Source organism: Rhea pennata, unplaced genomic scaffold (assembly GCF_028389875.1).
Source record: "Rhea pennata isolate bPtePen1 unplaced genomic scaffold, bPtePen1.pri scaffold_31, whole genome shotgun sequence".
NCBI lineage: Eukaryota > Metazoa > Chordata > Aves > Rheiformes > Rheidae > Rhea > Rhea pennata.
The window spans coordinates 793,446-863,647 of NW_026907678.1; positions in this window are offsets into that span (position 1 = coordinate 793,446).

A 70,202-nucleotide genomic window follows, 5' to 3' on the forward strand; every position below is an offset into this window, starting at 1 on the left:
TTGTAGCAGTGCATCTTACGTGTGAATTTAGTTTGTGTGGAAGGAGACGTCCCTGACTTCTTTGACAGATGACTAGGTACCCGGAAGAGTCATATAAGTAGATAACGTAGATTGCTTTGAAGATCGAATCCTGAGAAGGCCTAAACTTTGGTAACTCAGTAGACTATGTTGAGAAGTCTGTTAAGACAGTGTAAGACTTGGAGGCCAACCTTGAAAGTATGAAGAAGGGCAGATCTTGAGTGCTTCTGGCTTTTTCACAGAGCTCAGGAGATGCTAGCAGGAGCCAACGCTCGATGCCCTGGTGCGCAGCAGAGAAGCAACTCCTTGATGGCAAGGCCAAGGCGATGCCTTCCGGTTGAGAGCCAGAGTGGGAGCTTATCTGGCTCGTGCCAGAAGCCAAGCTGCTCATCCAAGCCACTTGCTAGCTGTCCAAGGCTAGCACGAAGCAAGACAGGTCTGGGGAAGGTCTTGGCAGCAGCTGGAGAGAAGACTCCCCGGCAGCAGCTGGAGAGAAGACTCCCCTCCTGCACCCATCTGCAACACCAGTCCCCCCAGAGAGGCAAAGTCGGAGAAACCTGTGAATAAATGTGTGCTCTGCCAGTGCAGTTGAGCTCAGCTGCCTGTTTGATTCTCCTGGGGGCTGGGTATTGGTGGGATCGCTTGGGGTTGGCACACGGCCCATGTCATGGGCTTTGCAGGGCTGACTTTAAGGATTTTGTGGCTGCTGTAGTAACCCTGAGCAGCCTGGCCTTTGGTCTGGCCTGCTTGACCTGACGGGCTGCTGCTTTCAGTAGCCGGGAGCGGTGGGACAAGACTGATTCAGCCGGGCAGGTGGTGGTGGGTCTGGCCAGCTCCGACTGTGTGCTGGAGGGTGTCAGGGGAGGTGGGAGGAGCAGCAGTACAGCCCTATGGCCCCGGGGCCAGAGTGGCAAGCGTGATGCTCGCAGCCCTCCCAGGGGCAGAGACACTCTGCCAGCCTTGGCATGTTCCCGCAGCCAGGCATGGCCTGGGTGCTGTATGAGCTGCCTGATCCTAGAACAAATCCCTTGGTTTGATAATCTCCTAGCATTAGATGGCAGTAGTGGAACAGTTTTTAGCAAAAGTAACACAGAAAATTTGTGCAACGCTGCAAATAGAACACAAGTTGCACTGTGCCTATCGTGCCATTCCAGTGGGGCTGTAGAAAGGAAAAACTCTGATTTGATCACCAAAATGGCCAGAAGGAGAGGCCTGAACTGGCCGGATGTGTTACCTCTCGTGTAAAAACCTGTAAGAAATCCGATGACCAGGAAATGGGTTGTCACCTCCCAAGACCTAGACAGGCAGCCCCATGCGTCTGCCTTGCCCAATGCCCTTAACTCCCGCGCAGGCAGCCTTGCCGTTGGCAGCTGACACCCTTCTGAATCGGTGTCAGGCATTAATGATCTATGCCAGGTCTTTTCCTCACACAGGGGAGGGAAGGCTCACCTGAGCCCACCTCTGAGGTCTGTCACTGCTTGGAACCAGGAGACTGGGTCTGCATGAAGGGACAGCAGTGAAACACGCACTCCAGCTGTGCTGCAGCTGCAGAGGACCTCATCCCGTGCTGTTGCTTCCCAACACCGTGTTCGAGTGTAAGGGCTGTCCTGCTGGGTCCGCACTTCCCGCTGGAAAAAGATCACAGCACAGGCAGACCAGCACAGACAACTCCTGCTGCCACCGGAGAGCTGCCTGGCCCAGGTGAACTTCCTTCCTCCAAGCGCCAACAGAAGCATCATCTATGGCTCCACAAGGGGCCTTTGCTGACCCAGTTGTTACCACCTGAACTTCCTGCTGCTTTCTTTGTTTCAAAAATGATCACTTTCCTGAGGGGCTCTACACCTAGGTGTGTATTACCAGGCCGGGGCTAACCTGTGAAAGAACTGTTACGTCACCAGAGTGTGAAGGATGAAGACTACTAGTCCATGGCACAAACTGGAAAACTGTTGGTGCTTAGAAATTTTCCAGAGCAGAACCCTTTTTGTAACATTTTGCCCCATGTATATCATAGAACTAATTTGGTGGAAGCCTACATTTTAAGAGTTCTAAATTCTCAGACCCTCTTTGGTAAGTCTCATTCCCATTGTAACTTTGATGCTTGGACTGCAAACCTGTATGGAAATCTTGCCCAAGAAGGAGTTAGTATAACAAATTCCTCATAGCCTTGCTTATACCTTGTTTGGTATCTGTGCTGTAATGGACAGGATGGTTAGGAAATCTGCTTAAAAGGACGTTCAAGGCTGTTTTATTAGGATAATTGATGTGGGAATTGTGTATGCGCTGGTGCAGTCCCCTTATGTTGTGGCAAATTGTTGCGTGAAAGGATGGAACGAGGCATACCGCAAGCAGGGGCCCGAGTAATGACTCTGAATGTATTAAAGGAAAAGGCAGAAGAAAAGGAAGAAGTCCTTGGACGAATGTCTGTAAGTGATGCTGAAGGCCAGAGGCAAGAGCAGGTGAGGGGACAACATGACGAACGCAGGGGTGGCTCTTGGGATCCCAGGGGACGTGAGAAGGGCATCTATGGCCCTTCTGCCATACTCTGGGCCTTAGGGTGATGTGAGACTGAAGGTCTGGAAGAGGGGAGGGTGTCAGTAAAGCAGTTAATGCTTGAGGAAGTCAAAGAATTCACAGCCCCCAGCCCTTTGCAGGCCTATCGACTTTGTGAAACTTATTTATTAGCTGCTGTTTGGGTCAAACACAAGGAAGATTATTTACAGGCTGTGTTTACCCCGTATTACAGTGTGCTGCTTTCACTCTCCCAGGGCTGCAGATTCAGAGCCTGCCTCTTGAAGGTAGAAAGTCAGAAATGGGGATCATCTCTTGCATACCCACGCCCTAGTAGATACTGTCTGCCTTCCACATGCCTCTCTCTGGCGGTCTGAGCAGCAGAAGAGCAGTTCTGGCATACTGGGCTGGCACTTGGGCCGGCTAAACAGTCCAGGTTACCGACCTTTGAGGCTGGGCTTATGCCAGAGTTCGAAACTCTAGAAAGTGAGGGCAAGTTGGCTCGGCTGTGAGGAGCCCTGTTAGTCACGGGAACAGAGGTCAGCTGTTCCATCCCTGGGGAAGGGAAGCTCTCCCGGCGCCCCTGCTCCCGCTGTGTGTGGGGAGGGCAGTTACACACTGGGGGCTGCGTGCCCCCACCTGTGGGGCACTTACACACTGCAGCCCTCCTGCCTCACCCCAATCCCGCAAGATTTTTGGATGCCCCTTTGCCACTGGGTCCCTTTGCGAGCTCCCTTCCCCGCAGTTTTGCAGTAAGCTGCAGGTGACATTTTCCGCAACATCTCCACTCCAAGCAGGGGGAGGTCGTGGCACAGAGTCTTCCTCTGCCTCAGCACACACTCAGAGCATATTTAACACAGAGATTGTCAGCAATCAGCATGTCCATGCTGGGGCCCAGGAGGGTGTTCTGGGACTGGTTCCCATCCTGAGAAGGAATAGACTGCCAAACTGCCCTGTCCCTTCCCATGGCATGGGATCATCCCGGTGTGTTACAAAACTCCCCTCTTCCCAGAGACGGCCTTTTCTGGTTTGGGAGAACTTGGGGTACGACTTCCCACCACTGCTTGGAGGCTTTCCTTGCCCTTCTCCTACCAGCTCGTGTTGAGGAAAGCCGGGCCCTGCCAGGCAGCTCTTCCACCTCTCCAAACAAGCTGTCTTTGCGGTTTCTCTTATCAGCTCCTTCAAGGCAGGCACTGTGCTTTCCCATCCTCCCATCCTCCTGTTGCTGGGAGGACTTCTGGAACGGCTGTTCCTTTGAGCAAACACGATGTCCCACAGGAAGGGTGCCAAGGAGAGCACCCCTGAGCCCTGCAGCTCCCTCCCCATGGATCACCCTCCAGGCGCCAGAATCCCTCCACGGGGCAGAACCAGGCAGGGCCCCTGTTGGGGAGGACCGAGCCAGGCGTGCCATCTCCATGGCCCTCCTGTGTCAGCAGTGACCTCAGCACTGCTGTTCCAGAGCTGTTAATGTGGCCAGCAGTGGGAGAGAGTGTGGGATCAAGCTGCCTGCTCCTGCCCACAACAGGGGCTCCAGCCATGAGCCAGGCAGAGCAGCTGTGGGAGAGGGGGAAGGCAGCACTGTGGACCAAGAAGAAGGTGTGCAGAGCCATCTAGGATGGCTGCATCTGCCCAACAGCCCATGGAGTTAGGCCCCGAAGAGGAGAAAAAGGCCCTGGAGGTGGACACGCTGCAGGAGCAGCCCGCCCCACACTCCACTGTCCCGCCCCAGGGGCCCAAGAGGACAAAGCCTATTCTCAGGGTGCAGGTGGTTATGGTTAGGTAGGTAGGTACCATAACCTTTGGGCAGTTTGAGCATTCATCATTTAGAGTAAGTTATAATATTCTTAAAGGATTCTTAGGGGAGGGAAGTTAATGGGAGAGTGCAGCAGTAGGATAGTTAGCTTAGAGGAGGTTACAGTATTCTGAGTGGGTAGGTAGCTAGGGTGAGTTACAGCAGCTTTAGGGCACGCAGAGCAGGCTTCCTTCAGAGCTTCTTGAGCTATGGATAGTGTCTCTGTATCCATAGTGACAAAGGAACCCAGAAGAATGGAGGGACTAACATGGGCTAGACCTTTATAAAGTCTCTCCTTTCACAAGATCTTTAGCGTGGAAGTGTTAGGGCTTGCAACCGCTCAGCAGAGCCACTGGCAGCATCAGCCCTGGCACAAGGGAGGCCCCAGCCCCAGCCTCAGCAGGGCCACGCCTCTGCCCAACCCTGAGGAGAAGGACAAGGTGTTCTGAAGCCCTGCAGGGACCTTGCATGGCCTGTCCCTCCTGGGGCTGGGGGTGCTGATGGCATCACTGCTGCTCATAACCTCTGGAGTGTGCAGGCAGAGCTGGTTCATGCATCTGGAAGGCTTTGTTTTTACGCCTTCTTAGCACCGGTGAAGTTCTTGCGTGGGCGGCCTTCCCTGGCTTGTAGGCAATGGAGAAGAGATCAGTATTTCCTGCAGCCAGGGGTGGCTTTTAAATGAGTTGGGACTCTCCAACTAAGAGACAGTGGCAGGGGGGCAGGTGGCCCAGCAACACGGAGCAGCAGGAGCCGGCGGAGAAAGCAATTCCCAAGCCGTCCTCAGGCGCCGCAGAGCCGAGCCCAGCACCCGCCCCCCCTGCAGCCTGGGCGGGGGAAGATGGCGGCGAGGCCCCGCCCCCGCCCGGCCCTCCCCGCCCCCAGCCCTTTGTGACGTCCTGAGCGCCGTTGTGGGGCCGGGGGCAGCTGCGTGGTGCGAGCGCGGCCTCTGGCGGCGGCTGGTGCCGGTGCTGGTGGTGCTGCTGGTGCTGCTGGTGCTACTGGTTCTGGTGCTGGTGCTGCTGGTGCTGCTAGTGCTGCTGGTGCTGCTGCTGCTGGTGGTGCTGTTGCTGGTGCTTCTGTTGCTAGTAGTGCTGCTGGCACTGCCGGCACTTTTCCTGCCCGTCCTCAGCTCTCCCCGAGGCGAGGTGGTGCAGTGTCCCGTCCCGCCGCAGGATGGAGAAGATCCGCCAGCTCCTGCGGAGGAGGAAGGAGCCGCCGGCGTCCAGCACCCCCGGGAGCTGTGGCGGCGCCGAGCTGCGGGCGGAGGGCCTGGGCCAGCTGCGCGCTGGCAGAGCAGCTCTCCCGGTGGGGGAACCTGCTCCCGGCAGCGCTGCAGGAGAGTCGGGGCCCGGCGCCCCACAGCGGGCAGGAGCCGCGGGATTTCTGCCGAGGGCGGCTGCTGCGGAGGCAGGAGGTGGGAGCCTCGGCCGCCGGCGGGGCCGGGGGGAAGCGCTGCCGCCTTTGCTGGTGGCGGGGTGTCCTGCTGCAGCTTTGTGGGGTGGCCCTGGGTGACGAGGGCCCTGGGCACGTGTGTGGGGGCCGGGACGTGCATCTGGGGGCTGTGAGGGCCCCCGGGGGGAGCGGGGGGTGACACAGCACTGCGGGGCTGCGGCTGGCTGCGCTCTGCCTCTGCTGGTGCAGACCCGGTCCCCAAGGCCGCAGGTCGGTGTCCGAGCCGCCTTGCTGCAGCGAGGCAGCACCAGGGGAGGCAGCAGCCGGACAGCTGCCTCTGGGATGGCTCTGGAGCGCGGTTGTGCCTTTGCCTGTATTTTCTGGGGTGTGGGGGAGGAAGACTGCTGAACATAGAAGTACAGTCGGTGTCAAATGACTAGAGCAGGCAGTAGGTGGTGTGGGGCAGGGACTTGGGGAAGGTTATGCTGTGTCTTTGGAGTGTCTGTCGGAGGCTTTGCTCTTCCCTCTGGATCCTTTTGTCCCCCGGCACAGACTCTCCTCAGAAATGGCGTGGGTGTGTTGAGAGGGAACTTGATAGCTTCTTGGGAAGCTTCTTGAAGGAAATTCTGTAGTTGCTGGATGGCACGTGCAAAGCATAGCCCCTGCCTCTGGTTCCCTCTGATAGGCAGCAGGAAGAGGCTTTGAAGTCCTTGGGGGAGGAGGAACTTGGAAGAGCTTTGGGGAGACCAGAAAGGAGGCCCGTGTTCTTTTTGTGGTCTCCTCCACTGGCCCCTGCTTCCTTGGCCTTTTTTCTGACTCGCTTGTTAGAAGGTTTCTAAGCGTTTAGAGCAAATGGGCATTTGGAGGAAATTGGATCATGCTTATTTTAGTGTCTGTGGGCTTCTCCGAACATTGCCTTTTTCAGCCAACCAGGCAGGTGTTCTGTAGGCTGTGAGTGCTTGCTGGCTTGCTTGGCACACCTTGCAGTGATTTGCTTGGTACGTGAGTAAGGAATATGCACTAGAGGAAATGGCTAAGGAAGAAAGCAGCTGCATGTTAAATGTGCTTGCTGAGAGGCTCTCTTTCAAATTGGATGAGTTTGGGGGGTGGGTCTATGTTAGCATTCAGATTTTTCTCTTCCGTGCAATGATTCAGGAAGCCCTCTAGGCATCAGGAAATTGTATTAGCTCACACTGCTCACCTCAAGGTGTGGTTTTAATACAAATGGGTACTCCGAGTCAGCCATTCTTCCTAAGTCTTCGTCAAATGGAGAAGAAGCCCTCCAGGACGGCAGGGAAAGCTCTGGGAGGCAGGTATGTAAACCCATCTATTTAAATGGAATTTGGAACTGGTGGCCTGTACCAATATAAAATACCACTGTGCAACTGGTAATGGTGAAAGAGGAGTTGTGCAGGTGAGAAATGTATTCTGATCTGAAGTGCAGCTGGCTACAGTCTTTGTATGGTTCTAGGGAATGCTTGCCATTCTCTCCTGTTTTCCGAGGATTTGCTTAAGTTTGGTCCCATTTCCTTCCTTACGTTTGAACAGACAAGTGAGAGCAAAGAGAGAGTGGAGGCACAGGTGGGCTCCTGCGCTTCGCAGCAGATCTCCGCTCAAGTTGAGGCCCTTGAAAGTCGTCAGACAGCAGAAGATGAGGCTGAGCAGAGAAGCTTGTGAGTGCTGTCCAGGCGGCACTGCATAACACGCTCAGTAAAAGCAGCGAAGAGGCAGAAGAGGAAGTTTACCTGCTGCAGGCCAGAAACAAGGAGTTGAATGCCAAGTGCATTCAGTTGAGAGACCAAGTCTTGATGCACGAGACAGAGAGAGTAGAAAGAGAGGTAAGATGCACACTGGCAAGGAATGCCTTTACAGAGGACAGTTCTGGAAGATATTTTTCCTTTCTGAAATTCACTGGGTATAATTATGTGCATGGGAATACATTCTTCTGGTTTGTCCTGTGTTTTCTGGGATTTTCCTGGGAAGGTTTTGGCAAGCAGGATATCCCTGCTTGGATCTGAGCAGAGAGCAGAAAGCATCATGAGGGTCTCAGCTCTGACCAGGATCCGGTGATTCTTCTGTGCTGGCTTTTTCATCTCTATTACTTAATCCCTGTAGTGCCCTGTAGAGTGGCTTTGTTTTGTCTGTCCATGGCACCGACCCCAGCACAACAAGTGATTTAAAACGAGAACCACCCTGTAGGGAAAAGTTGAGGAATGGAGATGCAGGAAGGAAGTGCAGTGCTGCAAGAAGGAGGCGAGAGAATGTTTCAGAAAATACTGAGGATGGGCAGAGAGAGAGGAGGGGAGGGAGGGGAAGGTGCGTGGAGATGAGTGGGAGAGAAGGAAAGGAGGAGGCCCGAGGAGAGAAGAGTGACCGAGGAGGAGTTGCTGAGTACTGATCAAAGAAAAGAGTAGTTTTCTTTCCTGTTCCTAAAGGAAAGGAATGCCTTCAGCATGAAGTGTTAGTGCAATCGAGAAGTCTGAATGTTGTCCAGGGGCTACTTTATGTATGTATTTCTGGGGGTTCAAGAAGGTCCCCAGCTGTGAGAGACCGTCTTCTGATGGACAAGATTTCAGACCTTTGTAGCTCATTCTGGAAACCCTCCTAAGTACGTGAACCGGTGAATGGAAGTAAAAATGCAGATTTCACATTCTTACCTTTTCCTTTGTGCCTGGGTAACAATCCATTGTTAGAGAACGGTCCGGCAGCTGCATCGAGAACTTAGTGAGGCTCTCATGAAGCAGCGGCTGTCGGAAACTTCCCTGAGAGTTTCTACCGGTGTGTGCATTGACCTGAAGGCAGAAAGAGCGCACTTGCAAGAGGACTTGGGCAGGATGAAAGCCAAGGTATGTCAACTGTGTAAAGCTAGCAATATCACACAAACATCTGGTCTGGGTTGCAGTGAGAGATGATGTCGCAGTTCAGAGACACAGTGTGAGCAAGAGCTCTTGGGTTTAGGCTCTTGGGTGGGACTGCAGTGAGCTGTGGTTTGGTTTGTGAAGACTTGCCGGAGACTTGAGGAAGGATGGGAGCTGAAGCAAGCCTGTCAGATCTCATGGGAAAGATGTACTCTTCAGGGAGCCGCTTTCAGGGCTGAGGAGCCTGACTGAAGAAGAGCCCTTGTGCTTTTCAGCCCAAGCACGTGGCTGAAACACTGCTAGTTTGGAGTCTGTGCCGTTCACATGAGCTGTGGTGTGGTTTGTGAAGTCTTGCCGGAGACCTAAGGAAGGATGGGAGCTGAAGCAAGCCTGTCAGAACTCGTGGGAAAGATGTACTTCCTTTAAGGCAGCAGGCTGGCTTGTGCTTGGTTGAAGTACCAAGTCCATGGGCCTGAGCTATAATCTTGACTGATAGTCTGGTTAGCTGCTTTTTTTTTTTTTTTTTTTTTTTTTTTTTTTCCCCACCGAATGAAGGCTTTCTAGAGCTCTCTGATGAACTGTGCTTGTTTTCCCCCTGTGCACAGGTTGTTGAACTGTCCCAGCAGCTGGCGATGGAATCCACAAAATCTGTGCAGCGAGAAGCTAGAAATTAGGAGCTGCAAGGAGAAGTGGTCTGCCTCCAGCACTGCTTGCAGCGTAATATGGTGGATCACTGCAAAATAGAGCAGTATCAAAGAGAGACTGCAGAAAGAGCCCGACAAGAGTTAAGGCAAAAAGTGGAAGAGCTCAGTCACTTTTTGCAGGTAAACTTCTTCACCATTTGCGCCTGCAGTCCACAGTGCTTTCAATTGTTGTTGTTGTTGTCTTTTAGGTGTCTTGCTGTAGGTGTCTAGTTCTCTTTTGTTGCCTTTTTGTGGGGGGACAGAGGGAGAAGAGGGCTGGGCTGTTGTAGGGCAACTGTAGAGCTGAAACTGGCTGTGTGAAAATGCTTCTGGGAGTGTTATGTGATACGGATGTATGGGAAAAGATGTACTCTTCGATTGCCTTCCAGGAGCACCTGCTGATCCTTCAGTCCTATAAGCCTGCGCTAGGCAGGCTTTGGGTTGTCAGTCTGCAGAGGGAATTGCCATTTTGCCTTTTTGTCCAGAGGATGCATTGTGAGGAGCTGGCATTTGTGGGCATCATGATCACTTTGGCCTCTGTATTGAGTAGCGGGAGAAGTCAAGGGGAAAGGCAAAGCATGGAGAGGGGGACAGACTCTTTATCCCTCCAGGAGGTGGTTGAATCACAAAGGGATGTGTTTGTCCTCTCCTGGCTGTTATTGCTGAGAGTCTGCGGGGCCAGACGCACCAGACGTGCTGTGTCATTCTCCGGACCAGAGTGTTCAGAGAACAACTCACTAAGGTTCCTCCCCTCCTGAGGGAAGGGCAAAACCAAACAAATAGAGAACCAAGTCAAACGCGTTGGGTGGTTTCAGGTTTGTGCCTTGATTGTTGCTGGTCGTGAGGAAGCAGGCAGGATACCCTGGTTGAGTAAGGCTGTTTTTCAAACCGGGGATGTGAAATGGGGTTGTGGGGCAGCATTGTTTCTTCCTTTCTGTTCCTTGAAGTTACGTGTTCTGCTTCAGACACAGGCAGCCACTCAAGGCAGATTAGAGGAAATAAACGCCAATAACACAGCCCTGAGAAACCAGCTGGAGAGGCGAACAGACGACCTCAAATCGGAAGTGGCAAGACTACAAAATGCGCAGCAAGACAGTGCTCTGCAAGTAGCATTTGCTCAGGGAGAAATGAAACGGTATGAAAAACTCTCTTGGGTGAATATGGAAATGAGAAAGTACCTAGCAAAGAAACTGGCAAGGTAAGTTTATTTTTTGTCGAGTTTTGTTTTTAGTGAGTAATGAAGTATTATCTTGTTTTAAGCTCTGATTTTGTGTCCAAAATGCCTGCTTGAGATCTGGTCAGCAGGATGCATGCAAGTATAAGGCAGCATGCTTAAGAGAAGAGTAGAGTGAGATCCTTGCTGTGATGGAGGACTATTTGGAGGACTGTTCTCATTTGTCTTTACTGTCTTGGAAGAAACGACGAGATGCATGCCTCTACAGAGTATTTTTGAAGTTTGTGTTGTTTGAACGACTCTGCTTTTTGTCAGCTCTGTAATCCCCTGCTCTTGCTGTCTGGGTGGTGGAAAAGAGGGCGTTCATTTCTGAAGCTCTTGTGCTCGACCTAGCAACACATAGAAATGCGCTTGAAAAGAGCTAGAGAACAGTCCATGAGACTGTGAGGCAAAAATAGTCCATTTGGCTTTTCATTGTAGCAGTGCATCTTACGTGTGAGTTTAGTTTGTGTGGAAGGAGACGGCCCTGACTTCTTTGACAGATGACTAGGTACCCGGAAGAGTCATATAAGTAGGTAACGTAGATTGCTTTGAAGATCGAATCCTGAGAAGGCCTAAACTTTGGTAACTCAGTAGTCTATGTTGAGAAGTCTGCTAAGACAGTGTAAGACTTGGAGGCTAATCCTGAAAGTATGAAGAAGGGCAGATTTTGAGTGCTTCTGGCTTTTTCACAGAGCTCAGGAGATGCTAGCAGAAGCCAACGCTCGATGCCCTGGTGCGCAGCGGAGACGCAACTCCTTGATGGCAAGACCAAGGCGATGCCTTCCGGTTGAGAGCCAGAGTGGGAGCTTATCTGGCTCATGCCAGAAGCCAAGCTGCTCATCCAAGCCACTCGCCAGCTGTCCAAGGCTAGCATGAAGCAAGACAGGTCTGGGGGAGGTCTTGGCAGCAGCTGGAGAGAAGACTCCCCTCCTGCACCCATCTGCAACACCAGTCCCCCCAGAGAGGCAAAGTCGGAGAAACCCTTGAATAAATGTGTGCTCTGCCAGTGCAGTTGAGCTCAGCTGCCTGTTTGATTCTCCTGGGGGCTGGGTATTGGTGGGATCGCTTGGGGCTGGCACATGGCCCATGCTGTAGGGTGTGCAGGGCCAACTATAAGGATTTTGTGACTGGCGTAGTTACCTTGAGCAGCCTGGCCTTCGGTCTGGCCTGCTTGACCTGACGGGCTGCTGCTTTCAGGAGCCGGGAGCGGTGGGACAAGACTGATTCAGCCGGGCAGGTGGTGGTGGGTCTGGCCAGCTCCGACTGTGTGCTGGAGGGTGTCAGGGGAGGCGGGAGGGGCAGCAGCACAGCCCCATGGCCCCAGGGCCAGGGCGGCCAGAGCGGTGCACCCAGCCCTCCCAGGGGCAGAGACACTCTGCCAGCCTTGACATGAGCTCCTGCTGCCAGGCATGGCCTGGGTGCTGTATGAGCTGCCTGATCCTAGAACAAATCCCTTGGTTTGATAATCTCCTAGAATTAGATGGCAGTAGTGGGACCATTTTTAGCAAAAGTGACACAGAAAATTTGTGCAACGCTGCAAATAGAACACAAGTTGCACTGTGCCTATCGTGCCATTCCAGTGGGGCTGTAGAAAGGAAAACCTCTGATTTGATCACCAAATTGGCCAGAAGGAGAGGCCTGAACTGGCTGGATGTGTTACCTCTCGTGTAAAAACCTCTAAGAAATCTGATGACCAGGAAACATGGGTTGTCACATCCGGAGACCTAGATGGGCAGCCCCATGCATCTGCCTTGCCCAACACCCTTAATTGCCGTGCTGGCAGCCTTTCCGTTGGCAGCTGACACTCTTCTGAATCGGTGTCAGGCATTATTGAGCTATGCCAGGTCTTTTCCTCACACCGGGGAGGGAAGGCTCACCTGAGCCCACCTCTAAGGTCTGTCACTGCTTGGAACCAGGAGACTGGGTCTGCATGAAGGGACAGCAGTGAAACACGCACTCCAGCTGTGCTGGAGAGGACCTCATCCTGTGCTGTTGCTTCCCAACACTGTGGTCGAGTGTAAGGGCTGTCCTGCTGGGTCCGCACTTCCCGCTGGAAAAAGATCACAGCACAGGCATACTAGCGCAGACAACTCCTGCTGCCACCAGAGAGCTGCCTGGCCCAGGTGAACTTCCTTCCTCCAAGCGCCAACAGAAGCATCATCTATGGCTCCACAAGGGGCCTTTGCTGACCCAGTTGTTACCACCTGAACTTCCTGCTGCTTTCTTTGTTTCAAAAATGATCACTTTCCTGAGGGGCTCTACACCTAGGTGTGTATTACCAGGCCGGGGCTAACCTGTGAAAGAACTGTTATGTCACCAGAGCGTGAAGGATGAAGACTACTAGTCCATGGCACAAACTGGAAAACTGTTGGTGCTTAGAAATTTTCCAGAGCAGAACCCTTTTTGTAACGTTTTGCCCCGTGTATATCCTGGAACTCATTTGGTGGAAGCCTACATTTTAAGAGTTCTAAATTCTCAGACCCTCTTTGGTAAGTCTCATTCATGTTGTAACTTTGATGCTTCAGCTGCAAACCTGTATGGAAATCTCACCCAAGAAGGAGTTAGTGTAACAAATTCCTCATAGCCTTGCTTATACCTTGTTTGGTATCTGTGCTGTAATGGACAGGATGGTCAGGAAATCTGCTTAAAGGGACGTTCAAGGCTGTTTTATTAGGATAATTGATGGGGGAATTGTGTATGCGCTAGTGCAGTCCCCTTATGTTGTGGCAAATTGTTGCGTGAAAGGATGGAACGAGGCATACCGCAAGCAGAGGCCCGAGTAATGACTCTGAATGTATTAAAGGAAAAGGCAGAAGAAAAGGAAGAAGTCCTTGGACGAATGGCTGTAAGTGATGCTGAAGGCCAGAGGCAAGAGCAGATGAGGGGACAGCGTGACGAACGCAAGGGTGGCTCCTGGGTTCCCAGGGGACATGAGAAGGGAGTCTATGGCCCTTCTGCCATACTCTGGGCCTTAGGGCAATGTGAGACTGAAGGTCTGCAACAGGGGCAGGTGTCAGTAAAGTGGTTAATGCTTGAGGAAGTCAAAGAATTCACAGCCCCCAGCCCTTTGCAGGCCTATTGACTTTGTCTCTGAAACTTGTTTATTAGCTGCTGTTTGGGTCAATCACAAGGAAGATTATTTACAGGCCGTGTTTACCCTGTATGATAGTGTGCTGCTTTCACTCTCCCAGGGCTGCAGATCCAGAGCCTGCCTCTTGAAGGTAGAAAGTCAGAAATGGGGATCATCTCTTGCATACCCACGCCCTAGTAGATATTGTCAGCCTTCCACATGCCTCTCTCTGGCGGTCTGAGCAGCAGAAGAGCAGTTCTGGCATACTGGGCTGGCACTTGGGCCGGCTAAACAGTCCAGGTTACCGACCTTTGAGGCTGGGCTTATGCCAGAGTTCAAAACTCTGGAAAATGAGAGCAAGTTGGCTTGGCTGTGAGGTCTGCTGTTCTGTCCCTGGGAAAAGGAAGTTCTCCCATCGCCCCTGCTCCCGCTGTGTGTGGGGAGGGCAGTTACACACTGGGGGCTGCGTGCCCCCACCTGTGGGGCACTTACACACTGCAGCCCTCTGGCCTCACCCCAATCCCCCAAGATTTTTGGATGCCCCTTTGCCACTGGGTCCCTTTGCGAGCTCCCTTTCCCGCAGTTTTGCAGTAAGCTGCAGGTGACATTTTCCCCAACATCTCCACTCCAAGCAGGGGGAGGTCGTGGCACACAGTCTCCCTCCTCCTCAGCACACACTCAGAGCATATTTAACACAGAGGTTGTCAGCAGTCAGCAATCAGCATGTCCGTGTTGGGGCCCAGGAAGGTGTTCTGGGACTGGTTCCCATCCTGAGACGGAACAGACTGCCAAACTGCCCTGGCTCTTCCCATGGCATGGGATCATCCCGGTGTACAAAACTCCCCTCTTCCCAGAGACGGCCTTTTCTGGTTTGGGAGAACTTGGGGTACGACTTCCCACCACTGCTTGGAGGCTTTCCTTGCCCTTCTCCTACCAGCTCGTGTTGAGGAAAGCCGGGCCCTGCCAGGCAGCTCTTCCACCTCTCCAAACAAACTGTCTTTGCTGTTTCTCCTACTAACTCCTTCAAGGCAGTCACTCAGCTTTCCCATCCTCCCATTCTCCTGTTACTTCTGGAATGGCTGTTCCCTTGAGCAAGCACGATGTCCCACAGGAAGGGTGCCAAGGAGAGCAGCCCCGAGCCGTGCAGCTCCCTCCCCATTGGTCACCCTCCAGGCGCCAGAATCCCTCCGCAGGGCACAGCCAGGCAGGGCCCCTGTTGGGGAGGACCGAGTCAGGCGTGCCATCTCCATGGCCCTCCCGTGTAGGCAGTGACCTCAGCACTGCTGTTCCAGAGCTGTTAATGTGGCCAGCAGTGGGTGAGAGTGTGGGATCAAGCTGCCTGCTCCTGCCCACAACAGGGGCTCCAGCCATGATCCAGGCAGAGCAGCTGTGGGAGAGGGGGAAGGCAGCACTGTGGACCAAGAGGAAGGTGTGCAGAGCCATCTGGGATGGCTGTATCTGCCGCACAGTCCATGGAGGTAGACTCCGCAGAGGAGAAGGAGGCCCTGGAGGTAGACAAGCTGCAGGAGCAGCCAGCCCTACACTGTAGCACCCAGCCTCAGGGGCCCAAGAGGACGAACTGTCCTCTGGTTGTAGGACTGGGCCCCCCAACTGGTGCACAACTCGTTGTAGGACTGGGCCCCCAAACCGTACTCTTTCCCTCTGCAGAAAAGCAGCAGGACTATGGCATATATTCCTCAGTGACACAGGATTCCTAAGTTTCTCCAAACACATGTCCCTCTTGCTTTTGTCTCCCTAAAGAAATGACACACATGTGATGAAGAAATAGGGCTGCCTCTTTGTGGAAAGCACAGCAAAGAGTGCCTGGGGATTTCAGTAATGGGGCAGGATGTGCCTGTGGAGTGCTGCTGTCCTGTAGGCAGGGGAGATGCCAGGCAGGAGCCAGCGTGCCCCAGTGGGCAGCACAAGGGCATCAGGATCATTGCTGACAGGGTCAGCGCCAGCCAGCTCTTCCCATGGGGAACAGGGAGCAGCTGGGACACATGGATCAGCTGGAGATGGCTGGTCTGGAATGCCCCAAATGCCCCATTGCCTCCCCTCTGCCTCCCCCTGGGGAGACCGAGCTTTCCTGGTTTGTGGCACAAGAGGATTTGGAGCTCTCTGGCCAGGCTCCTTCCTCCTCCCTGCCAGCCCCAGCTGATGCAGCACTGCACATGCTCACCATTCTGCAGCTTCTCCTTCCTCCAGGTCTTCATATGTCTCCTGGCAAGCCCTAAGCACATACCGCTTGTCACCCCTCAGGTGGCCCAGCATACTGCCAGCAGCACACCTCCTGCCTGGCCTTCCTGGCCTGGCCAGGCACCCTCCTGCCACAGGCATGGCCAAGGCCAGCACAGTCCTTGGGCTGCAACAGCCCTGGAGTGCGTGAAGGGCTACTTGAGCCTCCCGTTAGCTTTCCTGCGTGTGCAGGGATGGGGCAGGGAGACAAGGAGCCCCTGGAAGCCCAGGCCCTGCCCAGGGCAGTGGCTGCTTGGGCAGCGGCTGGTCTTGTTCTTGTTGTGGGCGCAGCAGCAAGGGCTGGGATCTGATTGTGCTGGAACTGAGAGGGCCCTTGGGGGGCTGCAGCTCACCAATGAACCTCACGGCTGTCTCTTGCACAGAGGGCTGAGGGTCCTCAAAGTAGGATAGGCTCTGGCACAGGTATTGCTCCACTTGCCTCCTGTCCCACTGCAGCTGGAGAGAGCACAAGGGCCCAGGCTTGGGATGGAGCCTTCCCTTCCCAGTGAGCCGGGCCTTTTCCCCCTCCCAGGGCCGCCCTCCCCTTCCTTCCCATGCCAGGATGCTCTTGACTGCCAGTCAGGAGCAGTAGAGTGCCACATTTTGGAGGGAGCAGAGGGCAGAGCATGGCTGGGGCATGATGAGACCCTCCCGTTCCAAGCTGCTTACGAGGCCCCACTGGGCCAAAAGTCCCTTCCACATGCCAGGGGCAGAAAAGGCAGCGGGGCTGGAGCTGGAGGAGAGCGAGCATGTGTGTGAGCGGCTCCAGGCTTGAGCTTTGGGCTCTGGGCTGCAGCCGCAGGTGAAGGGCAGAGATGCATGCCCTGGGCACAGGGAGAAAGCCTTGTGCAGTTTGGCCCCTGGGGCTTTGCAGGTTCCTTACCAGGCACTCGCCAGTCCTCCACAGCTGCATGGTTGTGGTGAGGTCCCTGAACTGCTCCCAGTGCAGCAGCTGCGCTGCTCCGAGCCGGGATTACCGAGAGGCCTGCAGAGCAGCAGAGACCGGGAGATGTCGCCACAGGCAGGATGACTGTGAGCCACCCTTGCCCTGGTGCTCAGGCCCACCCAACGACTGTCACCATTGCTCTCCACAAACCATTGGTCACATCTGAAATCCACACCTGGGCCACGCTCCGCATCAAGTCACACATGCGGAAGAAGAGCTGGAGCAGGCTCCTCTGCACTCGCTGCTTCATCCACCGGTTGCTCTTCCCTGCCACAATCTCCAAGAGGTCTTTAAAAAAGGAGGACGGAGAGGTCTCGCACACAGCTGGCCTCCTGCAGGAGGAAGGAGGGGAGGGGAGACCTCAGTATTGGCTCCAGGGACAGGGCATGAGCAGGCAGTTTCCACTGCAAGGCCTCATGATCTGCCGGCACCACCACCCCCCATCTTGGTGGGAGAGGTCACTGGAGATGGAGGGCTTTCTGGCATCAGCAGGGCAGGCTTCCTGGGCTCTATCTCCCTCTCCCTCCAGAGGCGACATCTGGATTTCCATGAAGAAGGACAAAGGACACCCGCGCCCATGCACACAGACCCATGGGCACACCGGAAGGGTCCTCGGCCCTCCCTCCCGCCTTATGTCATCAAAATGTGGCAGCAGCTCCTCAGTCATCTGCACAGCCGTGTGCTTGGCCTTCTGCTCATCCATGGAGCACAGGACGTTTCTCAGCACCACCAAAGTTTTCACACTAATGTCCTTGGCAGCATCCTGCAGCCACTGCATGATGTCTGGCAGCAGCCTCTGCATTTTCCCTGCCTGCAAGAAAGACACAACTGCCTTGTGCTCAAGCATACACAAGGCCCCCTGGCAAAAGGCTCTGATGAAATAACAGCCTTCCCATGGCTTCTAACTAGCTGGCCCAATAGTTACTGCAGCCATCTCAGTGGGGAAAGCTCCCAGGGCCACAAGTAACCCCTGCTCAGGCAGGCTCCTTTCCTCTGGGTGGCTCAGGGTGCAGGGCCATGGCTCTGTGGCACCCACGGCTTGCACAAGGCAAAGCTCTCCAAGGCGGCCCTGAGCACGCTGCAGCCCCTTGGTGGCCAAGCATTGCTGCCTTGGCACCCACAAGCACCTGGCAGCACTAGCCTGCACTTGGGATGTGGCTCATCATCCCTCTCGCAGCAGGACCATTCCTCCCTGTGGGCGCAGCGCTCCCACAACGGAGGCTGTTTGGAGCTGACTTGCTAGTGCTGGGCTGGGAGCTCTGCCTGGCAGAGACAGCACTCGCTGGCAGTGGGAACTCTTCCAGGCACACCTAAGCACCCTTCTCCCTGTGCGGCACAGCCAAGAGCCTGGCATGAAGGACTCGGGTCAGAGGAAGGCAGCAGCGGGGGGAGCTGGCAGCAGCTCCCACAGCTCCCACTGGATTCCCCGCATGTCCAAGCCTCCTGCCCAGTTCCAGGCTGCCCACACCACCTTGCCTGCCTGATCCCTGCTCACTGTCTCAGGTCTCTCTGAGAGTGTGAGGAGGCCCCTGAGAACCAGCCTGTGCATCTCCAGGGACTGACTGCTGATGTGTCTTGGCAAGAGCGTCAGGGCACGGTCCTCTGCTCCAATAAGGTCAGGGTGCACCAGGAGCTGAACCGCACCCAGCAGGGAGAGCCCAGCAGAGCCTGCAGGACTCCCTGCACTGTGCAGGGCTGGATCCCTCTGACAGCACAGCGCAAGGGCACCAGGCCCAGGCACAGCCCCGTCAGGAGGCAGCCCTGACTGTGGAGAGACACCGAGCCCTGCTCCCAGGCCTCAGGCCTCTGCCTCACAGCACACTGCACACATTGCTCTCCTGCTCCTCCTGGCCTCTGAACCAGCTGCAAGCTCTGGTTCTCCTCCCGTGTAGGAACAAGCGCATGGCGAGAGCAGGAGAGCTGGCTCAAGACACCACTGGTTGGGACACAAACCCTGGCAGAAATGGGCCAAGGCTACTTAGAGGAGTGCACCCGCTGCCCCAGCAGCCCACCCCACAGCCACAGGCACAAGAGAGAAGAGTGTTTACGGGCATCGTGCAGGGACACTGCTTGCTATCAAGCCCACCTCAGTGAAGAAAGAAAATGCTGGGATCTCCCCAAAACAGCTCCTCCCTGCTGAGCAGCGCCGCAAGCTGGTGGAAGAGCCAGGAATACAGGGGACTCAGGCTCTTCCTCATCTGCCTGGTGCGGGCAAGGAAGCACTGTTGCTTCGCAGCTGAGCACGCAAACCTCTGCTGGCTTTGCACTGCCCAGGCTAGCCATGAGCCAACAGGCCAGGGCAAAGCAGGCCAAGCTAACGCTGGCATGGAGCTCCAGCAGCCAGTGGCGTTTGCTGGTGGAGGGCTGCTCTTTCCCCATCCCACTTCACCAAGAGAAAGACAGCATTATCGGTTGCTTAATTTACTTGGATGACTGCAAAAACACCCTTGTAACCCTGCAGTCAGGACTGTCCACCATTTTCAGTCTTCTGCCCTTTTTGGATGCATCTCCAACTTGCATCCCAAGTTCCTCTGTGCATCTTGTACCTGTCCCGGTGGTCTGCCCTCGGAGGGGCTGCGAGTCGACAGAGCCCCAGGGCTCCCTGGAGGCTCAGTGCAGGTGTGTGGGCTGGCACTCCAGGGCTTTGGGAGGGGACCGTGCCTGTGAATGATGCTCTGCTACACATGGCCACGTGGCTGCTGGGGAGCAGGCATCTCCCAGTGGAGTTTCCTGGTGCAGTGCCCTGTCACAAGTGCTGAGGCTGCAGCCTCTTTCTTGCAGAATGGTGGAACCTCTCTGACCCACCAGGAAGAGCATTGTGTGGGGTGCTCCGTCCCCAGGGAAGAGATGCCGAGCAAAAGCCAGGCAAAGAGCAGTCTCACCTGGCCAGCAACCCCTCTCCCCTGTGGTAAGTCTATGCGCTGAGCAGCAGGTCCCAGATACCCTTTCTCTCAAAACCTAGCACTTGACTCTCACAGCCTGCACAGTGCAGCAGCTCTCACATGGCCTGTGCAGTGGACCTGCATGCAGAGCACAGGTCAGAGCTGCAGCCTGGCCTTGGCTTCAGGTACATGGGAGGACTGGAGGGACTGGCTTGAAGCACCTGACGGGGCTGCTGTGGCTGGACTGATCCTGCCGGCATTCAGTCCAGAAAATACCAATACCCTGGGGCATGAACTCTGCAGCGAAGGCAATCTGGAAGAGCAGCACCAGGAAGAGCTGTGGGAAAAATGCCTTCACCTCTTGCGGGCACGTAGGCTGACAGAGGATCTTGTGCAGGGCCCTGGTTGCTTGCAGAAAACACCCAGAGAGAACTCTCGCTGCCGACACCTGCCTGCCACACTTCCTGAGCTCGCGGGGTGTGTTGGAGTGGTGAGGATTGGGGGCTGTCTTGGCCTTTGGGAGAGGGACAAGGAGCGCCCAGACTGCAAGCCTGGCCACGGCCAAGTCCCACAGCCTCTTTGGGCTCAGCTCCTCTACAGGCACCACAGCCTGCTACAGCCTGCTGAGCGAGGCAGGGAGATGCAGGACCAGGGCAGCATGGGCAGCTGCCTCAGCCATGGATGTGGGCCACCCCGACATGGCGGTCACCACCTGTGAGTGGCCAGGGAGGCGAGAGGCACCTGCAGGGCAGACAGCTGAGGGTGGGCTGCTACCCGACAGCTACCACAGCTCCCGCTGCCCTGAGACCTGCTTCCCTCCTCACGGCTCCCTCCTGGCCTGAAGGGCTGTCGGTGCCCAGGAGCCCAGCACCTCCAGGGAAAAGCCCCTCGGAGGCCTCAAGCTGCAACTGTGCCAGCTGCAGGCTGCTTACGTGCTCTGTCACGAGCACGTCCAGCACACGGACAGCTGCTTCTGGGTCACAGGTGATGGAGATTCTCATGCCCACAATGGCTGTGAGGACAACATATGCTGCTCGCAGGGCTGCAGGTATCTTACAAACATCTACAGGAACAAGAAGAGGAGAGAAGCAGCGCTTGGAGAAGGGCTTGGAGTGGTGCTGTGGAGCCAGGGAGGATGGCTGGGGTCAAGATGGCAGCATTGCAGGGAAACAGAGCTCGCAGGAGGCTGGTCAGGCCAGAGCCACTGTTGTGCCGTGCAGCAAAGCCTTGGCGAGTCCTTGTTCAGTGTTGATGGGAGCCCTCTAACTCATGACCACAGCATCCCTCACCCCACAGGCGGTGGATCCCTTTGTTCACTCATGTCCTTTGCTGGTCCTCCGGAAAACATTACCAGCCAGGGAGGCACTCCTGACCTTGGTGGTCTCTGTGATGCTGCTGCACCACAAGGTGTGCCTCGCTTCCCAGGCCCTCTGGAGCTGCAGACTCTCTGGACTGTCCTTCAACAGCTCCCTGCCTGCACACGAGGGCAACCCCAGAGCAGTTAGCAAGAGCACGAGAGAGCTGGAGTGGGCAGGCAAAGGGCTTTGGGAATAAAACCCTGTGGCTGACAGAGGAAGAGGGCCTGGCAGTCAGCTGTGGGCAGCAGGATTCCCAGGGAGCCTCTGGGCCTTTTCCAAGGGGCAGAAGGGCAAATCACTTGTAGGAATACAGAAAGACAGAGGCCTTTGCTTGGATTTCTGCTCAAAAGCAGACCAGAGCCCTAGCATCGAGCAGAGGCTGCTGAAGCTTTTCCAGGTTCTTCAAGGGGTATTGCTCCCACAGAGCAAAGAGGACAGAAGAGTTGAGGGCAGAGCAAGGAGGCTGCCTGGATGCCTCTGTGTGGAAGGACCCAGCCCCATGCAGGTACTCTTACTCCTTTGCTGCCGCAGGAAGTGGTAGAGGCAACAAAGAGCCTCCACAGTGCCACGGCTGCTGCCTTGGTCCCAGTCAGCACAGCACAGGATGAGCTGCCCCACCAGACAAGCCAGGATTTGCAAAGGTGTCCTTCTACTGTGGGCAGGGCTGGCACTGACTTCTCCAGAAGCGGAACAGACCTGAGGGAGGGAGGCAGTCCCTGGGGTAGCAAGGCAGAGGGCCGCCAGTTGAGGCCAAAGCCCTCAGCTCCACAGTCCTCGCCAGGCTGGATCACAGCAGCGGCAGTGCTCTGCAGGGCCCTGCAGGGCCTGCCTCCCAGAGCACCTGGGCTCCCATCACGATGCCTGGGCAGTGCTGCCAGCAAAGGCCTGGGGGCACAGCTGGCTCCCAAAAGGAAAAGGGCCTGCAGAGGGAAGCCCATGGAAAGAGGGGCAAAGCCCTTGCTGAGCCCCCTCACCGCTGCCCCGCCTTCCTCCCAAGAGAGCCCGGAGCTGCAGGGAGCTCTGGCACATGGGGAAAGGGTCATGGGCTGCCTGGATCTGGAGTGCCCCAGGGGTACCTTACCTCTAGTGACGAGTAGCTACTCAGGAAATCACTGAGCCTTGCAATCCTGCCCACAGCCTGCTTGCACACAGCCCTTCTCTGGGACTCTGTGAAGGCCAGCAGCACCTGGAAGGAAAAAAGCTGCTCCTCTGCCCTGTGCTCTGATGCCTGCTCCAGGAGAGGCAGCTCTGCTAGGGGCCTGGCTGGCTTTGCAGTCCAGCAGAGCTTCCTCGGAGCATGAGCAACGGCTGTGGTGGGCCTCCTGCCCCTAGAGTCCCTCCCAGCCGTGGCCAAAAATGCCCCACACTGACCAGCCGTGTGCAGGCAGGGAGCTGCAGCCCGGCCCCACTGCAGCCTCTGCCCCTCCCTGCACCCATTCCAGAACAGAGCCCGCTGTCCCCCCTGGCTAGGGGACAGGGTTTGGGGCCAGAGCAACAAAGCTGCTGGGCTGGCCTTCCCTTGCAGCTCACCTTGTCCCATGGATTGGGTTGCTTTGCTGCACAGCCAGGAGCAGCCCCCAGGAACCCCACTCTTTGACACTACAAGACCTGCAGGAGGCTCTGCAGCTCCAGGAGCCTGGAGGTGGTAGAAGTGAGCACCAACACCTGCAGCATGTGGTCCATGGCACCCAGGGTCTGCAAGGAGGCAGAGGGTGGCGGTACTCCTTCAGGAGACCCCTCCCTCACAGCAGACTGGATTGAACTGCTGCTGCTGCCGCAGCACACCCACCACCCTGCAGTGCCCTGGCAGAGGCCTCAGGGCAGGAGAGCTGCTTCCTGCACACGGACCAGCCTATGGTGCCTGTGCTGCGCACACCCACCACCCTGCAGTGCCCTGGCAGAGGCCTCAGGGCAGGAGAGCTGCTTCCTGCACACGGACCAGCCTATGGTGCCTGTGCTGCCTGTGGCCCAGCACAGGGGAAAAGGAAGAAGAAAGGAGAAGGGTGGGGAAACACAGCTGAGATCCTGTCCTGCTTGGGCTGTTACAGGCATCTCTCAGCACAGGGTGGCCCAGCAGCAAGCCCACTGGGATGGAGTGCCTCCCTCCCCAGGGCTCCCCCAGCACATACCTCCAAGTAGAGGGATGCATCCAGGCTCTGCATGTGCTCTCGTGAAGGAAGAAGTCACTGCAGAAGCAGGCCTACAGGAGCCTCTGCTTTCCTTCCCCCTCCACAATCAGCTTGGCTCTGGTGAGACCCCTATCTAGCGCTCAGCCCCAAGCACTCCCCACGGACCCCACAGCCCTGTGGCACAGAGGTCTAGGGCCACTAGGGCCTATCCCATCCCTCCTGGCACCCAGCAGCCAAGGGCTCTCCTCAGAACGCTGCCACTGCCTGCCTGGCCCTACCACCTTCCCCAGCCCTGCTGCCTGCCCCTTATCTTGATCTCCTCTGCCAGCTCCCGGGTGCTGCAGAAAAGAGCCAGGGACCGAGGCACAGTCTTGGTGCGCGCAACTCAGCAGAGCATCCAGATGGAAGGCAGAAACCTCAGTTTTTGCACCTCACCCTGCCAGGCAGGGAGGAGAGAGACCAACACGTGAGGACAGGGACGAAGCACAGCCAGCACGACCGAGGCATCATGGGGATGCAGCTGCCTGTGGGGCATGGGCAGGGCGCAGCTCTGCACAGCCAGCAGCCCTCAGAGAGCCCTGCAACCCAGAGCAGACAACGAGAGCCCCAGGCAGGCTGCAACGCCTGCAGTTACCTTTCCTTTGCCTGTGAGAAGGCCTTGGATGCACCTCTGTGCTTCCTTCTCCTCTCCCTGCAGCTCCAGACAGCCGGAGACTGAAGAAACAGGATCCGACCCTGAAAGCAACAAGTGCTGGGGGGCTAGCCGGGCTCCTTGTCCACAGCGGGGCCCAGGGAGCCTGCGCAACAGCGATGTCACCACTGTTGTTGACCTTGTGTTAGTGACAGCGTGGGTTTCGGTGATCTTATGGACAAGGGTGGCGTAACCAGCAACAACGCTTTGACCATGTTACATGCACTGACGTCAGCACCCGTAAAACAGGCAGCAGTCATGTCACGGGTGTAAATAAATGCCACCATGCACAAGAATGTCACTCTAAATGCCAGCACAAACCAGGGCAAAGTCATCACTAGCAATGACACCTTTGCCACTGACAGTGTAATTCCTGCCTCTGTCACCAGTGCTGATGAGGTTATGAGCAGCAGGGATGTCATTAGCATCCCCTGCCCCAGGAGGGACAGGCCATGCAAGGTCCCAGCAGGGCTTCGGAACACCTTGTCCTTCTCCTCAGGGTTGGGCAGAGACGTGGCCCTGCTGAGGCTGTGGTGATGATGCCCTTGTGCCAGAGCTGGGAGTGCCAGTGGCCCTGCTGTGGGGTTGCGAGCACCCAGTCCCTGTTGCCGAGGATGGGGACAGTGATGGCACTGCTGGGGAGGTTAGGGACAGGGCTACCCTGGGGGTTGTGACAGTGATGGATGTGACCCTGCAGGTGGCAACATCCCATTCATGTTCCTGCTCCACTGGTGCAGCCCCAGCAGGGTGTGGGGTTGGGCACATCCCTCTTCCCAGGCTTGGGCACAGGCAGTGGCGCTGCTGGTTGCTGAGACTTGTGTGTGGTGAGTATGGCCCCAAGCTCTTTCTGAAATGTCCTGCCTGGGTCACGACAGGCTCCCCTTTCCCCTCTTGTCCCCAAATGCCCCCCAGATCTCCCCTTTACTCTACCTTCAAGTATTGCTCCTTGGCCCCTGCATCTTTCCTCTCCCCTACTGCCCCTCCCAGCACTGCCCAGATCCTCCTGTCCCCAGCTGTCTCACCAGGTGCTTCCCATCCACAACTGGTCCCTGACCTCTCCTAGATTCCCCCAATCCCAGTGGTCCCCTCTGTCCCCTCACCTATCCTTCTGCTTCATCCTGGCCCCTCAGGATGGACCTGGATTTGGAGGCTCCAGGCAGCCCCAACCTCCCAGGACTGGTGGGTGAGAGTGAGACAACACTGAGGCACTTGGAGGGGGGGGGGCTGAAATGCCTGGGACACCCTGGGGACTCTGAGACCTCTTGAGAGAACCCTTGTGGACACATGGAGCACTAGGGGCGTGGCAACCTTTGGGAACCTGGGACACCCTGGGACTTCTCAGGAACAGTTCCCGGGACCTCTAGGACTCCCATAAATCTGTAGGACATCCCTGGCACCCCCTCAGGACCCTTTCAACACCACCGCACAACCCCTTGGCATGTCCCTGGGATGCCTTGGAGGTCTTCTTCGATGGTCATGCTCCCCCCACCCCCAGCACTTCCCTTGGGTCCCTCTCCTTCACGTTGTACTCCCATTCCCTCCGTCACCCCCAGCATCCCTGTCCCTCCCAGGACACCCTAGGAGCACTGCTGGGTGCCTAAATCCCCTCCCAGGACACCCCCGTATTTCCCAACAGTGACCCCATTCTTGCCCCAGCAGCCCTCTGGGTGTCCATATCCTCCTCATGTCCCATCCCCATAGTGTCCTCGTCATCTTCTCCCAAGGTGTCCCCACAGAGCCCTACTTTCCCTCCACCTAGCGTCCTCGTTGTGTCCCCCAAGGGTATCCTTCCTCTTAGTTTCTCTCTTGGGTCTCCCCAGGGTGTCCCCATCATGTCTCCCAGGCTGTCCCTGTGCCCCAGTGTCCCTGTCATGTCCTCCTTGGGTGTCCCTCTTCCTACAGGGTGCTGGCAGAGGTTCTGCCAGGGCCCCCTGTCCTTGTCCCCCTGGATGCTTATGAGGGGGCTCTGGAGCTGGCCCGAGAGTTGAGTCAAGAGCTGGGCCTCACCTCAGGGCCGCTCTCGGCCTTGCTGTGCGTTGTGCATCACACCATTGCCACACACGCAGGTGAGTGCAGGGCTGGAGAAGGGCAGGAGAAATGCTGGCACAGAGTTGTGCTCACTGTTGGTCCTCCAGGGACCTCAGAGACCCCTCTGCCTGACCAGGATGAGTGCTACAGCTGCTTCAGTCAGCTGCTGCTGTGCCACACCGTGCATGTGAGTCCTTGCATGCCTGTTGGAGGTTTACTGTCACCTACATGGTCCTCCCATGCTCCCTGCACACTTAGAGGGGCCCATGTGCTCTTTGCACGCTGCCCACACGCTTAGTGCCTCAACAATCCCTGCACCATTTATCGCTGCCTACATGGTCCTGGGACTATCCCCATGCAGCTGTATGCTCCCACACACTCCCTGCCTGCCTGCGACAGACTTACCAGAACCCAAACACTGCCCACACGCTCCTTGGACTCTTTCCTCCACGCTACCGGCATGCTGCTCTCCTTCTGCCCTATGCCCGCAGGCTCCTTGTATGCTCCCCTCCCCTTGCACTCTGCCTGCTGCCTGCCCAGCCCCCACCCATCCTTCGCTTTCCCCTGCCTCTGATGCCACCCCTGCAGTGCCCCCCAGCCAGTGTGGACATGTTTGGGCCAAGGCAGGCGGCCCCTCTGCCAGCCTACATCCTCAACATGGTCCTTCAACATGCAAAGCTCTATGTGTACGTCCTCACACCCCAGGTGACCTTGGCACTGTCAGAGGTAGGTGTGCGGTGAGATGTGTGATGCGAATTTTAGCATGCCCCTGTCCCATTGGCTTATGTCCTTGTCAGCAAGTCTGCCTTGACCTGACCCTGGTCTACCTGGGAGGCCCTGAGCCTGCCTTCACCCAGGAGGAAGGAGGGGAAAACCCCTGGGAAGCCCAACACAGGTGGACTCTCCCTGGCTCAGGGTCATGGGGGATGGCCTGGTACCTCAGGGGGCTAGAGGGAACATGGAGTCAATGGGGGCCTATGGGGTCCTTGGGGCATCCTGGGATCTTGGAGGGCTGGAGGGTGATGGGGAGGCTGATGGGAGGCATCCAGGTTTCATTTGGGCACACAGGGGTCTAATGCTGTCCAAGGGGCACCTTGGCATTGTGGGGAGGGTCATAAGGAATGCTTTGTGGTCTGGTGGGATCAAAGGGGGCCCTTGGTATCATGAGATGTTGCAAGGGCTCTGGAGGGCAGCCTCGCATCCTAGAGCAGGGCTGCGGTGAACCTCGGATCAGGGGGCTGGGACCATGGGTGGCCCTGGAAATCCCCAGGCTCCACTGTGTCCCTTGCGCCAGGCCCTGACCCCTCCCTTTGTGTACTGTGTCCCTCCTGTCCCCTGTGCCAGGCCTCTGCTCTACCTCTCGCATCTCCCTGTGTACCCATATCTCCCCAGCCCTGAAGACAAGCCCGAACCCCTGACTTCTGTTGCCCTGTATCCCCTGTATGTCTCCAGCTCCAGGCCCTGAGCTCTGTTCCCTCATATGCCTCCTTATGGCCCCTGTCTCCCTGGTGCCAGGCCCTGAACCTTGTTTCCCCCTTTCCCTTGTCCCTCTCCTCCCTGCTCTCATGGTGTACCCTGTGTCCCCTTGTCCCCAGGCTCCCCACTGCAGGAGGCAGCGGTGGCTGAGTTGGCCCAGGTGGTTCAGGGGCTGTGCCAGGAGATGCATAGAGGCATTCAGCATGGTCAAGACTGGCTTGAGGCTTCCCTGGGCTCCCTGGAGAGGCCACAGGGCTGAGGATCCCACCTGGGACACCCCAGGCCTCCTTCTGGGCAGGGAAAGCCTTGAGTGCCCCTACAGCCATGGCAATAAAGGCCTTGGACGCTGCCGTCCTCTCCGGGACCCACTCCCATGTGCTCTGGGACAGCCCTGGGACTCCCACAATATTCTCTGGGGCACCTCTGCTGCCCACATGTCCCCTGCACCCCCTTACAGCCCTTAGCACACTCTCCAGGTCCTCGAATTCCCTGTCACCAACTTGGAACCCTCATGCCTCCATAATCCTCCCTAATCCTCATGTCTCCTCCTCCCACTCCCGCAACCCCTCCCCCGCATCTCTTGGAACACCTCTGATCCCTGTCCCCAGACCTGGGACTCCCTCACAGGAGTCCTCTGGGACTCCCTGTGTCTCTCAGGGCACCGCGGGAAACTCCTACACCTCCCTTCTCTCCCATCTCCTACAGGACACCATGGGAACCTTATATCCCCCCCGGGACACCTCTGGGAGCCCCATGTCCCCTGGGGTCCCTCTCCTGCCATGTCTTCTGGGACACCCTGGGACAGCACCAAATGCCCAGGGATCCCTAAAGTCTTCTGCACCCTCCCTCCCCTCCCTGGGAACACCCGACTATATGCCAAAGCACATCGACTCCTTTGTCACACAGGATATGTATTTACTACTACAGCCCCAGAGGGTTTTGTCCCCAGCTCCCTTTGGCTCCAGGGGCCTTGGGCTCCCAGTGGCCTGGGGCTCTGCCCTGTCACAGCCCCACTGGCCTTAGCCCAAGTCCCAAATGCAGTTCATTTTCAGAACTAGAGCCTCCTGTAACGCTTGGAAGCAACAGGAGCTACTTAGACCTTCCGTAGCTGCACGCTACTTGAAGGAAAACACTTCCTTCCCACTTGCTCACAGTTCACTGCAGCCCACAACTTGCTCTGGAAGTTTGGACTGCCCTACACAGCGCAAAGGTTTGTTTGCTTTCAGGTGGCTGCAAAGCAGCTGTCATTTCACACCACATACCCATGAGCAAAACAAAACCTTGTTCCTGTCTGCTTGTTAGAGAAATACTGTGAGAAAAAATCTTGCAAAGAGTTAACAAGACTCAAGGAGAAGCGGGAGAGAAAAACAGTTCTGCAAAGGATAACCAGCTCCGGCTAAATAACCTTGATGAAACCACAGCGCTTTGAAGATTGCGACGGGTAGGTAAGACAAAAACAGCAGAATAACCCAGAAGTGACCTTAGGTTCCTTAAGGCTTATTAACATATTGAACTTCACACCCCTAAATGAATAATGAGATGGAAATGACATGATAATGATGTTACTGCCTCTTCTTTGCTTCCTATGCTAATTAACAAGAATGTAAAAGCGCAAGCGCAGAGCAATTACCTGATGTAATGAAACTATAACCAATAGAGAGATTTGTATAAAATACTCCCTGAAAAGTGTGTATAAATCAAGAATGAGAGGGGGAGAAGGTATGCTAGCTTTGTGGATTTACCACCTAGCACTCATCTCTGCACAGAAATGAAATAAATAAATATCTCGACCCTGTGTGTCTATTGGTTGCTTGCACACCGGGTAACAGAACCCAGATTTTGGACAACACGCTGAGCTAGGGGACCCTTTTTCCTGGTGCCACCGTTGGTGGGGGTGAATCACTGCAGGCTGCTCTCTTTAGGTCACCCACTATCTCATGAGCAAACGCAGTCCTAGAGCCTTCTCTGACGTGTTAAACATCTCTGGAAGTCCATATTTGCTTGCTCTTTCCAAAACAGCAGGCTGCAGCTGCCGAAGAGGTGCAAGCTGTGTGTTTCTTCACTTGTGAGGGCTGTTGGGGCTGTGCGGTGGGTGTCACTTACAAAACAGCCATGGCATGAGAGCTGTAGGCTTTGTGTGTCCTGTGGTGGATCGTGGAGCAGGGCTCTACCCAGCCCCAGCTTGCACAGGGACAGGCGCCCGCAAGCTCTAACAGTCTGGGGGCTCCATCCATGCCTCTGGCTGTGTGCTGCAAGTCATGCCCAGGGCAATGTCACAGCAGGAAATACCAGCACCCCAGGGTGCAGCAGGGTCCCCAAGACCAGGGCAGGTCCAGTGTAGATGGGACTCTGTGCAACCCCCAAGGTACCTTTGGCCTAGGGGCCGGGCCATGCCATGGGGCTGCCGCTGCCCAACCTGGCCCAGCTGCTGGCAGCAGCCCAGCCCCGCTCTGGCCCTGCGGCTCACCAGAGAGGAAATGCCACTCAAATTTGGAGACCTCTACCAGAGCAAAGGCTCTGGCCCATTCTCCACTCTCCATTGGCCTCCAACCTCCTCCATTCTGCCAGGCAGGCTTCAGATGCCTCCAGCCTTTGCAGATGCCAGCTAACTCATCTTGGCAGGATGCTGCAATGCAAAGGACAGATTCCCTCTCGCACGCTGGCTGCGTCCCTTCCTGTCCCTGCCTGCCCCCAGACCCTGCACAGATGCTGCCACTGCAGATCTCCACCCCCTCCAATGCAGCACCAGCATCAGGCACTCCCTCGGGCTGCCCGGAGACACAGGGCATTGGGGGCTGACCCAGGGCACCCCCAAAACAGGGGAAAGCAGTGGCTGCTGCATCCACCCCAGGGCTCAGAATCCGTGACCCTGCAGCACAGTGCTCCATGCTTCTACACTCCCCTGGCCCTTGGCAGGAGATGGCATAAACTTAACTCTTGTTGTGGCATCTCCAGTCCCTGGGACACTTTCTTCTGCTTCTCTGCTCGGGGCAGGGAGAGGAAGCTGTAGTTTTTGCCGACAGCTCTTGCATCTTTCTTCTCTTTGTTTTGAGCTTCTCTGGGCAGAAGCCACCATTTTTTTCTGATGCTCTTCTGCCTCAAGGAGCAACCATGCTGCAAGGCAAACAGGGAGGAAGCATTTCAGATGGACCGGAGATCAGAGGAAACACCGCTCAGCAGACCAGGAGGCATCACCTGATTGGACGGTCAATTGCACAACATTCAACTCCAAGGCCTGCTTTTTCCAAACAAGTCCACATCAATGGGTCCATGCCTCTGCCAATGGAGCCAAGAGACTTCTTCCTTTCTTCATTTTTTACACTAGTGTGCTTGGGAGTCAATCCTAATCCTTCAGATTAAAGCCTAGACTAACAAAACCATGCTCAATGCAAATACATCGCTCACGGAGCTTGTCCAACCCTCCCCTTCTCCCACACCACCTTCCTCCCGTGGCACTTCTTGTCATACTTTCTCCCTACTTCAAAAGTCTCAAAGGCAGAGTCACCTTATACATCCTCTCTTACATCCCTCAGCCCCTCAGACCTGCCTTCTCCCTTCTTTTGCTGTGCAAGCTCTTCTGATTTGGGGACAACCTCCTTTTTCGGCTTTGCCCAGGTCTTGCTCATTTAAAAGCCTGGCAACCAGAAGGAGACGTCAGGTGGCACACTCACCACAAGCTGCTACACACTTCCCACCGAGTCAGAAGACTTATGCCCAGGGGGCACATGAGCATAATCTCTCAGGAAGCTCTTCACAATTGCCTCCCGAGGATGGATCCCTCAGGAAGGACACGCAACTCTGCCAAAGGAAATGGCTGCCTCACAATCATCCTGGAGCACACAGTTACCCAAAGCCAGTTCTCCAGGAGTCTCCCTTCATTCCAGGCTCTCCAGCCTGGGCCTTTCTCCTCTCCTCTCCCATCAACTCCATCTCACGGATCAGCTTTGCCTGAACACGTCCTCGGGAAAGGAGGCGCTTGCCAGCAACACCCTCTGGAAGTACAAAACACGGAAGCTATGCACACCTGCATCGCTGGGACGGTTGCCACAAGAAGCACGTACTGGTCTGCTCACGCATTGGCTACTGCAGACTGAGCACAGACTCCTCCAACCTTGGAGTCCCCTTTTCCGTCTGCTCTTTGGCCCTCGCACAGTCCTCACTGTGTCCAGCACTCTGCCTTCTTCTCCCTTCTTTCTCTGCGTCAGCTCTACCGATTTGGCAGCTCATTGTGCCTCAGCCTTGCCCACGCACTGCTCATCTGCGATCCTGAAAACCAAGACACAGAAATGAAACCTCCCACAGGAGTCTCTCCAAAAACTGACACATGCTGCCAATCCAGCCAGGAGACCTTGAGTCCTTGGCCACCTGATCACAACCTCTCAGCACTACTACAGGCAACAGGGCAAAAGGAAACAGCTCCCTCACACACATGCAAGAACACAGGGTGCACCCAAAGCCACTTCCCAAGAGTCTCATCTCACTCCATACACTCCAGCACACACCTTCGCTCTCTTCTCTCCTGTTACCTCCCTCTCATTTGTTTGGAGTGGACAAGAGAGCCTCAGCAGAGGACCCACTCACCAGCAAGACCTTCTGGAAGTACAGGACAAGGAAGGTCTTCTCAACCGCCTCTCTGGGATGGATCCCACAGGAAGGACAGGCAACCCTGTCCATTCCTGGGTGACTGTAACCTGAGCGCACACTTCCAAGGAGGCCCTTGGACCTTTCCGATTCCCCATTTTGCTCCCCACTCCCTATCCCTTTCCTAAATGGACACATTGCACAGGGGGATTGCCTTATCCCACTGCTTTCCCAGGGCCACATTCTCAAAAGCATGACAGCTGTTACCTTACCACTTCGGCCCCTCTGCTCCCCAGAGCTGCCTTCTCTTGCCTTCTCTTTCTGGGCGGGCTCAACGGATTGGCTGGCAGCCTCTTGCTTGGCTTTGTTCAGGCACTGCTCATATGCAAACCTGCAAATCAGAAGGACACACACATGAAGCCTCATGGGAGAGTCTTATGAAAAACTGCTGCACACTTCCCTGCACACCAAAGACAACTCACATCCTTGGAGCATGTGCTCATAACCTCCCAGCATTGATACAGACAACATCACCAGCGAAAGGGCTGCCTCGCACATGCCCAGGTGACACAAAGCCATGCCCACAAGATTCTCACCTCACTCATAGAATCATAGAATCAGCAAGGTTGGAAGGGACATCTGGAGATCATCTAGTCCAACCTCCCCACTCAGCAGGGTCACCTAGAGCATGTTAGAGTGGGTTGCTTCCAGGCAGGCCTTGAATATCTCCAGAGAAGGAGACTCCACTACCTCTCTGGGCAACCTGTTCCAGTGCTCCGTTGTTAGAGAAATACTGTGGGAAAACCCTTGCAAATAGTTAACAAGACTCAAGGACAAGGGAGAGAGAAAAACAGTACTGCAAAGGATAACCAGCTCCGGCTAAATAACCTTGATGAAACCACAGCGCTTTGAAGATTGCGACGGGTAGGTAAGACAAAACCAGCAGAATAACCCAGAAGTGACCTTAGGTTCATTAAGGCTTATTAACATATTAAACTTCACACCCCTAAATGAATAATGAGATGGAAATGACAATCGCAGAGCAATTACCTGAGGTAATGAAACTGTAATCAATAGAAAGATTTGTATAAAATACTCCCTGAAAAGTGTGTATAAATCAAGAATGAGAGGGGGAGAAGGTGTGCTACCTTTGTGGATTTACCACCTAGCACCCATCTCTGCGCAGAAATGAAATAAACAAATATCTCGACCCTGTGTGTCTACTGGTTGCTTGCACACCGGGTAACAGAACCCAGATTTTGGAACAACAGTTTGGCGATCCAGATGGGACTTGCCAGAAGGCCTTGCCCGGATCATCTTGCCGTTCCTGACAGCGGACTGGATCGGATTGAGCTCCAGCGTGCACCGACCTGTTGATCGGAGAGTCCTCCGACCACCCTCCAAAGTCGGGATGACAATAAACTCAAAGGTGCAACGCCAACCAGATATATTTGTGCCAGGGCGAAAGGGGAGTGAATCTTTGGATTGGTGAGTATAAAATTTACTTACTTCCACAGAAGGTTATGTTGGATTATGTCGCACGTAGACGCTCGGCAAAGGTTGCCTTAAATTGACCAGAGGGGTTCAGAGCTGAGTGTGCATAAAGGAATAAAGTTGCACGTAGATGCTTGGCAAGGGTTGCCTTAAATTGACCAGAGGGGTCAGAGCCGAGTGCGCACAAAGGTACAGGCAAAAATGTATTTCTAGGTAATAAGGTTGGATAGGATAGGATAACATAGGATCAAGCCAATCCATTATTCCTCCCTGTAGCCCTTTGGGTTGTATTTTGAAACACTGGAATATTTTTGGAGGAGATCAGCTGACAAAAAAAAAAAAAAGAATGAAAAGATGTTGTAATCAATGGTGGCCAATGTATAAGCTGGAATGTGATGAGCAATGGCCAAAAAATGGGACCTTGAACCATAATACTATATTACAGTTACAGTTACTGCTGTTTTGTTGCTGGAAGGGGAAGTGGGATGAGATACCCTATGTGGAGGCTTTTGTGTCACTATATAGGGAACCAGAAATTCCAAGGGAATGTGAACTTATAAGTGAAGAGGAATGTGTAATGGTTGCAGTAGAAAAGAAGGAAGAGAGTGGGTATTGTGCTAACAGAAAAATTCTGAATGGAGAGGAGCAGGAGGATGTACAACTACTGACAGTGCCCCCCTCTTGTGGAAACGATTCCACTTCAGTTGAAGCATCGCCCCCCCCGCCAGAAAGCAAAGAGTCCAGCCCTGTTTCTGGCCGAACTAGGACACGGAAACAACCTGTTATATAGGCTCCTTTGAGACAAGCAGTGGGACCAGAAGGGCTGCCAGTATTTGTACATGTTCCTTTTACAACCTCGGATTTACTAAACTGGAAGCAGCCTATTGGATCATATAGGGAAAATCCTGAAAAGCTGCATCAACTTTTGGAGACTATTATGATAACTCATAATCCTAACTGGGGAGATGTGCAGGTGCTGTTGAATACTTTCCTGACAGGAGAAGAAAAGAGGCTGGTAATTGATAAGGCAAAAGAAGAGGGTGAGAGAAGGGACAGAAAGGGGGATCCTGAGGGCTATTTACCCACCAGAAAGGATCCAGAGTGGGATCCAAATAGGAGCGGGGGTAGGGAGCTATTGAGGCAGTATCAACAGCTAATTTTATACGGGGTTCGGTACGGGGTTCCGAAACCAAAGAATGTGTCAAAGTTGTATGAAGTAAAGCAAGGGCCTGAAGAAAATCCCTCGGCCTTTTACGAAAGATTATGCAAAACAGTCAGAAAATGGACAGACCTGGATCCAAATGAGGAAACGAAGCAGAGACTGTTTAATACGCTATTCATTGGCCAGTCAGCTCAGGATATTAGAAAGAAGCTACAGAAGGTAGATGGAGCTGGGGGAACGTCTATTTCACAGCTGATAGAAATAGCGTATAAGGTATATAATAATCGAGATGAAAAGAGAAAAAGAGAAACACAAAATCGAATGAAACTACAGGCTGCTATCCTGGCAGCTGTCCAGAGGAATGAATTCCAAGGCAGGGGCAGGGGAAGCAGAAGAGGTAACAGAGGAGGAAGAAGTGGAAGGGGAGGGAGGCCAGGAGGAGGCCTCCCTAGACCCGCTTTGGGTCCAAATCAATGTGCAGTTTGTAGACAGGCAGGGCACTGGAAAGATGAAGGTCCAAATCGAAGAAGGATAACAAAGCTACAGAGCCCAGCAAACACCGACCTAATTATGTTAGAGGAGTCAAATATGGAATGAAGGGGACCGGGGGAGAAAATTAGAATTTCCTCAGCTGATCCCCTGGTTCCAGTAAAGCTGGGGAATGAAACTATAGATTTTTTATTAGATAGTGGAGCCACTCATTCAGTGATAACTAGTTGTAAAGGACCCTTAAGTAAGACTACTACCACTATTGTTGGGGCTATGGGAAGGAAAGCTTTGAGGCCATTTTTGCAACCAATGGAGTGTACGACTGGAGGTACTAAATTGGCTCATGAGTTTCTCTATATGCCAGAGTGTCCCCTCCCTTTATTAGGACGGGATTTACTATGCAAACTGAATGCACAGGTGACCTTTTCTGAGAGTTCCGTGCAGCTCCACAGCCCTCCAGAATCGGCATGGAGAGCACAAATCTGCCTTTTGATGGGATCAACTCCAGACGATAACAGTGCAAGTATCCCTTCAAGTGTATTGGATGCGGTGATTCCCTTGGTTTGGGCCTCAACAAAGCCAGGTAAAGCAAAAAACGTGACTCTGGTCAAAACAGAGCTACAACCAGGAGCGAAGCCAGTTAGGGTGCATCAGTGCATCGACTGGTCTAGGACCTAAGGGCAGTAAACCAAATAACAAAAGATATCCATCCAACCGTGCCAAACCCATATACTCTTTTAGCCTCGGTGCCTGAGACTAACAATTGTTTTACAGTGCTAGATTTCAAAGATGCTTTTTTCTGTATTCCTATAGAACAAAGCCAGACAATTTTTGCCTTTGAATGGGAAAGTCCCACTACAAGGAGGAAGGAGCAGTTATGCTGGACGGTTCTTCCTCAAGGATTCAAGAACAGTCCTACCCTGTTTGGTGAGATCTTGGCCAAAGAACTAGCCCAATGGCAGGAAGGTAACAAAAATGTCACTCTTTTTTACAGTATGTGGATGACATCTTGATTGGAGCGGATTCAGAGCAAATATGTTTAGAGGTGACAGTGAGTCTGTTAAATTTTTTGGGACTTTTTTTGCTCATGGAGCAATTTGGAAAGAACAAGGGCTCTTAAATTCTCAAGGAAGTAATATGAAGCATGGACAAGAGATATTAAGATTGTTACAAGGAATAATGGAACCCAAAGAAGTAGCTATAATGCATTGCAAAGCCCACCAGAAGGGAAATAGCAAAGTGGCACAAGGAAACAAGAGAGCAGATACGGCAGCCAAAAAGGCAGCACTAGCAGGACAGGTGATTGGGGCTTTAATACCCAGTAGAAAAATACAAATGAGACCTCCTGAATATTCAGACAAAGAAAATCAATTGGCAGAAAGGCTAAAATGTGCAAAAAATGCTGAAGGGGGATGGGTCACCCCAAATGGACAAGTTTTAACCATAGCCAAAATGATGGAAGTGCTCCTCAAGGGACTGCATGAAGAAACTCACATGGGAGCAGATGCTATGATAAGCAGCGTAAAAAGATACTCTGTGGGATCAAAGATGCTATCAAATGCTGACCTTATTGTAAGGAGATGCCCCACCTGTTGTGCAAATAACCCCAAAATTCAGAAGAAACCACCTATGGGAGAAGAAGAGGATTAATCCCAGGGGAACACTGGCAGATAGATTTCTCTGAATTGCCTAAATGTGGTTGGTTTAAATATTTACTTTTTTTGGTAGATACATTTTCTGGTTGGCCAGAAGCCTTCCCATGCTCCACCAGTCATGCAAAAGAAGTAATTAAAATTTTACTAAAAGAGATAATTCCTTGATTTGGGATTCCTGAAGGTATATCCTCAGATAATGGACCTCATTTTATTTCAGAGGTGGTTCAAGGAACATCCAGTTTTTTAAAGATGAAATGGGAATTATACACTCCATGGAGACCCCAGTCTAGCAGTAAGGTAGAAAGAATGACCCAAACACTTAAAAGACATATTTCAAAACTGTGTCAGGAAACCCATCCTAAATGGGTAGATGTATATAGATGTATATATATATGTATATAGAATGGCCTTGATGAGAATAAGAATAACCCCAAGAATAAAAGAGGGAGTAAGCCCCTTTGAAATACTTTACGGGAAACCTTACCCAATTAATGAAATAGGGGGACGAAGAGATCAAATGCATGTAAGAGGGGAAGAAATGTTGAGAGAGTTTTTATTGTCTTTGTCTCGGGTACTAACATCTTTACATAGGTACCTTAATCAACGTACCCCCCTTCCATTGGATTCCCCTGTGCATGACTTCAAGCCTGGGGATCTGGTTTATGTTCGGACGTGGAAAGAAGAACCACTAAGAGAAAAGTGGAAAGGACCTTACCTGGTGCTTCTGACAACTCACACTGCAGTAAAGGTGGAGGGAATAAGTTCCTGGACCCACTATTCCCAAATAAAGAAGGCACCTTTGAATGACTCGTGGACTGCCACACCCACAAGATATCTCTCAAGATAAGAATACAGAAGTTACAGAAGTGATGAATTGCACTTGGAAAATTGAACTCTTTTATATGGAAATAGAGTGCTCTTAGTGTTATTAGGTGTTATTTTGCATTCTGATAGTATTGTTAATTATAGATAGAGCTGATTTATAAGAATATTGATTTTGATTTTTGATTTAATTTAATTAGTTTGCTATAGAGTTAAGATGGAAAATGAGGACACTATTAATTTTCTTATGCATGCTCATTGGTACAACTAACCTGATTTGGTAGCTTATATGGGCCTTCAGAAAAAGGGACTCAGATTACTGCTTGCTTCTCTGTTCCTCAAATCTCCCGGATTACCCATGCCATGGGAAATACTTAGAATTAACTTAACATCCACGTAAGAATAATTGAAGCTATTTAAATGAGACTTGCTAGATAAGTGATATTGACAAGTCTCAAAGGGGGGAATTGTTAGAGAAGTACTGTGAGAAAAACATTGCAAATAGTTAACAAGACTCAAGGAGAAGGGGGAGAGAAAAACAGTACTGCAAAGGATAACCAGCTCCGGCTAAATAACCTTGATGAAACCACAGCGCTTTGAAGATTGCGACGGGTAGGTAAGACAAAACCAGCAGAATAACCCAGAAGTGACCTTAGGTTCATTAAGGCTTATTAACATATTAAATTTCACACCCCTAAATGAATAATGAGATGGAAATGACATGATAATGATGTTACTGCCTCTTCTTCGTTTCCTATGCTAATTAACAAGAATGTGAAAGCGCAAGCGCAGAGCCATTACCTGAGGAATTAAATTGTAACCAATAGAAAGATTTGTATAAAATACTCCCTGAAAAGTGTGTATAAATCAAGAATGAGAGGGGGAGAAGGTATTGTAGCTTTGTGGATTTACCACCTAGCACCTATCTCTGCGCAGAAATAAATATCTCGACCCTGTGTGTCTATTGGTTGCTTGCACACCGGGTAATAGAACCCACACTTTGGGACAACACAAGGAGGGGTGCTGATACTTGTCTGTGCGGGAAAGGAGCTTTTCAGAGAAGAACCTGGGGGTTGTGGTGGGCATCAAGGTGACCATGAACCAGCAATGTGCTCTGGTGGCAAAGAGCAGCCATGGTATCCTGGGCTGCATCAGGAAGAGCACTGCCAGCAGGTGGAGGCAGGTGATCCTTCCCCTCTGCTCAGTGGTGGTGAGGTCCCACCTGGAGCAGTGGGGCCAGTGCTGGCTCTGCAGTGCCCAGAGAGCTGGCAGAGTCTCCCTTTGTCAGATACTCCAAACTCAGCTGGATGCGGTAGCAAGCAGCCGTTGTGCCTGCACTGTAGCCTGAGAGCCTGGCACACAGCATACAGTCGGGAGTGGCCACCCCAACATCCCTGGAACCCCGTTCCCAGCCAGGCATGGCCAACAGTGCTGGCATAAGTCCAGCACCGCTACATCTTCCAGCATTCCGCACCTGTCCCCACCCGCCTCCATCACTTCCGCACAGGGCTCTTATCATCCTTGCACACCATGAGTGACTGGCCTCCACTCAGACTTTGTGCCACTGAGCACAACCCTCGGAGCCCAGCAACTCCGTCGGCTTTCAGTCCACCCCCCAGGCCATTAGCCAGCCTGTAGAGCACCAGTGAGTGCATCCACGGAGGCATGACAAGAGACAATGTGGAGCCATCCTGGAGTCAGCTCGGCAACACTGCTTCTTGCCTCGCTCCCTCTTGGCCAGGCCCTTCCCACCAGAACACCTCCCCGGGGGAGCGCCAGCCTGGGGCTGCACTGCTACCAGCAGCTTCCCGTGAGCCCTGGGCCTCTTCCTCAGAGCCGGAGCCAGGCACCAGCAGCTCCCACCCTTGCCCACAGCCACAAGACCTTTGTGCCACACATCACCCAGATTGCTGAGGGGGAAGGGGGTCTGCAGGGAGGGCTTGGGGGAGTTCTGCTGGCTCTCGTGAACCCAGGAGGGGTTGGTGACTGTTGGAGATGTCTTTTGTGTCCTGGTCATGCTGATGGGACAGAAGCCCTGCCCCTGCTCCCTGCACTGGGCCGATCCTCCAAGGGGGTCTTGCTGCCCTATGCCCACACCTCTCTTTTGGAAAGAAGAAATGCACGTCACCTGAAATTACTCCCCAGGGAAGGAGGTGTTGCCCTTGTCTAGAGGAGGCTGTGCCCATTCATGCCCATCCTTTCCCTTCCCTCCACAGCAATGGCACGAAAAGAGGAAGCTCTCAGAAAAGTGCTACAACATGACTTGGATGTAAATAATTTCAGGCCCTGTTCCTGACCAGGACCCTGCCGTTCTCCCACGAGACCACAACATGCTTGCACTCCTCCACAGCTGCTGCCTTGCTTTTGACTCGGGAACTGCAGATCTCAGAGCTCCAGACCTCAGCAGCTCCAGGGCAGCAGTGGTGCCAAGGGATGCTTGCCCGTAGCACAACTTCCGCACCCCCAGGGCTATCCCTGGCGTCAGCCCCTCTTGCTGCCCACCAGCTTTCCCAAACCGCAGACAGCATCTCCCACGCACACCAGGAGGCAGCATCTGGCAGTGTCACTCCGGGCTTCCGGCACCACAGACGGCAGCAGCAACTGAGGGTGCAGCAGCTTCTCCCAAGCCTGGAGAGCTGCCCCATGGCTTGGTCCCGGCTGCCAGGGCAGAGCAGGGCTGAGAGCAGCACAGGCAGCTGGAGAAACCCGGGGAAGCGCTGCCAGTCTGCTGTGGAGGGAAGGCTGATCTCTTTGGGGAGAAGCCCTCCAGCTGGCAGGACAGACACCTCCATCCCATGCACCCCACCAACCCACAGGACGATTGTGGGATTCATCCTGCCTAAGCTGTTGTGTGCCCAAAAGAGGTGCACAGAAGTGTGCGAGCTCCTTGTCCCCCCTCCCATTCCAGTCCAAGGTGGTGGAAGGTGGGAGTCAGCTGCTGCTGTGGAAACACTGGGTGACACTGGAGGTGCCAGAGGTGCGCAATTGCCTGCGAGCTCTCCCTGGGCAATGCGGAGAGACACAGACCCGCGTGTGGCATCAGCTGGGGGCTCTGGGGGACATTCCCTGGCTGTGCAGGATGCACCAGCTGCCCACGCCTGGCAAGAAGAAACTTCTCCTTTGTCACTGAGCCAGGGCTTTGCTGACTGCCAAGGCCTTGCTGGAGGTTTTCCTGCCGTCGGTCTGTTGTCAGCACTTCCTTGCACTGGGGGCAGCAGCAGAAGCAACCTGTGCTGTGTCACCATGGGGCAGGGTTGGTGCAGTGCCCCACTGCCCCCCTCCCATCGCAGCCAGGTTTCCCGCATGGGGCCATGGCCAGGCTGAGCGCAGCCGCAGAGCCCAGACAAGCCGGTTCCCTGGTGGGGTTATCCCTGCCCCACGACCTCCTACCACGGGGGTTGGGGCAGCCCCACAAGTGCCCCATGCAGCCCCTCCCCACTGCAGGGCCAGCCCTGGCTGGGGGCCCTGGGGGCTGCAGGGGGCCCAGTCCCCTCTGTGACACGGGCTGGCATCACAGGGGACATCCCTCCCGGGTCACAGCCACCGCTGCCCTCTCCCGCCCGCCCACGCACCCTCCCCACTCGTCCCAGCCAGCCTGCTGCAGCGCACATGCTGGGGCTGCTCTGGGCACTGCTGTGCTGCCAGGAGCCGACGAGCCCCAGCGGGAGCCGGCGACGGGAGCGCAGGGCAGCGCGAGGCTGTGCTGAAGGGCGCAGCAGGAGCAGCCGAGCGGCCAGGAGGCCTTTGCCAGGACCCTCCCGCTGCGCAGAAAAGCCAGAGCGCCCAGCAGGACATGGAGCTCCGGGACGCTGGCCGCGCCACGCAGCGTGAGCAGCGGGTGCCCATCATCCCCCCGCGGGGTAAGGCCTTCGCGACCTCCTTGCACAGGATTGCTGTTGAGAGGCTGAGCGCCAAGATGGGCTGTAGATGCCCGGGGGCTGTGGGGGGTCTGGGCAGGCTGGGGGGTGCCCCAAGGGTCCTCTGCTGATGGTGCCTTGTGGTGCAGGGGGCATGACGTGTCTTTGCCTTGCTTTGCAGTGGCCATGCCCATCTGGGAGGGTGTCTCCAACTACATCCTGGAGAAGCTGGTGCTGAACAAGGTGGGTGTGCCATCCTCTCCCTCCCCTCCCACACCCATGCTGGGCCCTCTGGGACATGGGCCGCAGTTGTCCTGCCCCTCCTCTCCAAGCAAAAGCAACTCCCCTGCAGAAGCGTGCTGCAAATGACAGCTGTGCCCCAGACCGACTTCTCCCAAAAGGGAGATGCCAAAAGTGCAGTGCAGCTGCGGTTGCTGGAAGGGTGGGAGGCTTTCTGGGCCCTCTCTGGAGATCCTGGCAGAGTGCAAGGCCAAAAAGGGAGCCCTTCCAGGAAAGCCTTTTCTTCATGTGCTGGAGGGGAGGCAACATTGCCTTTGGAGGTTGAGGAGGAGGGGGAGGAAGCTATGGTGAATGGCCTTCTCAGGGAGTTCTCCAGGGCTTCAGCCAAGCTTTCCACAAGGCTCTGTCTTGCCCCTTTGCATGCCAGCCATGGGCAGGGCACCTAGCACCGTGGCCATGCTTGGAGAACAACTCTCTCTTTGTCTGTCTCCCATGCTTCTGAGGCTTCTCCCCACTTCTCTGGCTGCAGGACGTGAGAATTACTCCCCTTGGCACCTTCAGTGTTGTTACAAAACAAGTTGTTGCTGGCAAGAATGGTCCTCTGATTGTTCGGAGACCCGCATTTCGCCTCTCAAGCAACCTTGTGGATCTTCACGGCCTCAGCCATGAGGAGGCCTCTGTTGCTGGTAAGAAGGCAGACTGAAACCTCGGCTTCCCCTGGCAACATCGTGGGGCTGTGGCTCTCTGCCGTTTCCCAGGGGCTGTTAGAAATTGAGACTTGCTGCCCCAGGTGCTGAGCAGAGCTTCAGGGTGTTTTGATTATCACAACATTATAATGCAGAATCCAACGAGAGTCTCTCGGTGTGTCTCTCTCTTGGACTGGCTCGAACAGATGCCTCCAGAGTGGGGCTTTTATGGCTGCTGCTTCCAATGCCATGTAGTTGCCACTGTTGATCACTCCCTGCTGATGCCACAGCAGCCGTCTGCTCAAAACAACAAATCCTTCCTATTGCTTCCTAACACCAATGGATTAAGAGGCAGCCTGGAAGGCTGTTGTGCAGCCCATGTGTTTTCGTCCTCCTTTGGAGCCAGCGTGACACGGCACAGCTAAGGCTCGTCAAAGCTGGCATGGCCTGAGTGCCGGCACCATTCCTCTGTGCACTGCCTTCTGCTGGCAACTGGCCCCCTTGCTGCTCTGCTTGGTCTGCCCTCCTGCCTCACGCTCCCAGGAGGTGGCCAGGGCTCGCTCTTGGTGTCTGTGCAGGGAAGGAAGCCCTGCGGTAGCCTTGGCCCAGGAGGCTGCAGAGTGCTTTGAATTTGGGCCAGGGAGGGCTGACAGGAGCCTCCTGTGGGGGCTTTTGTGGGGGTTAAAGCAGAGAGCTCTGCAGCTCTGTGCTGCCGAAAGACCTTCAGGCGCCCAGCACTGTGTGGGAGCCTGCTGAAGGGCTCCGTCAGTGACTGTGCTGCTCTTTGCTTGTTGCCTAGGGTGCAGGAAAGCTGAGACCCTCAAGTATCCTCACGTAGCCGTGGCCATCTCCGTGCCTTGGAAAACAGTGGCGGCCTGCGTAGAGGAGACCGTGTACCTCCTCTCTTGCTGCCTGGCCAATGGGAAGAACGTGGCCCTTCTTTTCAAGGGCATTGGCGTGCTTCTCATCGAAGGCAAAGAGGTGACAATGCGGTTTTACAAAGGCTTTCTGCGCAGGCTGAATGCCTCCCCACAGCTGCTCAAAGCTCTTCTGGACGTAAGTCTGCCTTTTCCACAGCGCTCCTTCTCACTCCTTTGCAAGCCTGGCCAAGTCCAAAGCAGCCACTTTCCCCCCACTGCCAGGTCCTGGGAGTTCTTTCCCGCTAGGCTTCCTCCAGAAGTCTTCCAGAAAGTCAGCCTTTATTTGGGATCTTCGTGTTAGGATCCCATTTGGATCCAGGCCTCCTCTGGTCATGTTTGGGATTGTGGGGCAGTGCATCCAACAGCTGCTCCTCAAGTTGCGGAAGACTCTCAGGGTGTGTCACAACGTCATTGCAAGCCAGGGCCTTTCCCCAGGTTTCCAGTGCAGCCGTGTCATTCAGCCTGGGCTTTCTGGTGCAGAAGGCTTCTGCTTGCCTCCCGTGACTTCTCCACTAGGCAACAACTGCTCTCCTGCATCAGCCTCTTAGCTCTTGCCCTTGACAGAAGCCTGCCAGTGTTTCTGGCCATCTGCCTGTATTATTCTGCACCTGCTAGTCTGTAGAATGGAGGTGGGGGTGGCTGTGAGCAAGAGCGAAGGGTGTTTCCCTGTTTGAGAGGCAGCTTCTTCTCTGATTAGTGGAAACATGGTCTGCCCTTGTGCACAGCAAGGTCCTTTTCTTCGTAGTATCTCACCCATGTCTCTGTGCTTTGCAGATGCCAGAGATGAGGCATTCAGTTCTTGCAAGCACCCAAACAGTGGCTTCCCTGATCCATTCTGGCTCTCTCATTGTCTTTCCAACGTGAGTACTTTGGTTTGCTCCTTTCCACCTGAGACCCTGGCTCACCAAAGGAGCAGCTCCTCACTGCAGGTTTGGTCGTGGTGTGTTGCCAGAGCTAGTGAAGGCTGCTCAGGTTGTGCTTGCAGAGCAAGTCTTCTGAGGAGTTGGTTCCCCATGTCCTGCAGCCATGCTCTGGCTTTGTTTGGGCTCTGTGTGGGGATTCTGCTGAGCTCTGTGCTGTCTCCCACCTTGGGAAGTCCTTTGTTCCGTTAGTGGCCCAGGAATGGAGACTGTTCTTTGCAGATGCACTGCCCTGAGCTTGGGAGGGATTGCAAGGGCTGTGGAGGTCTAGATTAGAATTTCCTAAGAGGGTGGAAAGCTGGAGGAAAGGGGCCTTGTCTGATCTGCCTGCACAGGAGCCTGCACAGGAGCTGTCAGACAGGCTGCAGTGTTGACCTGGAGGGTTTGCTTTGGAAAGCTGAGAAGGAGCTCTCTCCCCAGGGAAGGCCTGGGGCAGTGTGAGGAGGAAGCTTGTGGCCCTGCGGGCAGGCGTGCTGGGTCCCTGCACTTCCTGAGGGAGTCCTCCAGGAGATGACCTCTCCTGCATATTCTTCCTTTGGGAAAGACTGCTGTTTGTAGCAGCTTGGCCATGTGCCTGTGCACCCAGAATTCACAGAAGCAGCAAAGGACACGCGGGGCCCTTCCTTGCGAGTGGTGTCTTTCTGGTTTACAGGTATGTGCTTGAGAGTGCCCCTCGAAGACTATCTGTGGGAGCTGTGAAGCCCACATGGGAAGAGGAGAAGGGACTAGATGTTGCCAGCAGCAAGGAAGGTAATGGAGTGGCTGATGCCTGGCTGGGCTTTGTGCCTTCTCCTTCGGTTGTCCTTGGCAGGGCATTGGAGTCAAGGCTGTAGCACCATGGCTCGCCTAGCATGAGGCACTAGAGGCAAGGCAGCTCAGCCCTGATGGGGAGTCGACAATCTGCTCACTTGTGCCAAGGCTTCCTTCCACCTTCAAAGCAGGCCGTTCTGCCCTTGCCTTCTGTGTTTCTCCTACACATTGCTAAAGCACTGCCTTTGGCTTGACTGCGTAGGCCTGTGATGTTTGTTGAAGGATCTACATGCCACTCTGGTTTCAAGGGCCACTGTGATGCTGCTCTGAAGTTTTTTCTTCTCTTCTGATTGCAGAGAACGTGCCTGGCCAGCGCCTCCTCCAACAAGAGAGGCAGCCTGAACCCAAACTATGGTGTACCAATCTGAGGCAAGGCATAGTGGAGGAAGAGCCTCAAGACAGGTGAGACACTTGGGGGAATGGCGGAGGGTGACCCTGTAGCCTTGTGTGTCTTGGAGGGTGATGTTTCCCTTGGACACAAGGTCCCAACAAGCTCTGAATGCCTTTTAAGCTCTGCCACAAATACTAGGCCTCCCTTGCTGGCTGGGCAGACAAGAGCAAGTGCCTGGCAGAGCCTGCTCTTGGCTTCCTGCCCCTGCTGCCTCTGCTTCCAGCTTCCAGACCTTTGGGCAAGTCAATGTAATTGCTCCTTCGGGAAGAGGAGGGCCTTTTCCCCTAGCCCGTAGATGAAAGTAATGCGGATGCTGCTCATTTGCGGAGAGCAGGGCTGGGTGTCTCAGGGCAATTTTGGAGGCTGAGGAAGAGTCTGCATGCCCTTGTCAAGCCTTGTGAGCTGCTTAGTGGAAAAGCTCAAGCGGTGTGAGGTGCAAGAGGGGTCTGCAAGGAATGCTGCTGGATGGGAGGAGTGCCTTGGGTGAATATCTCCCCAAAGCTGTGGTGTTTCCCCTTGGGCAATGCCCTTCCTTTGACTGCCAGCAGCAACGAGGAAAGAGGGTCATTTCCAGGCAGCAGTCAGGGGTGGCGAGCAGCAGGCTCGAGAGGGTGTGCCCTTAGCTCAGGCAGCCCTTAGAGGCGAGGGCGAGTTGTTTGGGCACTTTGAAGAGGATGGGAAGGAGGGACATGAGTGTGTGAAGAGAGAAGGACTGCAAGGGACAGAGCAGTTATTCCCAGTTCCATTTCTGAAGCTTCCAAGAAAGCTTGTCGTTGGGGGCCACACAGCAGAGGCTATTGGAGTGCTCAGGACAGTGGGTAATGCTGTGTGCTGGAGCCTGTCCTTGGAGCTGACCATGCTGCTCTCCTTAGTGCCTGGAGAAAAAGTCTTGCTGTGGGCACCCAGAGCTTTCCTTCAGGCACGCTGTGCAGCCCTGGGTGTTTGGGTGGTGGGGAATCTCTGTGTCACACTTCCCTGTGGTGTGTATTTGCAGCATGCTGCCAGAAGTCCATTTTTGCCCTGCAAAGGGGGATTTACGGGGCTGGAGGAAGCAGCTGCCAGAAGCCAGAGCGGGAACTGCCTGGCCCTTGATTGGCTATCAGAAGTCAAGAGAGGTAGGTGCTCCGGATGGAGGTCCTTCTTTTGCCAGCTTGCTTCCTGCCAAAGCATTGTGGTGTGGGTGCTGGTTGGACAAGAGCCCTTCCCCTTGCTTCTGCTGAGCCCTGTTTGACTTTCCCCGGGGCTTGCCTTCAAACGCACTGCTTGTGCTCTAGTTTTGCAGTACATCTCTCATGACTCCTTCACTCTCCATGAACACACCTGCAGAGCCCCCGTGCCCTCCTCCTGATAGCAAGAGGGGTACTCTACGGAGATTTTCTGTACAACTGTCTGATTATTTAGATGTTTGGTGCGAACAGGAATGGGATGTTCAGCCTTGCTGGGCTTCCTTTCAGGGCAAAAATGTGCTGACAGGAAGACTCAGGGAAAGGGTCAGAGCAGAGGCTGAGAAAGAACCTTCCCTTCTGGGAAAAGAGTCCTGCTGTAGCCCCAAATGTCCCCTCCTGTCCTCCCTCGCAGGACTGCCCTGAACATTGCCCTAGAGTTTAGTGAGGTACCTTCCCCTGTGCTTGCCTCTTTCAACTTCTGCATTTGGCAAAACCTGCTCTCTTGGCTCTCGCCCTTGACAAAAGCCTGCCAGAGCTTTTGGCCATTCGCCCATATTCCCCTGCAGCTGCTCTTGTGTGGAATGGAGGGGCTGCTGTGAGCAAGAGCAATGGGGGTTTCTGCAATTCTGAGAAGCAGCTTCTTCTCTGAAGCATGCAAACATGGGCTGCCCTTGCCAGCAGCAAGAGCCTTTCCTTGGCAGCATCTCACCTCTCTTTCTCACCTTTGCAGATGAAAATACACAGGGATTCAATCCTGACAGCCAATAAAGAAGCTCCAACTGTGTCCCCTGCACCTCTTCCAAAGATTTGTCCAACGTGAGTACTTTGCCTTACTTTTTTCCCCTTGGCTGATTAAGGGAGTATCTTCTCGGCACGCGTTTGTTAGGGCTGCATTGCCAGGGCTGGGGAAGGCTGTTCTGAAAGTGCTTTAGGAGCAAGACTTCCCAGAAGATGAGTCCCAGTGACCTGCACGAATGCTCTGCCTTCATATGGGCTCTGCGGTTTGTTGGGAGTAGGACTCTGGTCAGGCTCTGTGTTGGCTCCCACCATGCAAGAGCTTTATTCTGGACTGCCTTCATGCCTTTCTCCTTCTTTCTCACTGGGTGCCCAGCAGCAAACCATTGCCCATTCCGGAACACAGACTCCTTGGAGCCACAGGGCAGTGGCTAATGCAGTTGGCAGCACAGCGCGTAATGCTGTGCCTTGGAGCCTGTCCTGGCAGATGACCCTGCTGCTCGCCTTCCTGTATGGGGAGAAATTTTTGCTGTGGTTGTGTCCAGAGCTCTCCTTCGGGTATGACGTGAAGCCCTGGCTGTTTTGTTAGGGGGTGATGCCCATATCTGTGGATGTGAGCCCAGTCAGTGGACCCACGTGCTTCTGCTACAGACCTGCCTTCTGGGGCAGAAGCAGGTGCCCAACTTGTCCAGCTGAAATGGAGACCCTACTCCCCCTGTACTCATGCCACCTCCCCGTGGTGTGTATTTGCAGTCCACTCCTGGGCACCCCAGAGTGCTCTGCACAGAAGGCAGTGCCAGGTGAGAGGAAGCCATCTTCAGAAGCTGGAGCACCTACTGAGTGGCCTGGGAATGAAGTCGATGAGAATGCCAGAGCGGTAAGTGTCACTGCTGCAGGCCCTTCTTCTGCCAGTGTGCTTCCTGCAAAAGCCTTGTGCTATGGGCGCTGGCTTGCAAGAGCCCTTCCCATGGGTTCACTGAGCCCTGCCTGACATCGCCTGGTCCTGCCTTCAAAGGCGCCGGTGGTGAATGTAGTTTTGGAATGCACACGCTGTTGCACCTTGCTCTCCATGAACACACCAGCAGAGCCTCTGGGGCCCTCCTGCTTGGTTCAAACAGGAAAGGGATGTTCAACCTTGCTGGGCTTCCCTTCAGGGCAGAAGGGTGCTGACAGGAAGGCTCACGGGAAGGCTCAGAGCAGAGGCTGGGGAAGAACCTTCCCTTCTGGGAAAACAGAGCTGCTCTAGCCCCCACTGCCCCCTCTCATCCTCCCTAGCAGGACTGCCCTGCACATTGCCCTGGAGTTTAGTGAGCTGCCTTCCCCTGTGTTTGCCTCCCTCTCGTCTCCATTCTGTCCTGTATCAGCCTTTTGGCTCTTCCCTTGACAAAAACCTGCCAGAACATTTAGCTCTTTGCCCATATTCCCCTGCAGCTGCTCTTGTGTGGAATGGAGGGGCTGCTGTGAGCAAGAGCAAGAGCAAGGTGTTTCTGCAGTCCTGAGAGGCAGCTTCTTCTCTGAAGCATGCAAACATGGGCTGCCCTTGCCAGCAGCAAGAGCCTTTCCTTGGCAGCATTTCACCTCTCTTTCTCACCTTTGCAGATGAAAATACACAGGGATTCAATCCTGACAGCCAATAAAGCAGCTTCGACTGTGTCCCTTGAACCTCTTCCGAGTATTTTTCCAACGTGAGTACTTTGCCTTGCTTCCTTCCCCCTGCCTGATGAAGGCAGCAGCCTTTCATCACAGGTTTGTTAGGGCTAAATTGGCAGGGCTGGGGAAGGCTGCTCTGAAAGTGCTTTAGGAATAAGTCTTCCCAGCAGCTGGGTCTCAGTGACCTGCACAAATGCTCTGCCTTCATCTGGGCTCTGTGGGTGAGGAGAGGGTTCTGCAGAGCTCTGTGATATCTTCCACCTGCTAAGGCCTTTCTGTGTAAATGCTTGACACCTTTCTCCTTCTTTGACACTGGGTGCCCAGCAACAATCCATTGCCCATCCCTGAACACAGAGTCTTTGGGGTCATGGAGCAGTCTTGTGTAGTTGGCAGGACAGCAGGTAATGCTGTGCCTTGGAGCCTGTCCTTGCAGATGACTCTGCTGCTCTCCTCACTGCCTGGAGAGAGTCTGCCTTGGGCTCCTGGAGCTCTCCTTCAGGCATGATGTGCAGCTCCAGGTGTTTTGTGGGGGTGATGCACTGATGTGACCCCAGTTAGTGGAATCCCTGGGCTTCTGCTGCAGGAGCAGGTGTGAAGCTGGCAAGGGCCAAGTAGGGACCCTACTCCCCCTGTGCTCATCTCACCTCTCCGCGGTGTGTATTTGCAGGCCAGTGCCAGTCACCTCAGAGTGCTCTGCACAGAGTGCAGCACCGGGCAGGAAGGAACAGAGAGAAGCCCAAGCACTAGCTGTATGTCCTCTGAGCGAAGGCCGTCAGAGGTCTGGAGTGGTAAGTGCTCCTCATTGAGGCCCTTCATGTGCCAGCCTGCTCTCTGCCAAGGCCTTGTGCTATGGGCACCGGCTGTACAAGAGGCCTGCTGGGCCCTGGAAGGCTTTGCGCAGGCCTTTGTTTTCAGAGATGCCAGTTGTGCTCTACTTCTGCAATGTATCTGCCTCTCCAGCGCTCTCTCTGAGCAACAAAACAAAGCCTCTGGGGCTCTCTTCTTGGTGGCTGTGGAACTGCAGGGCGTTTCCACACTAGAAGATGGAGAGTTTCTCTTCAGCTGTGTGATGAGTTAGATCTTTAGTGTGAACAAGCAAGGGATGTTCAGCCTTGCTGGGCTTCCCTTCAGGGCAGAAGGGTGCTGACAGGAAGGCTCACGGGAAGAGTTAGGGAACAGGCCTTTCCCTTGCGGGAAAAGAGACCGACTCTGGCCCCCAGTGCACATCCCTGTCCTCCCTAGCAGGACGACGTTGGCCTTTCTGCCACACGCGGGCACAGCCTGTTCCTTTCTGCTTCCTTCTCCAGGGAGAAGAAGAGCCATGGGCGGGGACAGGGACAAGCAGGAGAAAGAGTAGCAGCAGTGGCAGTGGCAGTGTCAGCGGCAGACCTGGTGGCAACAGAAGACAGAGCAGCAGTGTCAGGGGCAGTGGCAGCACCAGTGGCAGCCACAGTGCCAGTGGCAGACACAGCAGCAGTGGCAGTGGCAGTGGCAGCTCCAGTGGCAGCCAGAGCGACAACCCCACCGGGAGCCCCAGTGGCAATGGAAAACCCACTGTCAGACAGAGTGACAGCCCCAGTGCCAGTGGCAGCCTCACTGGCAGTAGCAGTGGAAGCTCCAGCTGCAGGCACAGTGGCAGCTCCAGTGCCAGTGTCAGACAGAGCGGCAGCGGCAGTGGCAGCTCCAGTGGCGGGGACAGCAGCAGATCCACTGGCGGTGGCAGCAGCAGTGGAAGCCCCAGTGACGGGCACAGTGGCAGCCCCACTGGCAGGGGCAGTCGAAGACCACATGTCAGACAGAGGGGAAGTGGCAGTGGGAGCCCCAGGGGCAGCGGCAGTGGCCACAGCAGCAGCCACAACGGCGGCGGCAGCAGCAGCAGCAGCAGCAGCTCTGCTTGTGAGCCGCGCGAGCACCCAGGAAGTTCGTGTGTGCTGAATTAAACCAGCTGCCCCAATCGGGTGGCTCTTGGCTGGGTGTGCGGTGCGCTCGCCCGCCTGCAGCGCGGCAGCTCTGGGGAGGCCTGAAGAGCGGCGCGGAGCAGCCGGGGCTCGGGGCCAGGAAGGCTCCTCCTCACAGCGGCTCCTCCCGCGAGGGGCCAGGGAGGGGGCGGGGCTTGGCGGCCGCGCTGCCTGCTGGGATTGTAGTTCCCGGCGCGGGGCGGCAGCGCTATCGCTGGGCCTCGGGGAGGGAAGGGGGCGCGGCGAGGGGCCCAGGCGTCCGAGCCGGCGCTCAGGTAACGGGGTGTGTGGGGGGGAGAGGGTGCTCGGACACCTGGGCCCCTGGCGGGGGAAGGGATGGGGATTTCCTGGGCACATGGAAGGAGGGGCCTGGACGCCTGGACCCCTCGAGTTGTGGGGGGCAGAAGTGTACCCAGATGCCTGGGCCCCTTGGGAATGGGGGGCTCAAAGGGGTGCCCGAACACCTGGGCCCTTCGAGTCAGAGGGAGAAGAGAGGTGCCTGGACACCTGGCCTCTGGGGTGGGGGGTCAGATGGGTGCCTGGATGCGTGGGCCCCCTCCGGTTGCGGGGGGGAAGAGAGGTGGCCAGACACCTGGGCCTGTCAGGTGTGGGGGGTCAGAGGGGAGCCCGGATGCCTGGGCCCTTTCGGATGTATAGCGGGGTCAGAGGGGTGCCTAGACACGTGGACCCCTGCGGTGGGGTGACAGAGGGGTGCCTGGGTGCCTGGGCCCCTGGGGTGGGGGGAGGAAGAGGAGTGCCTGGACGCCCGGGCCCATGGGGTGGGGCAGAGCAGGGGGGATGTTGCCCCACTGGTCCCCATCGCCATGCACATGCATGTGTGGGGGGCTGGCATGTGCGTGGGCTTGGTGTGCTCATGGGGCAGCTGTGTCATTGGTGTGCGTGTCATTGGCGTGTGTGTGGGGTGGCTGTGTTGGTGTGTGTGTGTCATTGGCGTGTGCATGGGGCAGTGCTCGAGGGACGGAGGTGTGCAAAGGATGGACTAATCTCCTGAATGCTTGGGCACATTGTCCTTGTTTGATCTCCTTGGTGGAACTGGCTTCATTCAACATTTGGGGTGGGATTGAGCTGGTTTGACCTCCCTGGTGGGACCGACCCCATCCATCTTGTGGAGTGGAATTGGCCTTTTCCTTCTCCGTGGTGGAATTGGTTTCATCTAGATTTGGGGGCGTTGTTGATCTTTTCCAGCCCTCTAGCTGGGCTCTATCTCATCCAACTGTTGGGCTGCGATTGACCTTTTCTAATTTGCCGGGTGGGGTTGACTTTGTCTGGCTTCCGAAGTGGGATTGGCCTTTTGCAGTCTTTTGGGTGTGTTTCAGCTCCTGCAGCCCCTCTGTTGGCATTGACCTCTTCCAGTGTTTCTGGTGGGATCCACCTTGTCCAGCTTTCACGGTGGGATCGATGTCATCCAACCTTTGTTGTGGGATGGACCTCGTGAAACTTTTGGTGTAGGATCACAGAATCGGTAAGGTGGGAAGGGACCTCTGGAGATCATCTAGTCCAACCTCCCTGCTCAGGCAAGGTCAGCTAGACCATGTTAGACAGGACTGCATCCGGTGGGCCTTGAAGATCTCCAGAGAAGGAAACTCCACAACCTCTCTGGGCAACCTCTCCCAGTGCTCAGTCACTCTCACAGTGAAGAAATTCCTCCTCATATTCAGGTGGAGCTTCTGGTGGTTCGATTTTTGCCCATTGCCTCTTGTCCTGTCGCATGGTACTACTGAAAAGAGTTTGTCCCCATCTCCTGGACACCCTCCCTTCAGGAGCTTGTAAACATTGGTAATTGACCATGAGCCAGCAATGTGCCCCTGTGGCCAGGAAGGCCAATGGTCTCCTGGGGTGCATTAGGAAGAGTGTTGCCAGCAGGTCAAGGGAGGTGATCCTGCCCCTCTACTCAGCCCTGGGGAGGCCTCATCTGGAGGACTGTGTCCAGTTGTGGGCTCCCCAGTACAGGAGACACATGGAGCTACTGGAGAGAGTCCAGTGTAGGGCTACAAAGATGATCAGAGGGCTGGAGCACCTGCCCTATGAGGAACGGCTGTGAGAGCTGGTCCTCTTCAGCCTGGGGAAGAGAAGACTGAGGGGAGATCTTCTCAATGTGTATAAGTACCTGAAGGGCGGATGTCAATGGGATGGGGACAAACTCTTTTCAGTTGCCCTGTGTGACAGGACAAGAGACAATGGGCAGAAATTGAAGCACTGGAAGTTCCACCTGAACATGAGGGGGAGTTTCTTCCCTGTGAGAGTGATGGAGCACTGGAACAGGTTGCCCAGAGAGGTGGTGGAGTCTCCTTCTCTGCAGATCTTCAAGGCCTGCCTGGATGCAACCCTGTCTAACATGCTGTAGGTGACCCTGCTGAGTGGGGAGGTTGGACTAGATGATCTCCAGATGTCCCTTCCATGATCTCCAGATGTCCCTTCCAACCTTACTGATTCTATGATTCTATGATAAGATCTCCTCCCTGTCTTCTCTTCCCCAGGCTAAACAGGACCAGCTCTCGCAGCCGTTCCTCATAAGGCAGATGCTCCAGCCCTCTCATCATCCTCATAGCCCTACGCTGGACTCTCCAGTAGCTCCATGTCTCTCTTGTACTGGGGAGCCCCCAACTAGACACAGTACTTGAGATGAGGCCCCACCAGCGCTGAGTAGAGGGGCAGGATCACCTCCCTCGACCTGCTGCCAACACTCTTCCAGGCCCATGAATTTGAGGATGTCAGGTTTGCCCAGAAGATCTCTAACCCAGTCCTCCTGAACCAAAGCAAAGTCTTCCTTCTTCCAGACTTTCTCCCTTACATCCAGGCTCCGGGACTCCTTAGCAGTGAAGACTGCAGCAAAGAAGGCATTCAGTAATTCTACCTTCTCTGTATCCTTTGATGGCATCCAACCTCCTTTTCCTTTCCGGGAGAAAGTTACCTTCTTTGACTCTCCTTGTAGGATTCAACTTCTTCAGCTCTCCTGATAAGATTCATACTTGATCTTCCAGGTGAGTTTTCTCTCTTCTTCCAACTCTCCAGGTGGGATTTGCCTTCTCTAACCCTCTTGCTGGGATTCATATTTGATTTCTCAGATGAGATTTACTTTCTCTTCTGTTTTTCCAGGTGGGGATTTTTTTCTCCAACTCTCCTGGTGGGATTCATATCTGATTTTCCAGGTGACATTTACCTTCTCCAAGTCTCCAAGTAGGATTTACATTCTCCAAATTTCTGGGTGGGTTTTACCTCCTCCAGCTTTGCAGGGGAGATTCAGCTCCTTCTAGCCCTTATGGTGGGATTCAGCTCCTCCAGCCCTCGTGGTGGGATTCAACCCCAGCTTTAGTCACCTGAATTCTTTCCAGCTCCCAAAACTGCCTCGTCCATCCTCTTCCGCTCTCATTTTTGCCTGTTAGATCTTGGTGGATTATTTGTTTCTGAAGCACACATGGTGTGCTTTTTTTTTAACTTCTTTTTGCACTCAGTCTAGCCCTGTTTTTGGTTCTTGCTGCCCTGGAGCTGCTGAGGTCTGGAGTTCTGAGATCTGCAGTTCCCAAGTCAAGGGCAAGGCAGCAGCTGTGGAGGAGTGCAAGCATGCTGTGGCCTCGTGGGAGGACGACAGGGTCCTGGTCAGGAACAGGGCCAGAAATTATGTACGTCCAAGTCACGTTGTAGCACTTTTCTGAGAGCTTCCTCTTTTCCTGCCATTGCTGTGGAGGGAAGGGAAAGGATGGGCATGAATGGACACAGCCTCCTCTAGACAAGGGCAACAGGAGGAACACCCCCTTGCCTAGGGAGCATTTTTAGGTGACGTGCATTTCTTCTTTCCAAAATAGAAGTGTGGGCATTAGGCAGCAAGACCCCCTTGGAGGATCGGCCCAGTGCAGGGAGCAGGGGCAGGGCTTCTGTCCCATCAGCATGACCAGTACACAAAAGGTATCTCCAGCAGTCACCATGTCCTTTTCTTTCTCCCTCCTGGGTTCTGGAGAGCCAGCAGAACTCCCCCAAGCCCTCCCTGCAGACCCCCTTCCCCCTCAGCAATCTGGGTGCTGTGTAGCACAAAGGTCTTGTGGCTGTGGGCAAGGGTGGGAGCTGCTGGTGCCTGGCTCCGGCTCTGAGGAAGAGGTCCAGGACTGGCGGGAGGCTGCTGGTGGCAGTGCAGCCCCAGGCTGGCGCTCCCCCGGGGAGGTGTTCTGGTGGGAAGGGCCTGGCCAAGAGGGAGCGAGGCAAGAGGCAGTGTGGCTGAGCTGACTCCAGGATGGCTCCACATTGTCTCTTGTCATGCCTCCGTGGATGCACTCACTGGTGCACTACAGGCTGGCTAAGGGCCTGGGGGGTGGACTGAAAGCCGACGGAGTTGCTGGGCTCCAAGGGTTGTGCTCAGTGGCACAAAGTCTGAGTGGAGGCCAGTCACTCGTGGTGTGCAAGGATGATAAGAGCCCTGTGGGGAAGCGATGGAGGTGGGTGGGGACAGGTGCGGAATGCTGGAAGATGTAGCGGTGCCGGACATATGCCAGCACTGTTGGCCATGCCTGGCTGGGAATGGGGTTCCAGGGATGTTGGGGTGGCCACTCCCGACTGTATGCTGTGTGCCAGGCTCTCAGGCTACAGTGCAGGCACAACGGCTGCTTACTACCACATCCAGCTGAGTTTGGAGTATCTGCCAAATGGAGACTCCGCCAGCTCTCTGGGCACTGCAGAGCCAGCACTGGCCCCAGTGCTCCAGGCGGGACCACACCAGCACTGAGCAGAGGGGAAGGATCACCTGCCTCCACCTGCTGGCAGTGCTCTTCCTGATGCAGCCCAGGATACCATGGCTGCTCTTTGCCACCAGAGCACATGGTTCATGGTCACCTTGGTGCCCACTACAACCCCCAGCTCCTTCTCTGAAAAGCTCCTCTCCAGCACAGACAGGTATCAGCACCCCTCCTTGGTTACTCACCAAGTCTCTGCTTCATCAGGACGTCGATGAAGAAGCAATGGGAGAAAGTGTGGAGCCATCCTGGAGGCAGCTGCACAACACCTGCTGCTCTCCCCTCCTGCACCGAGCTTGCCAACACCCCTGCTGCCTCCCCACGCTGGTTGCTCCCTCCCAGGCACTAACAGCAGCCTTGTGGCCACTGGTGGCCTCTCAGGTCTTGAGGCACAAGTGAGCTCACTAGAAGAAGCAGCAGCAAGGTTCCTCCTCCTGGCTTCAAAGTGGGTGGGGCTTGAATCCCCTCGCTCTCAGCACTGACACCATTTTCCTGCCACGAGGCTTCCAGGTGCAAGGCACAAGTGCCCTCACACTCAGCATCAAAGCCTTGTGCCTGCCAGTGCCCATTTGGGCTGCACTACAGGGTTTTCCAGTGCATGAGGACTGAAGTAGGGGACACAGAACAGATCCAAGAGCAATGTGCTCAGTGCTAAGAGATTGTTGAAAACGCTACATGTCAGTAGCAGGAAGAGAATGGAAGGGAGCAGAGGGACTGCTTTGGCTAAAAGGCAGCACCTGACTTGAGCAAGACCACACATGTGCTTCCATACAAAATACTTAGGCAGCTCCATCATGCTGCAGAAGAAAGGATAGCCAGTTGGTTACTCACACGAGAAGGGACATGGACTTTTCGGTGCCAGACAAGCTCCATATCTCTGCAGGCTTGTTAGAGGGAAGTGCAGTGTGCCTGGCAATTTTTGAATACCCTTGGAGTTTAGGTTCACCCTGCAGCAAGGATTTCTCACTGCCAGACCATTTAGTGGGAAACCATTACCATGCTGTGTAAAGAAAATGATTTTCACCAGCTTTGCATAGTGTTTTGTGCCAGTCACATCCTTTCTGCTCAGAATATCACAAGGCCTCTGTATTGCCCTGGAAAGTGGAGTCCTGGGGTACATCTGCATTTGCTGAAGATCCTTCAGCAGACGCCTGGAGGCCAACACATGCACTTTCAACTTCACCTGCACCTGGGAGAGGGAAATAAAAATCCAGTGTTAGTTTTACAGCACACATAGCCCAAAGCGTTTGTGGAAATAAATAGTACATGGGACTGGACAGTGCAATAATGTAGAGAGATGTAAAGCCCTCAGAGGAAATCCAAATGAAAGGGGCCCATACAAAGGAAGGCATTTGATTTCTTCATGTTTGATTATCACTCAACATGCTCTTGAGAGAGAGTGAAGGAAATTCCACTGGATATGCACCACACATCCCACCGGGCTGGGATGCAGCTCTGGCAGGTGCAGCAGTGGAGCCAGCTGCAGCTGGGCTTCCTGCTGCGGGAAGCAGCGTGACCTGCTCCAGCACCTCGGGAACAGACATCTCTGGCTGGAGCCCCGGGAGACTAAAGCCCCGCGAGCTCTGCAAACGCAGCCACGTCTTTCCCCAGCTGGAGCATGCACAGCCCCGAGGGCTGGGGGAGCGGCTGCTGCCGGCGCTGCTGCCAGGCCAGGAGCTGCCGTGTGACCGTGCTGAGGGGAAGGCGGCCGAGCTGCAGCCCCGGTGCCTGGGGCGAGATCCCTGCCCCGAGGTAGGGCAGGGACAGCTGGGTTGATGGTGAACATGAAGGTGTCAGGTGCACATTGGCCTAGCACTGTCTGCTTGTGGGTGCTGTGCGTGGGCCTCGCCGGGGAGGGCTGCGTGCCAGAGACAAGGGTCCACGCCTGGCCCCAGTGGCAGGGCAGCACCTGAGCAGCCTGCAATGACCCAGGCTGCAGCCCTGCTCCACCTGGGCCGAGGCTGGGCTGAAGTCTCACCTCAACCTCATCTACAGGTGGGCACAGCGACCTGACCAGGCCATCAAGCAGCCCAAACACCTACACAGAGCCTCCACAAAGGCTCTCTCTTCCTTGCATCCCACACAACATGTCAGCATGTGAGCAGAAGCTGTAGTGATGCTGGGGCCATGGCAAGACTCAGCCAGCCCTGGCATGACAGGAGCTCTCCCTGCACAGCCCTGCGCAGGACCTGGCCTCAGCTCTCAGAACCACAGAATCACAGAGCGCTTGAGGTTGGAAGGGACCTGGAGAGCATCTAGTGCACCTGCCCTGCTCACGCAGGGTCACCTAGGGCAGCTTGCCTAGGACTCTGTCCAGACAGCTTCTGACTGTCTCCGGGCATAGAGACTCCACAGCCTCTCTGGGCAACCTGTTCTAGTGCTCTGTCACTCCTCCCAGGGAAAAGGCTTATTCCTTTGACTTCAGATGGACCTTCCTGGGTTTCAGTCTGGCCTGTTGCCTCTCAGCCTATCGCTGGGCTCCACTGAACAGAGTCTGGCCCCATCCTCTTGACACCCACCCTGCAGATACTTATACACATTGATGAGATTCCCCCCCTCAGCCTTCTCTGCCCCAGGGTGAACAGGCCCAGCTCTCTCCACCGTTCCCTGTGGGAGAGGTGCTCCACTCCCTTCCTGATCTTAGGAGCCCTTCTGGGGCAGGGCTCCACCTGGTAGCTCCATGTCTCTCTTCTGTTGTGGAGCCCAGAAGTGAACACAGCCTGGAGGAGGAACTCCGGGACTCCAAAGAAGCTTTCTTTGATTTCCCTCTTACTTTGGGGAGCTTCTGGCATGGGGTTCTCCCAGGCAGCTAGCTGTAGAGGCCAAAGTCTGCTCTGCTGCAGTCTAGTATTGACATCCCACTTTTTGTGCTCTTCCATCCTCTCAGAATCCTCAGCTCCACCCTCTCATGGCCACTGCAGCCAAGGTTGCTGCCAGTCTTGATATCCATATGCAACCTACCCTTCTTTTTAAGGTGGAGGTCCAGCAGAGCCCGTCTGCTTGCTGGCCCTGGGGTGCCAAGGAGAGCAGCCCTGAGCCCTGCAGCTCTCTCCCCATGGGTCACCCTCCAGGCGCCAGAATCCTCCATGGGGCAGAACCAGGCAGGGCCCTTGTTGGGGAGGACCGAGCCAGGCGTGCCATCTCCATGGCCCTTCCGTGTCAGCAGTGACCTCAGCACTGCTGTTCCAGAGCTGTTAGTGTGGCCAGCAGTGGGAGAGAGCGGAGGATCAAGCTGCCTGCTCCTGCCCACAACAGGGGCTCCAGCCATGAGCCAGGCAGAGCAGCTGTGGGAGAGGGGGAAGGCAGCACTGTTGACCAAGAAGAAGGTGGGCAGAGCCATCTGGGTTGGCTGCATCTGCCCAACAGCCCATGGAGGTAGACGCCGCAGAAAAGGAGGAGCCGCTGGAGGTGGACAAGCTGCAGGGCAGCCTGCCCCACACTCCACCGTCCAGCCCCAGGGGCCCAAGAGGACAAACCCTATTCTCAGGGTGCAGGTGGTTATAGTTAGGTAGGTAGGTACCATAACCTTTGGGCAGTTTGAGGATTCATCATTTAGAGTAAGCTATAATATTTTTAGAGGATTCTTAGGGGAGGGAAGTTAATGGGAGAGTGCAGCAGTAGGATAGTTAGCTTAGAGGAGGTTACAGTATTCTGAGTGGGTAGGTAGCTAGGGTGAGTTACAGCAGCTTTAGGGCACGTAGAGCAGGCTTTCTTCAGAGCTTCTTGAGCTATGGATAGTGTCTTTGTATCCATAGTGACAGAGGAACCCAGAAGAATGGAGGGACTAACATGGGCTAGACCTTTATAAAGTCTCTCCTTTCACAAGATCTTTAGCGTGGAAGTGTTAGGGCTTGCAACCGCTCAGCAGAGCCACTGGCAGCATCAGCCCTGGCACAAGGGAGGCCCCAGCCCCAGCCTCAGCAGCGCCACGCCTCTGCCCAACCCTGAGGAGAAGGACAAGGTGTTCTGAAGCCCTGCAGGGACCTTGCATGGCCTGTCCCTCCTGGGGCTTGGGATGCTGATGGCATGCTGCTCATAACCTCCCTCAGCTCCACAGTGTTGCTCTGTGAGCCCACTGAGCATGACTTGGAGCCTTGTGCTGGCAGCTGCCACTACATGCCTGGTGTCTTCTCTGCCTGGCCAGCACTGGAAGCATGGTGGGACTGAGCCCAGGAAGCATATATGGTGGTGTGGTGATAGCAGCTGTATGGTGCTGTGACTGGGGGGTGCAGAGGACGGGGTGAGGAGGGCTGGAAGAGGAGACAGTGTTGGATTTTGCTGAGCACTGGTGGGCACATATGCAGAGGCAAACCGTTGGGGTGGGCCCTGGCTGCATAGGAGTGGTGTGTCCAGGACCCAGTGCCCCTGGCACAGGCTTGCATCTCTCGGGGCTTTTTCCCTGCCTGTCCCCATGAGAAGGACGGAGAAAGGTGGAGAGGAGCAGAGCAGGCAAGGTCTTCCAACGGTGCCTTGCAAGGGGCCTGAGACGTTCCCTGTCCCTCCCCACCTGCAGAGGGGACATGGCCACCCAGCCCTTTGTGAAACAGGGTGCTGCATCCCTCTGAGCAGTTGTGCCATTTGCTGCCTTACAGAAAAAAGCCTGAATACTGACTAGGCTTGTGCTGGATTCCACAAGTTCCCAGGTGATTACAAGTTGTTTTTGGCTACAAAAGACAAGTCTGTCTTGGATCGTCTGGAAAAGGAGAAGAGCTCTTAATTTGTTGAGTTGTTTCTGCAAGACGTGCAGGCTGTGGGAGTTTCCGTGTCCATTTTCAGATAAGTCCTCTTCCAGCAGCATGGAAATGCCTACCCATGCCTAGTGGAAATGCTGCCCTTCCTTCAGCTTCTTGCAAGCTCCAGCGACTGAAGGGACCAGAAAGCCCCCCGCCAAGGCTGCAGCACTCGTGAGCTGGAGGAGGACCTAATGGGCATGTGCTGGGTGATGTGAGACAAGGAGGTGTTCAGCAAGGCCCTGGAGGTGCCTCCGTTCTGCTTTTGGTGCAGCCCATGGCCCTGCTTCCTTTCCATTGTGCCTGCGGTGCCCTGAGGAGCTCTCCCTGTGCCTTTCGGTGCTCCCGGTGGGTTCTGCTGCACCGAAAGGGGACGGGAGGGCATTTCCCAGTGGGATTTTCCATCTGGAAAGGTCAACCACATGCTCTGAGTTTGGCGGCATGATCCTTTGCTCTGTGCAGTTGAGTGTGGAGGATGTTTCCAGCCAGTCCCCATCCTGCCTTTCCCAGGTATTTCCTGCTGTCTGGAAAACCGTTGCCTGCATTATTGCTTGTGGTGCCGCGCAGGCTCCTTGGGGCCTGCTGCCTCCCTGCAGTGCACTGCAAGCCGAGGCCAGGCCTGCCAGTGGCTCCCGCGTCCCCTTCCCGTGACGTCTTTTGTCCTTTGCGCAGGATCATGCAAAGACCCCCCAGCTGCCCCAGGGAGGCCTGTGTGGAGGCCGGGGCTTCCCAGGAGAGCAGCTCTCCCCCAGAGCCCCGTGAGCTGTGCACTGCTGGTGGGTGAGTGAGCAGCGCCACACGGGGAGACCTGGGGGCGAGGAGCCCGGCCGGCCCCCCAGCAGTCGTGGATCTCTTTCAGGCTCGGATCCTGATTCTTCAGTCTTTGGCTGCCTGGACCTGCAGGGAGAGGAGAAGGAAGTGCTGATGTGAGGTAACTGCAGGCGTTGCCTCCCGGCTGGGACCCTCAGTGTCTGTTCTGGGCTGCAGGGCTCTCTGAGGGCTGCTGGCTGTGCAGAGCTGTGCCCTGCCCATGCCCCGCTGGCAGATGCATCCCCGCGATGCCTCAGTCGTGCCGGCTGTGCCTTGTCCCTGTCCGCATGGTTTGGTCTCTCTCCTCCCTGGCTGGCAGGGTGAGGCGCAGGAACTGAGGTTTCTGCCTTCCATCTGCATGCTCTGCCGAGCTGCGGGCACCGCGGTCATGACATGGGCCCTGGCTGTCTTCTGCAGCACCCAGGAGCTGGCAGAGGAGATCAAGGTAAGGGGCAGGCAGCAGGGCTGGGGAAGGTGGTAGGGCCAGGCAGGCAGTGGCACCAATCTGAGGAGAGGTCTTGTGTACCAGGAGGGATGGGAGAGGCCCTTGTGACCCTGGACCTCCATGCCACAGGGCTGTGGGGTCTGTCGGGAGTGCTTAGGGCTGAGCCCTAGGTAGTGAGGGTCTGCTTGGGGTGCTGGTGCTGGACGGGGGCACCAGGGCTGTACAAGTGCTGCCGACTGCTTGCTGGGTACTGGTAGCTCCACTTCCCATGGGAGTTTTGCTCCCCAGGTGCTGCTGCAAGAGGAACCCCCTGAGCGCCTGGACACTTTGGTGTGGCAGCAAGCCATGCTCACCATTGCTGCCATGAGGTACCTGCCCCAGCCCCTGGCATGGTCGGGACTGTCCAGCACGGGTCCGATGGTGCCAGTCCTGCCTGGAAAGCATTGCCCATGCTGGGAGGAGTCCAGTGGTGCTGTCTCCTGGACCTCTGCTGTGCCCTGGCCTGGACACCTCAGTGGGGCAGATGGGAGGGCAGAGGAAACCCTTGGGATTCTCAAGAGGCTCTGAGCTTCCCCCTCCTACCCCTCCAAGATGAGTCAGGATATGGAGATGGTACCAGGCCTCACCAGCTAGGACTGTTGTCTGTCCCTGGCCTGGTGTCATGGGGAGAGGAGAAGCCTCCCCACAGCGCTCCTACACCTACTCTCCATAGCACCCCAGGGTCACCTGTGCCCAGGATGTGCATCCAGCTCCCTGGGGCATTGTGGCACCACTACTGAGCCTAGCAGCCAACAGGCCCCTCTCTCTTTGCAGCAGAGCCAAGCTGATTGTGGAGGGGGAAGGAAAGCAGAGGCTCCTGCAGGCCTGCTTCTGCAGTGACTTCTTCCTTCCTCCACCAGAGCACAAGCGGAGCCTGGATGCATCCCTCTACTTGGAGGTAGAGCTGGGGGAGCCCTGGGGAGGGAGGTACTCCATCCCAATGGGCTTGCTGCTGGGCCACCCTGTGCTGAGAGATGCCTGTAACAGCCCAAGCTCTTTGTTGCCTCTACCACTTCCTGCTGCAGCAAAGGAGTAAGAGCAGCTGCATGGGGCTGGATCCTTCCACACAGAGGCATCCAGGCAGCCTCCTTGCTCTGCCCTCAACTCTTCTGTCCTCTTTGCTCTGTGGGAGCAATACCCCTTGAAGAACCTGGAAAAGCTTCAGCAGCCTCTGCTCAATGCTAGGGCTCTGGTTTGCTTCGGAGCAGAAATCCAAGCGAAGGCCTCTGTCTTTCTGTATTCCTACAAGTGATTTGCCCTTCTGCCCCTTGGAAAAGGCCCAGAGGCTCCCTGGGAATCCTGCTGCCCACAGCTGACTGCCAGGCCCTCTTCCTCTGTCAGCCACAGGGTTTTATTCCCAAAGCCCTTCTTGTTCCTGTAGATGTTTATAAGATACCTGCAGCCCTGCGAGCGGCAGATGTTGTCCTCACAGCCATTGTGGGCATGAGAAGGTCCATTGCCTGTGACCCAGAAGCAGCTGCCCACGTGCTGGACGTGCTTGTGACAGAGCCTGCATCCCTGCTGGAGCACGTAAGCAGCCTGCAGCTGGCACAGTTGTGGCTTGAGGCCTCCGAGGGGCTTTTCCCTGGAGGAGCTGGGCTCCTGGGCACCGACAGCCCTTCAGGCCAGGAGGGAGCCGTGAGGAGGGAAGCAGGTCTCAGGGCAGCGGGGACCGTGGTAGCTGTCGGGTAGCAGCCCACCCTCAGCCGTCTGCCCTGCAGGTGCCTCTCGCGTCCCTGGCCACTCACAGGTTTTGACCGCCATGTCAGGGTGGCCCACATCCATGGCTGAGGCAGCTTCCCATGCTGCCCTGGTCCTGCATCCCCCTGTCTTGCTCAGCAGGCAGGGAAGTTGGAGCAAGGGCAGGGGCTGTAGCAGGCTGTGGTGCCCGTAGAGGAGCTGAGCCCAAAGAGGCTGCGGGACCTGGCCGTGGCCGGGCTTACAGGCTGGACACTCCTTGTCCCTCTCCAGAGGGCCAAGACAGCCCCTGATCCTCACCACCCACACACACCCCGCGAGCTCAGGAAGTGTGGCAGGCAGGTGTTGGCAGCGAGAGTTCTCTCTGGGTGTTTTCTGCAGGCAACCAGGGCCCTGCACAAGATCCTCTGTCAGCCTACGTGCCCGCAAGAGGTGAAGGCATTTTTCCCACAGCTCTTCCTGGTGCTGCTCTTCCAGATTGCCTTCACTGCAGAGTTCATGCCCCAGGTTGTTCATATCTTCTGGAGGGAATGCCAGCAGGATCAGTCCAGCTGTGGCAGCCCCGTCAGGTGCTTCAAGCCAGTCCCTCTAGTCCTCCCATGTACCTGAAGCCAAGGCCAGGCTGCAGCTCTGACCTGGGCTTTGCATGCAGGTCCACTGCACAGGCCATGCGAGAACTGCTGCACTGTGCGGGCTGCGAGAGTCCAGTGCTGGGTTTTGAGAGAAAGGGTATCTGGGACCCGCTGCTCAGCTCAGAGACTCACCGCAGGGGAGAGGGATTGCTGGCCAGGTGAGACCCCTCTTTGCCTGGCTTTTGCTCAGCATCTCTTGCCTGCAGATGGAGCGCCCCACACAATGCTCTTCCTGGTGGGTCAGAGGGGGGTCCCCATTTTGGAAGAAACAGGCTGCAGCCTCAGCACTTGTGACAGGGCACTGCACCAAAAAACCCCAGTGGGAGCTGTCTGCTCCCCAGCAGCCACGTGGCCATGTGTAGCAGAGCGCCGCTCACAGGCACGGTCCCCTCCCAAAGCCCTGGAGTGCCGTCCCATGCACCTGCGCTAAGCCTCCAGGGAGCCCTGGGGCTCTGTCGGCTCACAGCCCCTCCAAGGGCAGACCACCAGGACAGGCACAAGATGCACAGAGGAACATGGGAAGATGAGCACCAGGAGACATACATCCAAAAAGGGCAGAAGCTTGTAAATGGTGGACAGTCCTGACTGCAGGGTTACAAGGGTGTTTTTGCAGTCATCCAAGTAAATTAAGCAACCGATAATGCTGTCTTTCTCTTGGTGAAGTGGGATGGGGAAAGAGCAGCCCTCCACCAGCAAATGTCAGTGGCTGCTGGAGCTCCATGCCAGCGCTAGCTTGCCTTGCTTTGCCCTGGCCTGTTGGCTCATGGCTAGCCTGGGCAGTGCAAAGCCAGCAGAGGTTTGCGTGCTCAGCTGCGAAGCAACAGTGCTTCCTTGCCCGCACCAGGCAGATGAGGAAGAGCCTGAGTCCCCTACGTTCCTGGCTCTTCCACCAGATTGCGGCGCTGCTCAGCAGGGAGGATTTGTTTTGGGGAGATCCCGGCATTTTCTTTCTTCACTGAGGTGGGCTTGATAGCAAGTAGTGTCCCTGCACGGTGCCCATAAACGCTCTGCTCTCCTGTGCCTGTGGCTGTGGGGTGGGCTGCTGGGGCAGCAGGTGCACTCCTCTAAGTAGCCTTGGCCCATTTCTGCCAGGGTGTGTGTCCCAACCAGTGGTGTCTTGAGCCTCCTTTGAGCCAGCTCTCCTGCTCTCGCCATGCACTTATTCCTGCATGGGAGGAGAACCAGAGCTTGCAGCTGGTTCAGAGGCCAGGAGGAGCAGGAGAGCAATGTGTGCAGTGTGCCGTGAGGCAGAGGCCTGAGGCCTGGGAGCAGGGCTCGGTGTCTCTCCACAGTCAGGGCTGCCTCCCGACGGGGCTGTGCCTGGGCCTGGTGTCCTTGCACTGTGCTGTCAGAGGGATCCAGCCCTGCACAGTGTGGGGAGTCCTGCAGGCTCTGCTGGGCTCTCCCTGCTGGGTGCGGTTCAGCTCCTGGTGCACCCTGACCTTATTGGAGCAGAGGACCATGCCCTGACGCTCTTGCCAAGACACATCAGCAGTCAGTCCCTGGAGATGCACAGGCTGGTTCTCAGGGGCCTCCTCACACTCTCAGAGAGACCTGAGACAGTGAGCAGGGATCAGGCAGGCAAGGTGGTGTGGGCAGCCTGGAACTGGCCAGGAGGCTTGGACATGCAGGGAATCCAATGGGAGCTGCTGCCAGCTCCCCCCGCTGCTGCCTTCCTCTGACCCGAGTCCTTCGTGCCAGGCTCTTGGCTGTGCCGCACAGGGAGAAGGGTGCTTAGGTGTGCCTGGAAGAGTTCCCACTGCCAGCGAGTGCTGTCTCTGCCAGGCAGAGCTCCCAGCCCAGCACTAGCAAGTCAGCTCCAAACAGCCTCCGTTGTGGGAGCGCTGCGCCCACAGGGAGGAATGGTCCTGCTGCGAGAGGGATGATGAGCCACATCCCAAGTGCAGGCTAGTGCTGCCAGGTGCTTGTGGGTGCCAAGGCAGCAATGCTTGGCCACCAAGGGGCTGCAGCGTGCTCAGGGCCGCCTTGGAGAGCTTTGCCTTGTGCAAGCCGTGGGTGCCACAGAGCCATGGCCCTGCACCCTGAACCACTGAGAAGACAGGAACCTGCCTGAGCAGGGGTTACTTGTGGCCCTGGGAGCTTTCCCCACTGAGACGGTTGCAGTAACTCCTGGGCCGGCTAGTTAGAAGCCATGGGAAGGCTGGTGTTTCAGCAGAGCCTTTTTGCCAGGGTGTTGTGTGTGTGCTTGAGCACAAGGAGGTCGTGTCTTTCTTGCAGGCAGGGAAAATGCAGAGGCTGCTGCCAGACATCATGCAGTGGCTGCAGGATGTTCCCAAGGACATTAGTGTGAAAACCTTGGTGGTGCTGAGAAACATCCTATGTTCCATGGATGAGCAGAAGGCCAAGCACATGGCTGTGCAACTGGCTGAGGAGCTGCTGCCACACTTTGATGACGTACGGGGAGATGGAGGGCCGAGGGCCCTGCCAGTGTGCCCGTGGGTCTGTGTGCGTGGGTGCGGGTGCCCTGTGTTCCTCTCCATGGAAATCCAGATGTCCCCTCTGGAGGGAGAGGGAGGTAGAGCCCAGGAAGCCTGTCCTGCTGCTGCCAGAGAGCCCTCCATCTCCAGCGACCTCTCCTGCCGAGGTGAGGGATGGTGGTGCTGGCAGAGGATGAGGCCTTGCAGTGGAAACCACGTGCTCATGCCCTGTCCCTGGAGCCAATCCTGAGGTCTCCCCTCCCCTCCTTCCTCCTGCAGGAGGCCAGCTGTGTGCGAGACCTCTCCATCCTCCTCTTTAAAGACCTCTTGGAGATTGTGGCATGCCACCACTGCAGGACCTGGGCTTCCAGGGGCTTCTTGTCTCCCTGCTCCATCCCTGCACACGCAGGCAGGCTGACGGGAGGCTCAAGTAGCCCTTCACGCCCTCCAGGGCTGTTGCAGCCCAAGGACTGTGCTGGTCTCGGCCAGCACAGTGACGAGTGGTATATGCTTAGGGCTTGCAGGGAGGCACGTGAAGACCTGGAGGGAGGAGAAGCTGCAGGACATCTGCAATGGTGAGCGTGTGCAGTGCTGCATCAGCTGGGGCTGGCAGGGAGGAGGAAGGAGCCTGGGCAGAGAGCTCCAAATCCTCTTGTTCCACAAGCCAGGAAAGCTCGGTCTCCTCAGGGGGAGGCAATGGGGCATTTGGGGCATTCCAGACCAACCATTTCCAGCTGATCCATGTGTCCTACCTGCTCCCTGTTCCCTATGGGAAGAGCTGGCTGGCGCTGACCCTGTCAGCAATGATCCTGATGCCCTTGTGCTGCCCGCTGGGGCATGCTGGCTCCTGCCTGGCATCTCCCCCTGCCTACAGGACAGCAACACTCCACAGGCACATCCTGCCCCATTACTGAAATCCCCGGGCACTCTTTGCTGTGCTTTCCACAAAGAAGCAGCCCTATTTATTCACCACATGGATGTGTCATTTCTTAAGGGAGACAAAAGCAAGGGGGACATGTATTTGGAGAAACTTTGGAAAACTGTGTCACTGAGCAATATATGCCATAGTCCTGCTGCTTTTCTGCAGAGGGAAAGAGTATGGTTTGGGGGCCCAGTCCTACAACCAGAGGGCAGTTAAAATCATAGAATCATAGAATCAGTGAAGTTGGAAGGGACCTCTGGAGATCATCTAGTCCAACCTCCCCACTCAGCAGGGTCACCTACAGCATGTTAGACAGGGTTGCGTCCAGGCGGGCCTTGAAGATCTCCAGAGAAGGAGACTCTACAACCTCTCTGGGCAACCTGTTCCAGTGCTCCATCACTCACAGGGAAGAAATTCCCCCTCACCTTCAGGCGGAAGTTCCTTCAGTGCTTCAATTTCTGCCCATTGCCTCTTGTCCCATCACACAGGGCAACTGAAAAGAGTTTGTGCCCGTCCCCTTGACACCCTCCCTTCAGGTACTTATACACATTGAGAAGATCCCCCCTTAGTCTTCTCTTCCCCAGGCTGAAGAGGCCCAGCTCTCACAGCTGTTCCTCATAGGACAGATGCTCCAGCCCTCTGATCATCTTTGTAGCCCTACACTGGACTCTCTCCAGTAGCTCCATGTGTCTCCTGTACTGGGGAGCCCAGAACTGGACACAGTCCTCCAGATGAGGCCTCCCCAGGGCTGAGTAGAGGGGCAGGATCACCTCCCTTGACCTGCTGGCAACACTCTTCCTAATGCACCCCAGGAGACCATTGGCCTTCTTGGCCACAAGAGCACATTGCTGGCTCATGGTCTACCTGTCATCCACCAGCACTCCCAGGTTTTCTCTGCAGAGCAGCTCTCCAGAAGGTCAGCCCCCAGCTTGTACTGGTGCCTAGGGTTATTCCTCCCTAGGTGCAGGACTCCGCACGGGCTGCCCTTAGCAGCGAAGACTGAAGCAAAGAAGGCATTCAGTAATTCTGCCTTCTCTGTATCCCTTGTCACCAAGGCCCCCGCCCCATTCAGTAGCGGGCCCACATTTGCCCTAGTCCTCCTCTTGCTGCTGATATATTTGAAGAAGCCCTTCCTGTTGTCCTTGACATCCCTTGCAAGACTGAAATCCAATTGGGCCTTAGTTCATCCTCTTGGGCCCCTGGGGTTGGACAGTAGAGTGCAGGGCGGGCTGCTCCTGCAGCTTGTCCACCTCCAGGACCTCCTTCTCCTCTGCAGGGTTTAACTCCATGGCCTGTGGGGCAGATGCAGCCATCCTAGGTGGCTCTGCACACCTTCCTCTTGGTCAACAGTGCTGCCTTCCCCCTTTCCCACAGCTGCTCTGCCTGGATCATGGCTGGAGCCCCTGTTGTGGGCAGGAGCAGGCATCTTGATCCCACACTCTCTCCCACTGCTGGCCACATTAACAGCTCTGGAGCAGCGGTGCTGAGGTCACTGCCTACACGGGAGGGCCATGGAGATGGCACGCCTGGCTCGGTCCTCTCCAACAGGGGCCCTGCCTGGCTCTGCCCTGTGGAGGGATTCTGGCAGCTGGAGGGGGGAGGGAGCTGCAGGGCTCAGGGCTGCTCTCCTTGGCACCCTTCCTGTGGGCCATCGTGCTTACTCGAGGGAACAGCCATTCCAGAAGTCCTCCCAGCAACAGGGGGATGGGAGGATGGGAAAGCACAGTGCCTGCCTTGAAGTAGTTGGTAAGAGAAACAGCAAAGACAGCTTGTTTGGAGAGGTGGAAAAGCTGCCTGGCAGGGCCTGGCTTTCCTCAACATGAGCTGGTAGGAGAAGGGCAAGGAAAGCCTCCAAGCAGTGGTGGGAAGTGGTACCCCAAGTTCCCCCAAACCAGAAAAGCCCGTCTCTGGGAAGAGGGGAGTTTTGTAACACACCGGGGCGATCCCATGGCATGGGAAGGGACAGGGCAGTTTGGCAGTCTATTCCTTCTCAGGATGGGAACCAGTCCCAGAACACCCTCCTGGGCCCCAGCACGGACATGCTGATTGCTGACAACCTCTGTGTTAAATATGCTCTGAGTGTGTGCTGAGGAGGAGGGAGACTGTGTGCCACGACCTCCCCCTGCTTGGAGTGGAGATGTTGGGGAAAATGTCACCTGCAGCTTCCTGCAAAACTGCGGGGAAGGGAGCTCGCAAAGGGACCCAGTGGCGAAGGGGCATCCAAAAATCTTGGGGGATTGGGGTGAGGCCGGAGGGCTGCAGTGTGTCAGTGCCCTACAGGTGGGGGCACGCAGCCCCCAATGTGTAACTGCCCTCCCCACACACAGCGGGAGCAGGGGCGACGGGAGAGCTTCCCTTTCCCAGGGACAGAACAGCTGACCTCTGCTCCTGTGACTAACAGGGCTCCTCACAGCCAAGCCAACTTGCCCTCATTTTCCAGAGTTTCAAACTCTGGCATAAGCCCAGCCTCAAAGGTCGGTAACCTGGACTGTTTAGCCGGCCCAACTGCCAGCCCAGTATGCCAGAACTGCTCTTCTGCTGCTCGGACCGCCAGAGAGAGGCATGCGGAAGGCAGGCAATATCTACTGGGGCGTGGGTATGCAAGAGATGATCCCCATTTCTGACTTTCTGCCTTCAAGAGGCAGGCTCTGGATCTGCAGCCCTGGATGAGTTAAAGCAGCACACGATAATACGGGGTAAATATGGCCTGTAAATAATCATCCCTGTGTTTGACCCAAACAGCAGCTAATAAATAAGTTTCACAAAGTCGATAGGCCTGCAAAGGGCTAAGGGGCGTGAATTCTTTGACTTCCTCAAGCATTAACCGCTTTATTGACACCCTCTCCTCTTCCAGACCTTCAGTCTCACATTGCCCTAAGGCCCTGAGTATGGCAGAAGGGCCGCAGACGCCCTTCTCACATCCCC